General features: G+C 35.3%; 1 non-coding gene across 1 annotated transcript; it reads right to left on the reverse strand.

Moving 5' to 3' along the window:
• Positions 1-18075: 18075 nt before the first annotated feature.
• On the reverse strand, positions 18076-18207 carry LOC112861897 (U6atac minor spliceosomal RNA). The gene has a single exon (XR_003223771.1). It is a non-coding gene; the product is annotated as a U6atac minor spliceosomal RNA (small nuclear RNA).
• Between the last annotated feature and the right edge of the window lie 53882 nt (positions 18208-72089).

Raw genomic sequence — 72089 nt, forward strand, 5'->3', positions numbered from 1 at the left:
GTGCGATACTTGAATTTGTCCTCATTATTGTTCAGGTAAGTCTGGTCTCCCTTTATCCAGTCTTCCTTCATTTCAGTGTTCCCCATGACTGAAAGAGACTTTTTCTTTTCCTTTTTTGTTTTTTTTAAAAAACACCTATCTGATCACATCACTCCTCTAATTAAAAATACTCACTGGCTCCCCATGATCTTAAACTTCTTATTCCCTCTCCTAAGATCCTGTTACACTCCCATATCCCAATTTTTGACATGCTTATCTCACACTCTTATGTTGTAGCATACAGAATGATTTTCAGTTTACTGATTTCATAAGACTCCAATTTGTTGGTCCTTTGTATATGCTATAGTTTCAGCTGGATATAGCTTTTTCTTTTGCCTTTCCTTCCTGTCCTATGCAAACTAATTTCTCTATACCATCCAAGTATTTAAATAACCTTTCCTCTGGGAACTCTATCAATTAAGATGTGTTTAGTTGCAACCCCATGGCCTTCTTACCCTAATCATACTTTTATTTTATATTGTATTTGATTCTGTACTTCTCAGTCTTCACAACCAAATTTTAAAACTCCTGAAAGCACAGAAAGTGGCTGATCCCCACTGGGGATCCCCAGTGGCTGGGTCCCCAATATTCAACATAGTGCCTAACACAGATCAATCACTCAGTGATTCTTTGAAAGAATTAAAACAAATCAATAAATACCTTAAAAATCTTTTTCTGGTTTTATTTATTTAAAAATGTAATTGCAGTATCCTTTTTAAACTCTTTTTTTCTTTTTCTTTGACTTTTGTCAATGTTAGCTCCTGGGGTAATCTAGTATCACTGAGCAATCTTAAATTTAATTCTGCCACATCAGCCTCTGCCTAGAGTAAAATAAATTATAGAAAATATCATTAGAGTTCTTAATAGATTTGAACACTTTTCTAGATAGTTCACAGCTTGACAGGCATTTGTCATAATCAACAGTAGACACTTCCGTGCTTAAAATTACTTTAAAAACACCTCAAATAATCTAATGTCCAAAGAACAAGGAAATGCAAGTGGCAACAACAAAGTACTCACGTTAAGTTTTCAGTGTTTATAAAGCTGAAAAAACTGTTGATGGGTGAGCTTTTTTTTTTTCATTCATTATACACAATTCTCTCAAAGTCAAGCAAATATAAATATGTATATATATAGGGTTATGAAAGAGGGAGCTCTATTCTGCTCTTTCAGGAAAGCAATGGATTGTTAATTTCAGCTATCCTGAAATCGTTCTTACAGACCTTTCCACTTCCCCAAGCACACCCCCCCCCCCCACACCATCATAACATCATGCTGCCCTGGAAGACAGAAAAACTCTGCAGCTAAAGAAAGGTAGTACTGGGTAGACTCACTTCCTTAGCAATTTCAACATGAAATACTGAAGAAAGTTTACTTTTGTACAAGCTCCATTTTCATGGAGACATCAGAGACTTGTCACGTAAGGCTTGTATCACTAGAGTGGGAAACATTGTGCCTGATCATTCCATATTGCTTAGCTTCCTGAAACAAATTTGGGGCCTTAATCTCAATTATAATAGTTTATCAAAGATTCTACTTACTAATCCTTCTGAAAAACAGAACAGCCTCACATGTACATTCACATTTTCATGCCAGACCTTCAAATCTAGTGCCAGGAGAGGCCCTAATTTCAGTTCAAGGAATTGATTTACCTTGGAATTTCAAATAATAGCATAATCATTCAAGATCTATTTTTCCCTCACAGAGAGATTCCCTATGAGAAATTTCATAGATCATAGGGAATTTAGAACAGTTCATACATTAACTATTCCCTCTTCCGAGGCACAAGTGCCCAGAGCCCACCGTTGGTTCAAACATAGTTACACCTAGGATGTATGACTTTCCTCCTGATTATATCCTTCTCTCCTTTAAAGACATCTCCTTTGCACATTTACGCTTTCCCCTCTTTTTCCCTTACTGCCATGATTAGCTCCAGATAAATAAGACAATCATAATACTATGCTTTGCCAGTATACTTATTGCTACCCAGAGATCCAAGGTAAGTCCAGTGGCACTCCTCAATACTCTTTGCTTTCGTTGACCTCCAAGAAGAATGGTATCTTCTCCTTTCCTTAGGGGAAGGTAGAGGGTGCAGATTAAAAAAGTATAGAGAAGTTTCTAAATATAGACTTCTATTACCAAAAATAAAGATTAAATTTTGGAGAAATAAAAACATCATCCTGGGGCGCCTGGGTGGCTCGGTTGGTTAAGCGTCCGACTTCGGCTCAGGTCATGATCTCGCGGTCCGTGAGTTCGAGCCCCGCATCGGGCTCTGTGCTGACCGCTCAGAGCCTGGAGCCTGTTTCAGATTCTGTGTCTCCCTCTCTCTCTGACCCTCCCCCGTTCATGCTCTGTCTCTCTCTGTCTCAAAAATAGATAAACGTTAAAAAAAAAAAAAAAATCAGATAAAAAATAAATAAATAAATACATAAAAACATCATCCTGTTCCAGAATGGATTAGTTATTTGACAAGTAGCATAAAACATTGTTTACTTATCCTTGAAAATACAACACTAATAGTTCAGATGCATCTAATTTGATTAAAATGTGAATATAATATTCAAGTTTATTCTCATCTTTTCATGCTAAACTTAATTCTGTTATGGGGCTTCCTTATTCTTTTCTATTATTCATAGCAAAGAACCTTATTTATAAATGCCCTCATACTGTTTTCCTGATGAAGATGAAAGTTTACTTAGTGAACCCAAACTCAAGCACTGATCTTCCTGATATTCTAACTTACTCAGGAATTTGGCTTGTGTCAAAATTCAAAGTGCCAGAATGCATAAAATACACAGCTAGAAATCAGTTTGGGGTATGCTCTAGGAGACAGAACAGAGAGTTCTGAAATCCATATAGAGAAATGAAAGCAAAAACTCTCCCTAGAGTTCATGTTTTATTTAATTGGTAATATTTCAGCAGGAAGAGAAATGATGCTGTAAGTTACGTTCTATCAATGAAAAATAAATATTTTATTTTGACAGTGCTATATGACATATAAATGTAGAAAATCACCTTTATCCTCATTATATTTAGGTCAAAGCTTCTGACTTTTTAAGAAGAGCTTGAAATACATTTATTCAGAAGTATACAATCATTGATACTCGTTAACATTTTACATTTTCTGTGTCCTACTTGGGTAAAATTAATTCTTATGATTATTAAATCACACACTTGAATTTCAAAACAAAACAGAACAGCAGAAAGATACAGCCATCAGCCAATTCTATTGAGGGAAAAGAAAAGTAAATAGCTACACTCCAAACAGTAGGTACCGCCAGCAATCATAGGCACAGGAAAATTGACATTTTATATTTGTATAAATGTTTTTAAACATTTTCTAAATTTACTTCATTTTAATTCCAAAATTAGTTAATGAAAGTTAAGAAGTCTGGGTGATATTTTGCCTTTTGATTATTTTATAGTATAAGAATCGAGGTCTGATATGATTAATTTACTGGCAGTTACACGATTCACAATTAACTAAGTTTAGATTCTAATTCACATCCAATGACATCTGGTTCAATGTATTTTCAATTCTCCAGTATAAATATTTCCTGGCATAAGAATTCTTTAGGACACTTGTTAAAAAACACAGATCCTGCACAGATCCTGAAGCCCCTTCCCTTAAGATACTGATTCAGTATGCTGAAAAAATAACTGAGGTCTCATCCCTTACTACCTTATGAAATTAACCTGAAGTGTAGAATGTTTATCATAGTTTCTATTCATGTTCATATTAAGCTAAGTAGTCTTATTAGGATAATACAGCGAAACATTTGCTGGGCACTAAGATTGTCAGAGCAGAAACTGAGACAATAAAAGCAGAAAGATGAGGAGGTATTGAGGGACACCAAAATCCAGATGCCCTCATGCCTAGATCTAATCCAAATTCAATTTTCAAAAAAGGATAAGACTAATCCAGAAAGGAAACAAATGGAAGTATGCATTTTTATTCTTTCAACACAAAAATTAAACAGAGACTTTTTTTTAATAAAAATTGAAAGTACAACCATATCTATAAAGTAATTTTATAATACAATAAATAAAATATACCAACATTTAATTACAAATACACAAACACTTTATACAAGGTACACTTAAATAATGCAAATTTCTGTCATTAGAATATAAATTTTATGAAATATTTGTAACTGTACATAACATTATGGTACAAATAAAATTATATTGTATTTCTTACCATACAATGATTATCTTTAGGAATAGAATTGTTGTCCTTGGCTATTATATGACTAACTCATGGCCTAGCATGGGTTGCTTCATTTTCATTTGATGCAAGTGGAAGGTTTATCAAGTTTAAAAGGAGAATCTAGGACAGTATTGACCAATGGTTCATCCAAATTACAATTAGAGATTTGCCAATACTGTTAATCACTCGAGATGTTTCTTTCTGATACCTTTAAGATTACACAGAAAAGAAAAAGTAGATATAAGAGTAACAAGTGCTATAAGCCTAAGTAAAAATAAATTATCACTTATATTTTGTCAGGGTTTAAATTGACACTTTCTTAAATATGTTTGATGTGATTTTTTGTTTTCCAGCCAGAAGCATATAAAATTGAAAAAGTATTTTCCTGGAGTCTCTTTCAAGTTACAGATGATCTTGATAATGACAGCAGGTTGGATGATATTAAAATTAGTAATAAAATAAAAATTTGCCCCTTAAATTACACAGGATTAGAATGCAACAAAACTATCACCAACACATACTGCTACACTGTAAGGAATACTACACAGTAAGGCATAACTATGTAATAATCAAGTTTCATCTACTTTATTTATTTCAATATATCATCTACTCTACCAGAATGAGATGCTAATTACATAGGAAGCAGGAGGTCTAGATTCTGGAGCCAAATCTGAGTTTTATTATTAGGTCACCTTCAATAAACCAATTATACTCTCTATATCTCTGTTTCCTCTTATGTAAAATAAGGGATGGACATCGGGAGACTGCAGCATTGCAAAGAACTGTATATATATTATACATTATTTTACTTAAAATTTACAAAACCATAAACAGTAGATTCAATGCAGAAATGGCCCCAATCCTCCACTTCTTTTGCAATGGGGCCCTCTGCTCATTCTTTAAAGGATAACATCTGTGCCCAACTACTTGAATCCAAGTGAACATGGTTTTTCTTCTTTCACCAACAGAAATCACAGATTAATAGAGTATTAGATTCAAGCCTAGGCCGTAAGACACTAAGAGTAGTTTTATTCACTCAAAAAGATTCTAAAGGAAAGAGGAAAAGAAGTCTAATCCAGGTTGAAAGATGATGTAAAGCAGAGATAAACAGTCAAGCTGAGGATGTCCTAGACCAGAGAGTGTCCAAATGACATGCCAACTGATTACAGATATACTAAGTGAATGCAAACACAATGATCCAATTTCAGTCCAGATCAACAGCACCATCCTGACGACCACATAGACTCCTGAGTAATAACAAAAGATTACCGTTTTTAAAGCACTGAGTGGTTAGGTAGTTTGTTAACCAATATTTTTATATCAATAAATAATGGATACATCTATAATGAATATACGATCCCTTTCTCACCTCTCATTTTATTGATTAGAAAACTAGAACTAAGAAATAATTAACTAGCTCAACATTAATAAGTAGAAAGTTGTCATCCTAATCCATATACTTTCCACTACAGAACAGGGTATATCCATTTTTTATGGGCTCTTATTAATGCTTACCAATAAAATTATGACAAGGCGCAAATGCCCTTCAAAAACTATGGAAAAAACATATAAATAATCATTATTTTTATTATCTGATTCCATACTTCATCAAAGATGCATATATATATATATGTATAGAGCTTTTTTTTTTAATGTAAATTCAGGTTAGTTAACATACACTTTAGTCTTGGTTTCAGATATGACATATGACACCCAGAGATGATCCCAGAAAGTGCCCTCCTTAATGCCCATCATCCATTTAGCCCATCTACCCACCCACCTACCCTATAGCAACCCTCATTTTGTTCTCTATATTTAAGAGTATCTTATGGTTTGCCTCCCTCTGTTTCTATCTTATTTTTCCTTCCCTTCCCCTATGTTCATCTGTTGTGCCTCTCAAATTCCACATATGAGTGAATTTTGAGAAATCTGTGTTTCTCAAATCCCACATATGTTACCTTTCTCTGACTTATGTTGCTTAGCATAATACACTCTAGTTCCATCCACGTTGTTGCAAATGGCAAGATTTCATTCTTTTCATTACCAAGTAGTATTTCATTTCCATTGTGTGTGTATATGTCTGTGTGTGTATGTATATATATATTCACATATATACATACACACACACACATATATATATATATATATATATGTATACACACACACACACACAGGAAAAAATATATATATATACATACACACACACACACATATCACATCTTCTTTATCCATACATCAGTCAATGGACATTTGGGTTCTTTCCATCATTTGGCTATTGTTGACAGTGCTGCTATAAACATCAGGGTACATTTGCTCTTTTGAATCAGCATTTTTATATCCTTTGTATAAATACTTAGTAGTACAGCTACTAGGTTGCAGGATAGTTTTATTTTTAACTTGATGAGGAACCTCCATGCTGTTCCAGAGTGGCTGCACCAGTTTGCATTCCTACCAACAGTGGAAAAGGGTTCCCTTTTCTCCACATCCTCACCAGCATCTGTTGTTTCCTGAGTTATTAATATTAGCCATTCTGACAGGTGTCAGGTGGTATCTCATTGTGGTTTTGATTTGTATTTCCCTGATGATGAGTGATACTGAGCATCTTTTCATCTGTCTGTTAACCATCTGGATTTCTTCTTTGAAAAAGTGTCTGTTCATGTTTTTTGCCCATTTCTTCACTGTGTTTTTTTTTTGGGGGGGGGGGTGGGTTTGGTAAGTTCTTTATAGATTTTGAATACTAACCCATTATCTGATATGTCATTTGCAAACATCTCCTCCCATTCCGTCCATTGCCTATTAGTTTTGTTGACTGTTTCCTTTGCTGTGCAGATACTAGCAAATCAAATTCAACAGTACATTAAAAGAATTATTCACCATGCTCAAGTGGGATTTATTCTTGGGTTGCAGGGCTGGTTCAATATTCTCAAATAAATCAATATGATACTCCACATTAATAAAAAAAGGGATAAGAGCCATATGATTCTTTCAATAGAAGCAAAAGAGGCATTTGACAAAATACAGCATCCTTTCTTGATAAAAACACTCAAGAAAGTAGGGACAGAAGGAACATATCTTAACATCATAAAAGCCATATATAAGAGGCCCACAACTCATATCATCCTCAATGGGGAAAAACTGAGAGCTTTCCCCCTGGGATCAGGAGAACAACAGGATGTCCACTCTCACCACTGTTGTTCAACATATTACTGGAAGTCCTAGCCTCAGCAGCAATGAAAGGCATCCAAATTGGCAATAAAGAAGTCAAACTTTCACTCTTCACAGATGACATGATACTTTACATGGACAACCCCAAAGATTTCACCAAAAAACTGCTAGAGCTGATACAGGAAATCAGCAAAGTTGCAGGATATAAAATCAATGTACAGAAATGGGTTGCATTTCTATATACCAATAATGAAGCAGCAGAAAGAGATATCAAGGAATCAATCCCATTTACGGTTGCACCAAAACCATAGGATACCTAGGAATACAATTAACCAAAGAGGTAAAAGATCTGTATGCTGAAAACTATAGAAATCTTATGAAAAAAAAATGAGAAAGACATAAAGAAATGGAAGAACATTCCATGCTCATGAATTGGAAGAACAAATATTGTTAAAATGTCAATACTACTCAAAGCATTCTACACATTAAATGCAATTCCTATCACAGTAACACCAGCATTCTTCACAGAGCTAGAACAAACAATCCTAAAATTTGAATGGAACCAGAAAAGACCCCAAATAGCCAAAATTATGTTGAAAGATGAAAACAAAAGCTGGAGGCATCACAAGTCCGTACTTTAAGCTGTATTACAAAGCTGTAATCATCAAGAAAGTATGGATTGGCACAAAAACAGACACACAGTTCAAAGGAATAGAGAATTCAGAAACGGACAGAGAAATATATGGCCAACTAATCTTCAACAAAGCAGGAAAGAGTATCCAATGGAAAAGAGACAGTCTCTTCAGCACATGGTGCTGGGAGAACAGGACAGTGACACATAGAAAAATGAAACTGGATCGCTTTCTTACACCATACACAAAAATAAACTCAAAATGGATGAAATACCTAAATGTGAGACAGGAAACTACCAAAATCCTACAGGAGAAAACAGGCAGCAACCTGTGAAGTCGGCCGCAGCAACTAGTTACTTGACATGTCTCCAGGAGCAAGGGAAATAAAAGCAAAAATGAACTATTGGACTACTGGGACTTCATCAACATACAGATCTTTTAAAAGTTGAGGGGCATTGCTCCAGATGTGCTTTCAGTTCCAAATGATGTATATACATGATCTTTTAGTTTCTTTCTCCTGAAAGTGTGTATCTCTTTGTAGATGGGCCTGAGGAAAGACATTACTAGCAAGAATGGGGAAAATATAGATATGTAACACATGGTTGGGTGGGTTACATAGTAAAATGAGTAGGAATTAATTTCTCGGTGCTCTAACAAGTGAAAAGGATTTATAATGCCTTCAATATCTTCCTTTCCTCAAGAACTCATCACACTAATTGGTTGTATTATGTATGTGCATGCATAAATGTGTTGGTATTAAATTTAGAATAATTAAAATCTTGGGGCAAAAAATACATTGTTAAATGACTTCTTCAAGATTTGTGTTATATATTCTTATGGCACTGAATGTACATTTCAGGATTTTATTACATTTAAGACACTCCTATACTTGTTAGAAACTTAGCCATTAAAATTTCATGTATCATACTTCACTATATTTTAATATAAGACACCAGACTTTGTTCTACCCACCCCTAGGAATTTGCTTTGGTTACTTTGTGAGAGATTAAGGCTTTTCTCTGGAAGTTAGCCAGATGAAAGATGTTTGATAGCCTAGATTAAATAGATGCATATTTATACACTCTGAAACTAGAAAGTTTAGAGGGATCCTTATTTCCCGATAGGGTAAAACAAGCTGATAAGATAGTAGTAAAACAATTAAACTAAAACAAATTCTGTGAATACTTGTGCATTTATTTAACAGGTATTTATTGAGTATATATTTTGTGACTTATAAGGTGATCTCTATAGCTATTAAAGATTGCCACTTAAAGAACTTAAAATACAGGAAAGAGATGATACTAATAACTAGATAATTTATCCCTGAACAATTTTTTCTTAATGTTTATTTTTAAAGAGACATAGCACCTGTGAGTGGGGGAGGGGCAGAGAGATAAGCAGACAGGATCTGAAGCAGGCTCTGCATTAACAGCAGAGAGCCCAGTACAGGGCTCCGACTCAAAAACTGAACCATGAGATCATGACTTGAGCCAAAGTCGGACACTTAACCTAATGGACCACCCAGGCACCGCCTCCCTGAACCATTTTAAAACAATGCTTACCTTTTATTTCCATTATTTAAGTATTTCAGAAGAAAGTTTTTGTCTTACCTATCATGATAATAAAACCAGATTACAAGTTAGAAAAATTGGGACTTACTTCTCATTATCCTGTGATTTGTTTTATTATCATAACCAGGTTAATAATACTACATATGCATATACTATATAGCAAGATTGTTGCAGGAACAAAATGGGATGATATGAATGAGGAATTGTTAAATAATATACATTATTCAATATATTCTTATCTCTTCCAAATATATTATGTAAAATACTTGACTTGCCCAGAATTGTCAAATAAACTCAAATTTAAAAATGTGTCTTCCTTATTAAAATAGTTATTTAATCCTAAAACGACACCTTCTATTAAGAAATTCCCAGGACTCCTGGGTGGTTCAGTCAGTTAAGCTTCCAACTCTTGCTCAGGTCATGATCTCAGATCAGGGTCCTGAGATTGAACCCTGCAATGGGTCTCCACACTGAGTGTGGAGCCTACTTAAGATTCTCCCTCCCTCTCCACGCCCCATCCCTCTACCCTGCTCACTCTCTCTGTCTATCTAAAGTAATAAAAAAAAAAAAATAGGGGCACCTCGGTGGTTCAGTTGGTTGAGATGAGACTTTGGCTAAGGTCATGTTCTCATGGTTCGTTATTAGTTCTAGTCCACATCAGGCTCTTCGTTGTCTGCATGGAGCCCAGTTTGGATTGTCTGTCTCCCTCTCTCTCCACACCTCCTCTGCTCACTCTATCTCTGTCAAAAATAAATATTAAAAAATGACAATAAATAAATAAATAAATAAATGGCACATGGGTGGCACAGTCAGTTAAGTGTCTGCCTCTTGATTTTGCCTCAGGTCATTATCTAGGGTTCGTGGGTTCCTGGGTTCAAGTCCTGCATAGGGCTCTGAGCTGGTAGTACAAAGCCTGCTTTGGATTCTCTCTCTCTGTCTCCCTGTCTCTGACCCTCTCCCTCTCTTTCTCTCTTAAAACATTAAATAAGTAAGTAAGTAAATAAATAACTAAATAACTAAATAAATATTTTTAAGAAAAGAAAAAAGAAAAGAAAAGAAAAGAAAAGAAAAGAAAAGAAAAGAAAAGAAAAGAAAAGATATTCTCCAGTGAGTTACATGTTATAGAGCTTTACTTGCTTCCAGTGTCTCACCAGGGATAAATTCTTCCTCCTATTCTAAACTAAAATTTCTTCCTTTCTAGAGTAAATCAACAGATGGAAGGCATCCATGGCTTTCTAGAAAGTTGATCCCTATAAACTATAGAAGTGGGCAGAGTGTTTGTCCAATGCTAATGCATAGTAATTTTTTTTTTCTTAACATTTGGTGGGGTAAAAAATAACTTCTCTAGTTATCATTTCTCTTCTCACATTTGTGACAGCCCCATCATCAGTGACATGACATTAGAGTTCAGGGTGTCCATCATGAGAAAATGCATTATTCATTTACATTATGAATGAACTTTTAAAACAAAAATGTCATAGATGGTCTGCAGAAACTGAAGAAAATATATCTAATTATACAAAGAAGCACTGACTGATATATAATGCCATCTTTCACATTTTTCATACATGATTTATTAGTTACAGTAGTATTGCATGTGCATTTTTGTTTTAAGACAAGATACCTTTCAATACAAGGGACAAGGCAGGCACACACACATACACATCAATGAACATTTATATACAAGAGCTATTTATTATTAATACATTGTCTTCTGTAGGGAGACTTTGGTAATTAAAATAGAGAGCATCTAAAGAGCATAAATCCTAATTTTTGACAACTTATTTAAATACTGTGCTTCCAGTTTGATCGTAACAATTAAGTTTCAGTGGCTAAGTTTCCAATTGTGATAGGAATATTCCTGAGATGTAACAGAAACTTGCTGATGGGTACACTCTATGCTGTAAGGATACAGAACTCAAGTCTTCCTGAATAAGTCATTTAATTGTCAATCTCTTTTTCTTCCCCAAACTTTTCATTTTCATTTTAGTAAGAAATGTATTATGAGTTTTATCAGACATTCTGACAGAATGCATACATAAATTTATCAAATATGAATAAAGCATATATAATACACATATATATTTCATAATAAGAATAAAATTAACTATGTATCAACTTTAATTTGAAGAATTAGAACCAAAACAGAAAGAGGGAAAAATGATTAAAGTCTGAATGAAAGTGCTTCAAATAGGCTTTAAGTTAGGGCAAAGAAAACAGGAGCTGGGTTTCCCAAGTATCAGTTAGTCTGAGTAAACTTCATTGAGTTTTGATAATTATCATTATTTTTTCTAACATCATTAGGTTCCAAAATGTGGGTTATTTCTAATATTTTCTTAAATTTTTAAGGATTTATTTGGAGATTTTTAAAAAAATCTCACTCAACTAAATAATGATAGAAGTAATGGTCTTTTGCTCTTTTTATCTTCCACCCCAAGCATATTTTAGGCTAGGCAGGGAGCAGTTACCACCAAGCACCAGGGATAATGGAAAATGTAAACACACCAGATTAGTTCTGGAATCAAAAGGGCACAAAATAAGGGTCAGATGTGGAGGTTATTCTTTCTGCCTGGCAGTTAGTGCCCTTTACCATATTTCTTTATCATCCTTATCCTAGAATTTCATTCTAAATGTCATCTTCTCCATAAAGCTAGCTTTATCCTCTTAGCCAGAAACTATCAGTTCCTGGACATGAGGAATGAAGTCTAATTCATCACTCTGTTCCTTCCTGCCTTATCCATTGTAATTGTTCATTTGATGCAGGGTTTTTATAGGAGTTCCTAGCAGTCTAGGTTTCTAGCTTTCAGAGCATATATAGAGTATTAGTGTTTGTTTTGATGTGGAATTCATGCATATCTTTTTGTTCTTTTATCTTATAGATGATAATGACATGAATATTTGCTGTCTATCCTTCCCAGTACTGTGATTTTCATGATAACAGCAATCATGTTGTTTTAATCACCATTGTATACCCTTCACTTAACACAGAATCTAGCTTATAAAAGGACCTCAGCAAACACAGTATTTGTTAAATGGGTGAACTTAGGGTCAGGATGATGATATCTTGCAAGACAAAGGGAGACAAACAACTCCTTAAAGATCAAATGCTTAACCTCAAAAAAAAAAAAAAAACTGTTAAGATATGTGTACATATCTACTTTCTATCATACCCAACTGCTTTTCAATAGCTAGGTTATGTCCAAATCTTTCACTAATGTGTATGTTTGTCTGGAAGTTGAAAAATCAAACTAGCATGATATCAAGGAACCATGGAGTTTTCAAAGTTTTATAAAAGCTAACTCTAGAGAATAAATAATAGGAAGGAAAAAGAGAAAGAGAAAACTTTTTGGACTAAAAAAGATAGGAATGTCATTCTGCCTGATCAGAAATAGGACTCGGGAGTACCTGGAAAACTCTCTGGTAGGTGCCAACACATCAGAGCTATGTAACTTTATGAACTCCCACCGAAACTAGATCTTAGAAACTGGCCTTGTCAGTTTCTCCAGAGTTGCCCATGACTTTGGGTAAATGCTGGCATAGTAGCCTTCAGATTCAAGGGCCTTGAGACTCAAACCAAGAGGATATCAGCAGTCAGCCCTGATTTTCCACTTCCGATTTTTTTTAGTGCATCTGGCACATACTGACAAACAAGAATCATGGTAGCTTTCCAGGTCAGGTAAGGAAAGGCATATTGCTCAACATAAATGGTACTATCAAAAATAGCTGAGACATATAAGTGTTATATACTTACAGCTATTGTCTAATCACAATGAGTTACCATTTTAGTTAACTTTACAGCTCTTTTTATCTTACAAGCCACATTGCTTCCCATGAAAAGTTTTGTTTCAAAACATTTATTTTGAAAATTATTTCTATTAACATTTACTATGACAAATATATTCTTAAAGTGTGGATTTAAAACCGTGATCTTTCTTTGAGCTTTAGTTTCTGTTCTAGCTATTTTATTGAACCTCTAATTAGAGTTACAGAGATACTGTTTGTTTTGGATATATAAGTCTCTCTTCATACATGTGTATAGGAGAGACCTTATATGAACTATGCAAACTGAAAAATCACTGTTAAAATAGAAACCCCACTACAGAAATCACCCCCATCCAGTTCAGTTTTCTTGTCTTTAGATGATTTATTTGATTCTATGAAATCCTCATGTTTATTCTACTCAACACAATAATATTTTTCTTTTAGTTAAAACTTCTCTGTTAAGTCACGAACAACTTTTGTTGGATAGTCTTATTTTGCCCTTCAGAACCCCCTCTTCTAAGTCTGTGACCCTGAGGTTCTTACTCTACATGATTTTTCATGAATCATCTGGGAAAATTTCCAAGAGTGTTGAAGCACAGCCAGGAAGCTGAGGAAATGTTGAAGAGAGCTGGAGAAAAACTGCTGGGAGGGTCAGAAGAATGTCAGAGAAGGTCGGGAAACATCAAACCCAGAAAGGCTCCAAACACGTGCCCTGCGGTCAATATCACGTCACAGACAAAGCTTCAAAAATACCAAGGTTAGAAAGCTACTTTGCATTACTTTTTCTCTCTCTCTTCATTAGCTTTCTTAACATTTACTATTAAGGAGACGAATAGTACAGTAATAGAAATATATTAGCAAGAATGTTATGGCCAGATAATAACTACTTAATAATAAACATAACAACTACCAAATATTGAGAATTCTCTGTTCAGCATTATATTGATCACTTCACATACATAATCCCATTCCACCATTCTATAGTATTATCATCCCACTTTTCTGATACAGAATCTGAAAATAAAAGAACTTGTGTTAATTTAATAAGGTTACTCAACCAATGAGAGAAATTCAGAAACAGGTATACTAGACCACAAAGTTCCTTTAGCCATGTTATGGCAGAGACTTTTGCAATTGTCTAATACTGCAAATATACGTGATTACTAAATTAACTGTAAGTATAATTTTACTTTTCTTTCCTCCTATAAGCCAACTTTAGCACAATAAGAAAATATTCAACTTATGCTGGTTTAAGGAAAGGTTAAATTTGTTTCAATTGTTAAAAAAAGATCAAATCCGTAATACTGATATGGGTAGAATTATTATCCTAATATCTAAAAAAACTCAAATTATAATAGGGAAAAACACTAAGCATATATAAGCATAGTAAATGACAAATGATTTGAAACACTCTTGAATTCTACAGAATTACTGAAGATCTTACTTGCATGATATGCCTAAAAATATTCTAAATATCTCAGGGAGCTGAAAACAAAACAACAGTACACTCTCTGTACCCATCTGAGCAAGTGTTTTTACACTACCCAGAGCCAAATATATAATTTAAAAAGAGCATGAGCCATTCCCGGAGGTAGAAGAAAATGAAGAACCCAAATTTTCTTCCCTGTTTTATTCCTAACATCTCAACCAGTAGAATATAACAGATTGTTGGTAATGGCTTTAAGTTGAATTACAAGGCTCATTTTGCTACAGGCACACTGGTTTTTGCTTCGTTCCTCCAATTCTCTTGTTTTCTCTTACTTCTAAACCCTTATATGTGGTTCTATGAGAAATCTCTTCCTTAATTCTTTCACTAATTGAACTATACACTCTTCCTCTAAATGTCAAGACAAATGTAGCCAACTAAGGAAAAATTCCATGATCTATATCACCTCTCCATGATTTAAACACTCATAATACCATAAAACATTAATAGCATATATCACAGTTCCTGAAGTATATATTTATTTGCTTAATCAGGTAGTGAGTACCTCTCTTCCATAAGCTTAAAGTAATGTGTGAACAGAGATGATGCAGGAAGCAGAGTAATGGTCCACAAAGATGTCCATGTTCTAATCCCTGGATCCTACTAGTATGTTACATGGCCAAGGGGAGTTAGAATTGCAAACAGAAATATGCTTGCAATCAGCTGACCCTAAAATAGGGAAACTTCTGGATTATCAGGAGTGGAAGTCATGTGATCACAAATATCCTCAGAAGTGAAAGAAGGAGTTGGGAGAATCAGTGTCAAAATGATTCAGTGTGAGAAAGGCTAGACCAAGCATTACTGGTTTGAAGATGGAAGGTGGTCATGAGCCAAGGAATACGGGTAGCCTTTAGAAGCTGGAAAAAGCAAGGAAATGGTTTCTCCTCTGGTGCCTCAGAAAGGAATGCAGCTCAGCTAGCAATTTGGCTTTCGCCCGATGATAACATGTTAGACTTCTAACCTACAGAGCTATATGATAATATATTTTGCTGTGTTTAACCACTAAGCATGTTGTAATTTGTTTCAGCAGTCATAGAAAGAAAATAGTAGATATTATTCCCAGAATCTGGTGCATGCCTGGTACATGGTGTTTGATACTATTTGTTTAATAAACAAATAGATAATAAGCTTGAAGGATGTGCTATATCAACTGGATGGTACTGAGGTCCCAATATTTTCTTCTCCTATTTATAAATTAATTTGAGTCAAGAAACATTAAAAAAACACACAAACAGTATTCTGTGGTTTGAAAATTATAGGTCACATTCTAAAGCCTGCATGCATGGCAGATTTAGAACGAGAGTTTACACCACCCACCTTCACCAGAGCTTTGTATGATCAGGCTCTCTGAGTGTGAGCAGTGAGTTAATGTGAAGGGGACATAGCTGGCCAAGTACTAAAACCTCTTTTAGAAGCCAAATGTCATATAATTTTTGCCTCAAATTAAAGGACTCCTATTATCTTGGAGTGACTCTACCTTCTGTTTACAAATTATTTCACTTCTGTTTTGTCATTTACAGCAATCCTGTGGACTACCTGTTTCTAATCTTATTTTCATGTCATTAATCAAGGCTCAAAACATGTTATTAATTAAGGGTCTGTCCTGGTAAAAGTGTATGAAAGGAAGGTAGAGCATCCCACTTCAGAAGGCAGTAGGGAGGATTATTTCATCCCTGGCATTTTTTTTTTACATGGCCTATGCATGGTGCGCTGGGGTGGCTCAGTCAGTTGGGCGTCTGACTTCAGCTCAGGTCATGATCTCACAGTTCAAGAGTTCAAGTTTTCCATCCGGCTCTGTGTTGACAGCTTCGGATTCTGTGTCTCCCTCTCTCTCTGCCCCTCCCCTGCTAACACACTCTCTCTCTCAAAACTGAATAAATATTAAAAAAATTAAAAACATAATAAAATGGCCTGTGCATGACAAAAATAAAAAGCAGACCAACTTTCTTTGGCTTGACTCTGTTTAACTTATCTACAAGACGATGCTATGCTCTCCCTCCCTATCTCCCTCTATGGCACTATAATGTGGGATTTAAATCCAGGCTCACTGAACTCAATATCCACTTTTCTTCAGTCACATCATGTCTTCTTTCTGGAATTAGGCTTCCTCTGTTCAAATTCTTTTCACATGTGAACATTACTTGTCCTTTCTCTGCCTCATTTTCATTATCTATAAAAGGACAGCAACTGTATCTCAAAGGTAGTTCCTGGATTTAATATATGAAAAAAAATGCATACGATAGCATCTGTCTTAGAAAAGCATTCTGTACATGTTAGCTCTTACAAGAGCTTTGAAATTGTCCCTGGAGAAACTTCTCAGGAAGATTATGGTGTGAGGTTGGAAGAAATATTTTCCTAAACTATATGAGTGACTGTTGAAATAATCCTATGAAGTATGCGTAAAAATAGTTTATCTAACATGACTCCTAAAAAAAATGAGTTGGACACAGTTCATGAGGTCAAGCCTTACGTCAGGCTCTGCAATGACAGCACAGCACAGAGCCTGCTTGGGATTCTCTCCTCTCTCTGCCTTTCCCCAACATGTGCATGCACACTCTTCCTCTCTGTCTCAAAACAAATTAATAAACTTAAATAAAATAAAATAAAATAAAATAAAATAAAATAAAAGTAAAGTGAAATGAAATGAAATGAAATGAAATGAAATAAAATAAAATAAAATAAAATAAAATAAAATAAAATAAAATAAGTTGGATTAACTAGAAGGTTTTAATTTGTTAACTAGTGTGTTCATATTTTAGGACAAAGCCAACTCATTTGAGCCAATATAACTACATCAAGCTCCATTTGTTAAGCCATGTGACCAGGGTTCAAATCCTAACTCTACCACTTACTATGTGTGTTAACTTTAGGCAAGTTAACTAACCTTTTGATGCCTCTATTATGTCACCTATAAGATAGGGATAATGATACTGACCTCACAGGGTTGCTGAGTATTAGTAAGTTCATACTTGAAATGCACTTAAAAAATAGTGACTGTCATATATGTGTTCAATAATTACTTATTTTTATGGTAATATGACAAGGTGATCTTTCAAGAAATCTTAATTATGTGTTTATTTTTAAGTATTTAATTAAATTCCAGTTAACATACAGTGTAATATTAGTTTCAGGTGTACACTATAGTGATTCAATATTTCTATACACAACCCTATGCTCATCATAAGCACACTCTTAAATCCTCATTGCCTATAAAAATGATGGTTAGATGCCACAAAGTAGGTAGCAATGCCTTACCCATATATATGTTGTCAGGACCAAGGGCCTCTTTCATCCTTGTCAATCAACAGGAGTGCTATAACCTTCTCTCCTTTTACACATCACAAAATCTTAATTATTTGAACACTAGAGACATCAGCGGATTTCTAATGGTTTAAATACCTAAAACGACAACAACAAAGTAAATAGCATATACTCTTCTAGGCCATGGTCACCTACCACAAAGCAGACTTAAGATATACTTACTTCACATATTCCCCAGCTAGTTAAGCTACAAAGGGAATTCTAAAGGTTTTGTTGTGGAAGTTATAAAATTAAAACTATGGCAGTGGAATATTCATGAAGCCTTTTGTTTCATTTTCTGGTATATGAAAATAACTTTCAAAAAGTTAAGTGGAATGCTTTTATTTGTTTCCTGTCATACATTCTAAATGGCCTTTAAAAGTCAGTAACTGTTACTCAAGAATAATGAGGTATATTATTCTCTCAATGCACATGTAAATCTCCAATTAACACTAATGGTATTTATGGCAATGAAAACAAAAAGAAACCTACTTCAGTGTCTCAAAATAATCTTTATTTTTGATACCTACCTTTTTACCATCTAAGTGCAGTCAAGCACATATAAACAAATTAGTATTAAGCATCACTTTGACACTTCCATTCATGTTGACATTCTGAAATACTGTCTTTAAACAGTAATGTGTTTTAAAGCAGAGATGTGACTTTAGATTTAAGAATTTATATGTCTTTCCTATCTCTGCCATTAATATTAAAATATAAAAAAATAAGCATACACAGTCCTAGTATTACTTGAGAAATACAAAAAAGGTGAATTTTTAAAATATGTGTGGCAAAATATTTTTAAGAACAGTATTTCAAAAGATTATCTTTTTATGCACATATATAACTAGAATCCTAATATCCCCTTAAGACACAATCCTATATCCCTCTTTAGTAAATACTTTTTCTTAGATTTCTATAATTTTAGTCTTAATCATATAGTGAATTCTTCCTAAGAAGAAAGCGTTTAAATGGAAAAGTGAAATACCATTAAGATACTATTGAACTGAAATAGCATCTTAAAGAATATATGTTTAAGGTATTGTGAAACTGCCTGAAAGAGATAGGAGAGCACAACTGAAATAATTATTTTTATTATTCTAAGTGTAGAATGATCTACAGCCACTCATAGATCTTTGGTAGAATTTGAAACTTTAACATAATTCTTCTTTTTTCTTAAGTTCGTTTGTTTATATTTATTTAGAAAGAGGCAGAGCATGAGCAGAGGAGGAGCAGACATAGAGGGGGAGAGAGAGAAGCCCAAGCAGGCTCTGCCCTTCAGTGCAGAGCCCAAGGTGGGGCTCAAATTGATGAACCATGAGATCAAGACCTGAGCCTAAATCAATAAGTGGACGCTTAACCAGCTGAGACAACCAGGCACCCCTGAATCTTTAAGATAATTCTACAAAGACACTGGACTACACATAAAAGTATAAATCCCTATGTAGAAAAAATAAGCCCAGTATAACAGATTTCAATCAAACAAGAATAAAGGGTATTATAATATACAGAAGGAATATGTTGATATAGCCCAAACCTATTAATTTGTTATGGCATTATTTACGTTTGAATGCTGAATAAACATATCTTCCAGAAAAATTATTTAAAGCAACTATAGCAAGTAAATAACTTATCAAAACATAGGAAAAATATAGTTCCTGACTAATAAAACAGAACATTTCCCTCTAAAAATCTTGACTAATGAAGTAAAAGTGTCTTCAAACTGAGATATTTATCTAACATCCACTCATCTAGAATACAACCATATCTAAACAAAGGTTATCATTCCTTTCTAGGTAAAGAGAAGTTGACATTTTAAGAAGCTAACTTATTAAAACAACAGGTAGGTTTTATTTTACATGCCCATTCATCTAAGAAAATTTTATTGACTTCTTAGAGATTAGGCCTAGAACAGTGCCCAAACCACAGCAGGCACTTGATAAATATTTTTTAATGAATAAATTAATTAACTAAATTTTGGAAATCCTATTGGCAACATCAGAAATGTATTTAAGTCTCTCCTATACCATGTCTCTCAGTGTCAGGCAGTAGGTAAATATATATTAGTTGGTTTTATAAAGCTCAAAGTATAACTGGATATAGAGGAAAAAGCAGATTATTATGATTTAATATAGTATGATACATAATATGGTAAATGACATTTGAATGGATTAATGCCATTCCATGACATTGCATGCATACAAAAAGTCTATTTTTGACTAAAGTATTAAGATTTACTTTAAAACATTTTTCCCAAGATTACTTAGTTAACTCATCCCTATATACATAACTTATCAGATTATGTCAATGAATATATTTTTAGGAAGTACAATAATACAAAGAATACTTGAAAATGTATTCTTTGTATAATTATATTTTTGTTAATTATATTTTTGCATTCTTTTTTATTAATGAAAAGTAAAAAATGCTATCTACAGGGTTTTAACCAACCTAATGATTACCTTATCATGAAATTAGCAATTTGCACTCATTTTGTTGATGATATTATTAATTCTATAAGATGGAACATTGGTTAGACATAGTTTAGGGGTGTGTAAGAGTATGTTTGCTTTTTTGTGTGTGATTATATTAATTACAACTGGGATTTGACTTACACATGACTGGTAGATGAAATTGTTTCACACTGATTTAAAACCATATGTATTTTTAGCTTTCTGTCTTCTAATATGACCATGCAACTGATCCTGATTGATAAACCTGTTATCTGTACAGTAGTAGGATCACTCTACATGGTAGGACGTCAGGGTTCATTAGACCCAATTTTCATTTTGAGTTTCTTTTTTGAAAAGTTCTAACTCTTTTTAAGACTTGTTATTTTATGACATTTATTCTATCTTAGCTGTCCTTCAAAGAACAAGAAGAAAATTTATTTAGTATTTTTAAATTGAATAAAACTCATTCTATCCCACAATTAAAATGTACATTCACTGTCTCTTTTTTATGAATCTAACACACATATTGGCTCTTATACAGTTGATCCCTGGGCTTGAACTGTGCCAGTCCACTTACACACAGATTTTCTTTCAATACGGTACAGTACTATAAATGTATTTTTTCTTCCTCCTGATGTTCTTGATGTTTTCTTTAGTTTGCATTATTGTAAGAATACGGTATATAACAAATATAAAATATATGTTAATTGACTATTTGTGTAAGCTTCTGGTCATCAGTAGACTATTAGCAGCCAAGTTTTAGACGAGTCAAAAGTTATATACACAGTTTTTTAAAAAAATGTTTTTAATGTTTATTTATTTTTGAGAGAGGGAGAGAGATGGAGCGTGAGTGGGGGAGGGACAGAGAGAGAGGGAGATACAGAATCGGAAGCAGGCTCCAGGTTCCGAGCTGTCAGCGCAGAGCCCAATGCGGGGCTCGAACTCACAGACTGTGAGATTGTGACTTGAGCCGACATCGGACACTTAACCGACAGAGCCACAGGCGCCCCTATATACACAGTTTTTGACTGCACAGGGGATCAGCACTACTAACCCTCTGCTGTTCAAGGGCTAACTGTATTTCCCATACATTGAAATATTTTGTTTTTTAATTACCCTAAGATTTCATTACTGGTCATTTCTTATTCCCAACCATGCTAAAATAAGTCTAAAACAAAAATAAAATGGAAAAGAATGATGGAATCACCTACAAAGATGATATAATAAGAAACTGATTATCTCTCAGCTTTCTTAGTGTATTGCCAAAATTACTGCATCATCTTCCAAGAATGTATTATATTCTGCCTTTGGATTTCACTGGGTAGTTGAAAATTCAAATGTCTTAATTTATCCGTTTAATAGAAAAGTGAAGAAAATTGAAATGAAGAAAATTGAAATGAAGACATTTTACAATTATTATATGAATCAAAATGAATGCAAAATTATTCATGAAGCATTGTTGACATTAATCCTAATAGTTAAATTGATCATATAATTCTATAAATCACATAATGAATAATGAAAAAAGAAAATCTATAAATCATATAATGAATAACTAAGGACAAACAGAAAATGTGGTATTTATTTCCAGTTAGCATTTTGGTGGGAAGAACCTCATCATGCCAAGGACCATTCCATTTCCCTAAAAAGAATATATGGCAATATTCATTCATTTCTATTTCTCCTGGTATGCTGAGGGTTCAATAACCACTATATGATCCCCAAAAGTCATAAATGAAATACATAATACTGGATATTTCAGAGATACTGTCTAAAAAAAATTTAGGAATGTCTTATATGTTTTATAATCATTCATACTCATAAGCATCCACACAATCATGAGGTCCCAAATACTCTCAGGAAAGTTTCTCAGAAGCCTCTCAACAGGCTTAATATAGAAATTATTATGCATCTAGGGGCGCCTGGGTGGCTCAGTCCGTTAGGCGGCCGACTTCAGCTCAGGTCATGATCTCGCAGTCCGTGAGTTCAAGCCCCGCGTCAGGCTCTGTGCTGACAGCTCAGAGCCCCGAGCCTGTTTCAGATTCTGTGTCTCCCTCTCTCTGACCCTCCCCCGTTCATGCTCTGTCTCTCTCTGTCTCAAAAATAAATAACCGTTAAAAAAAATTAAAAAAAAGAAATTATTATGCATCTAAAAATACATTCTTCTTTTTAAATGGCAAATCTTTAAAAAAATGAAAGTGAATTTTATTACATGGTTTGTTATTAAATAATTTAATAAAATTTTAAGTCTTCTGATTAAATCAGATTCCCCCCCCCCCACTAATTTACAAGGCAGTCTTAAAAAAGTGGCTCTTAATTGACAGTGGATTTCAATTGTGACAAAAATTAAGCAAAAAAGAGGGATGGGATGAAGAAAAAGACACATTAGGATGCTAACCTGGGAGGAAATCTGTCCTAGTGGGGTTTTGGCAGTGATTACCCACTACATGCTTTTCCAAAAATATGAATGTATTGATTTTTATGAATCTTCAGGGGGAAAAAAAGTAATTCATCTTCACTGGATTAAAAAAAAAAGATCTATTAAGACTATTGATTAATAATGACAGATATTGTGAAATTACATAGTAACCACCATATTTTTTCCAGTCAAGATGCATGTAATTTCTGTGCAGTGAAAATAACTCCAAAGGTTAGACTAAATACTCTGTTGGATTTCAACCCGTTTTGTATTTCATCCAGAAATTTATCCTAAAACTCCTTTATTATATTACAGGTAAATACCTAGTGTGTCTTGGTCTTTGAACAACTTTGAAAATCTTAATGGATCTCCTATTAATGACTTGAATAAAATTTTAATACATACTCATTACTTATTTTTAGGAATTATGTTCTTAACTTTTGGGAAATTACACTTCAATAGTTTTAGAGTTTGTCCTGTTAATACACCCTAGGGAGTAACCTGACAATCATTTTAAAAGTATACCTTGGGGCGCCTGGGTGGTGCAGTCGGTTGGTTAAGCGTCCGACTTCAGCCAGGTCACGATCTAGCGGTCCGTGGGTTCGAGCCCCGCATCAGGCTCTGGGCTGATGGCTCGGAGCCTGGAGCCTGTTTCCGATTCTGTGTCTCCCTCTCTCTCTGCCCCTCCCCCGTTCATGCTCTGTCTCTCTCTGTCCCAAAAATAAATAAAACGTTGAAAAAAAAAATTAAAAAAAATAAATAAATAAATAAATAAATAAATAAATAAATAAATAAATAAATAAAAATAAATAAATAAAAGTATACCTTATGGGAGGCTTAAGCCCTGACACATATTTTCTTATTCCAGAGTAAATCCCAAGTGGCAGAACTTTAACTTTCTTAGCTCATTTATCTTTTATTTATTTTTTTCTTCTCTAATAATTTTCTATCTTTGTTTTTGTTTCTGTTTCAATCAGGTTCAAGAATTGGTTTTCCAAGTAAAGCCAATGCCTGCTAAGTCCTCGGGATGTCTGGCTTGCTGGGACCTAATCTTTCACCTCCTCAAAGACCAGAAACTTTAGCAAATTTGGGGCATCTCAAAATGAGAGTAATTCACACATAAACAATACTATATTAAATTTTCAGGACAGTGGTTAATACTCTGGCTTAGTGGTTGCCCAACTGATTTATATCACTCTAGGTTTATAGTACAAACTCAAGGAGGTCTATACTCTGCTGCATCTATGTAAACAATCAGGCTAAAAAAATAAAGCCAGCATTTTTTTGCAGTCAGGAATAACTTTTAGAGACTTTTATAATCACAATGGAGAAATATTTACACAATTCATTTAAGTATCCAGATTTGGTGAAGTACCTTATTATGTTCAGATTTTTGTGTGATTGATATAAATATAATCATTCAGTGGGAAAAAAATCTAATGATTTAGTTTTATTATACGGTAGTGTAATAAATTATTAACTAGTTTTGTATCTAACCTAGTAATATTATACTAACATTTTTTATTAATTGCCTATAAATAGCACTTCAAATGCTCTCTGAACCAATTTTAATATCCAACTGGTTTCCTCACCAATTAGTTGAATAAACTCTTTGACACATATTCATTATATATTAATATGAGAATCATGTTTCTCAATTTTTGAATATTATATTTTAAGATAAAAAAGCATATGAATATTTGTCCCTATTCTCCCTACAGTAAGACTATTCCAAAGACAATTCCAATACTATTTTAACCATATTTTCATATCATATTACTTCTAGTAATTCACTGAGAAAAGAAATCAACTTATTCTAAATCAGGTAAATGCAATTTGACTGTTTGGAGGCAGCCATAAAAGAAGGTAAAATTGAAAAATAGCATGTATTGAGCTTTTCTATATACAAGACACCTTAAATTGTATTACTTCTTCTAGTCTCACAACTATGTGAGATTAGTTTGCATACATCCATATATTCTGCTAGGTAACTGCCTTATAGTGCCTATCCTAATATTCATCACATACTATTGCAGTTAATTTTAAGACTATCTTTCCTGCTAAATTAAATACATCCTGTGGGAAACTTTATGTTATTGTTCATATATGTATCCAACTACACAGAATTGATGTGGAATGTATTTTATTCAATAAATTTTAATTGAATGAATAAATGGGTAGATAAATCAATAAACATTAAAATTTATAGCCAGATTTAAACTAAAAGTGTGTGTTTTGATCAATCCTAAGAGTGGTCTAAATAATATTATTATAGTATAAATAGATGTAGTTCCTGGTAGAGTTATAAAACATGAAATTATATTCTCCTTCATCCCATTGTTTTCTATGATGCTTTCTATCTTTATTTCATTTTGTTTTCAGCATGACCACCCATCCTCAAGAGCCCATGAAAAGCTTATGCATGATTAGAATCAAAGCTTCAATGCCCAAAAGCCCTGGTTCAAGCCCTGATTCAACAACCTCCTCCAATAGGTCATTTTCAACTCTCTAGATCTTAACTTTCTCTTCTTCAATCTGAGTATAAAACTGTCTGTTTTAAAGTATTGTAGAGAAGAAAAAGTAAAATACCTTAGATATGTACTTAACATAGAGACTAATAGAGATGTTATCACCAAATAATGCTCTTCTTCATTTATAATTCCCTCTTGATAACCCACAACCAAGGACCATAGGCTCTGCCAGAAAACGCAACCTGGCTTACCATCATTTACTGCCAATTTTAGACAAGTATTTAATCACTTTAAATCTCAATTTTCTGAAATTCAAAATGAGGGAAGAAGAGTAGCAATTCAGAAACTGGCCAATGTACCAGAATCATCAGCATTACATGGAAATTTGTTAGAAAGGTAATATTTCATTCTCACCCGTGAACTACTGAGTCAAAAGTTTTGTATTTACAAGATTTCAGGTGATTCACAAGCATATTAAATTTTAAACATCTCAAACTAAATTAAGCCATCTTTCTGCTCCCAGTTCTGAAGATATGAAAATATTTAAAAAATAATATCCATGTTATTATATTAGCAACACTTAACATTTTAAACTTTTTAATTATATATCATTCCAGTTATCAACTGCTAAGTTACAATCTGCTACAAAGCTTGGTGGAATGAAACCACAACTATTTTATTCTGTTGGTAAGGAATTCAGACAGAACCCAGAAAGAATGCCTTGCATCTGCTTCACAGTGTTTGGCGACTTCACTGGAAAGGCTTAAATTAGTTGGGGTTAGTTGAATGACAGGTGTTGGAGTCATCTGTAGGGTTCTTCACTCACAAGACTGACACTTAGTCTGGGCTAACTAGGAGATTAGGCATATCTGAATTGTTTATTGAAATGTCTATGTGAGGCCTCCCAAGGAACTTGAGCTTCTCTCAGTAGTCTAACCTCAGAATGGTGAGCCTTCTGATATGACATCTCAGGGCTTGAAAAGAAAATGTTCTATAGAACCCAAGGGAGAAGCTAAATGATCACTTCTGCTTTAGCTTTATTTCCAGTGTATTCAATTACTCCAAACACTAATAGATTTTCCCAATTTCATGGAAAGAGAATATGAATCCTCCATTTCCATAGAAAGGGTCAAAAATTAGCAGCCACGTTTTTAAGCCTAAATATTAATGATTTTGTTTTTATGGAAATGCCTCTCAAATACGTTCACCAAAATGACTTCTGAAGAAGAATGAAATAGACAACAGTGGCAGTTCTCGGGGTAATGACATCACCAGGATAGTAGAAAAGGAAGTTTCAGCCCTTATTCTCACACGGAAATACAATTGAACAATGATATGAAGACTAAAATACCTTTATGAGAGGTCCAGAATCCAGTTAAGTTGCAGTAACTCTGATGGGCACAAAACCAAGAAAAAAATGCACTGAAACAGACAAGAAGAACAATTTCACCTTAGCCACAAGAGTCCCTTCTCCTAGGTGGCAAAACTCAGCATGGAGAGAAAGCACCCTGAGCTATAACTTCCTCCTTAGAGTGGAGAGAGGGAGAGATGGGGTATGTAAATGGCTACAGTCCCCTGCCTTTCAGTGGGCTCCCTAAGGGGATGGCTTCTATCTCATCTAAGACAGAGCCCTTAAAGAATTAGCATTGTCTGGATTCTGGACAGCTAGAAAAAAAGGAAAAGGGGTGGGAGGCTTTTAATTTTTTTTTAACGTTTATTTGTTTTTGAGACAGAAAGAGACAGAGCATGAATGGGGGAGGGTCAGAGAAAGAGGGAGACACAGACTCTGAAACAGGCTCCAGGCTCTGAGCTGTCAGCACAGAACCCGATACGGCGCTCGAACTCACAGACCGCGAGATCATGACTTGAGCCAAAGTCGGATGCTTAATGGACTGAGCCAACCAGGCACCCCATGGGGTGGGAGGCTTTTGTAGCAATCTTGAGAAAGAACAAAACTTGAGGTATCACACTTCCTAATTTTACACTATATTACAAAGCTATAGTAATTAATATAGCGTGGCACTGGCATAAGAAACAGACATATAGATCAATGGAACAAGATGAAGCCCAGGAATAAACTAGCCAATATAATGATTACCTGATCCTTCACAAGAGTGCCAAGAATAGGATGGAGAAAGGATAATATCTACAATAAATGGCATTGGGAAAACTGGATAGCAACATGCCAAAGAATGAAATTGAACCTCTATCTTATACCATACACAAATGTGAATTCAAAGTGGATTAAATACTTAAACTAAGATCCACAACTATAAAACACCTAGAAGAAAACATGGTGGAAAAGCTTCATGACATTCTTTTCTTACTCTATGATCCAGTATGGGATATATACCAGAATACACACGCCTCAATGTTAGGTGTACAGTTGGTCACAAGATAAAGTGATAAAACAATTAGTTCAAATAAGTGGCAAGCTAGTAGGGACTACATTTTGAGACAAGCAGTCTTTTTTTTTTTTTTTTAAATTTTTTTTTTTTTAACGTTTATTTATTTTTGAGACAGAGAGAGACAAAGCATGAACGGGGGAGGGTCAGAGAGAGGGAGACACAGAATCTGAAACAGGCTCCAGGCTCTGAGCTGTCAGCACAGAGCCCGACGCGGGGCTCGAACTCACGGACCGCGAGATCATGACCTGGGCCGAAGTCGGCTGCTTAACCGACTGAGCCACCCAGGCGCCCCAAGACAAGCAGTCTTTTTACATTTCCCCAAATTCTAAGTGTTTATCTGTAACCCTCTATTAAGATATTCTAATACTTACAAAGTTTTAGAACCTAATCTTCAAAGATATTACTAATAACCAACCAGATGCATAGTCAGAATTTATATAGTGAATTTCACTCTATTAATAAGCCCTGTGAAGTTTTTTTTTTTATTTATATATGAAATTTATTGTCAAATTGGTTTCCATACAACACCCAGTGCTCATCCCAAAAGGTGCCCTCCTCAATACCCATCACACACCCTCTCCTCCCTCCCACCCCCCCATCAACCCTTAGTTTGTTCTCAGTTCTCAACAGTCTCTTATGCTTTGGCTCTCTCCCACTCTAACCTCTTTTTTTTTTTTTTTTTTCCTTCCCCTCCCCCATGGGTTCCTGTTAAGTTTCTCAGGATCCACATAAGAGTGAAACCATATGGTATTTGTCTTTCTCTGTATGGCTTATTTCACTTAGCATCACACTCTCCAGTTCCATCCACGTTGCTACAAAAGGCCATATTTCATTTTTTCTCATTGCCACATAGTATTCCATTGTGTATATAAACCACAATTTCTTTATCCATTCATCAGTTGATGGACATTTAGGCTCTTTCCATAATTTGGCTATTGTTGAGAGTGCTGCTATGAACATTGGGGTACAAGTGCCCCTATGCATCAGTTCTCCTGTATCCGTTGGGTAAATTCCTAGCAGTGCTATTGCTGGGTCATAGGGTAGGTCTATTTTTAATTTTCTGAGGAACCTCCACACTGCTTTCCAGAGCGGCTGCACCAATTTGCATTCCCACCAACAGTGCAAGAGGGTTCCCGTTTCTCCACATCCTCTCCAGCATCTATAGTCTCCTGATTTGTTCATTTTGGCAACTCTGACTGGCGTGAGGTGATACCTGAGTGTGGTTTTGATTTGTATTTCCCTGATAAGGAGCGACGCTGAACATCTTTTCATGTGCCTGTTGGCCATCCGGATGTCTTCTTTAGAGAAGTGTCTATTCATGTTTTCTGCCCATTTCTTCACTGGGTTATTTGCTTTTCGGGTGTGGAGTTTGGTGAGCTCTTTATAGATTTTGGATACTAGCCCTTTGTCCGATATGTCATTTGCAAATATCTTTTCCCATTCTTTGGTTGCCTTTTAGTTTTGTTGGTTGTTTCCTTTGCTGTGCAGAAGCTTTTTATCTTCATAAGGTCCCAGGAATTCACTTTTGCTTTTAATTCCCTTGCCTTTGGGGATGTGTCGAGGAAGAGATTGCTACGGCTGAGGTCAGAGAGGTCTTTTCCTGCTTTCTCCTCTAAGGTTTGGATGGTTTCCTGTCTCACATTCAGGTCCTTTATCCATTTTGAGTTTATTTTTGTGAATGGTGTGAGAAAGTGGTCTAGTTTCAACCTTCTGCATGTTGCTGTCCAGTTCTCCCAGCACCATTTGTTAAAGAGACTGTCTTTTTTCCATTGGATGTTCTTTCCTGCTTTGTCAAAGATGAGTTGGCCATACGTTTGTGGGTCTAGTTCTGGGGTTTCTATTCTATTCCATTGGTCTATGTGTCTGTTTTTGTGCCAATACCATGCTGTCTTGATGATGACAGCTTTGTAGTAGAGGCTAAAGTCTGGGATTGTGATGCCTCCTGCTTTGGTCTTCTTCTTCAAAATTACTTTGGCTATTCGGGGCCTTTTGTGGTTCCATATGAATTTTAGGATTGCTTGTTCTAGTTTCGAGAAGAATGCTGGTGCAATTTTGATTGGGATTGCATTGAATGTGTAGATAGCTTTGGGTAGTATTGACATTTTGACAATATTTATTCTTCCGATCCATGAGCAGGGAATGTCTTTCCATTTCTTTAAATCTTCTTCAATTACCTTCATAAGCTTTCTATAGTTTTCAGCATACAGATCCTTTACATCTTTGGTTAGATTGATTCCTAGGTATTTTATGCTTCTTGGTGCAATTGTGAATGGGATCAGTTTCTTTATTTGTCTTTCTGTTGCTTCATTGTTAGTGTATAAGAATGCAACTGATTTCTGTACACTGATTTTGTATCCTGCAACTTTGCTGAATTCATGTATCAGTTCTAGCAGACTTTTGGTGGAGTCTATCGGATTTTCCATGTATAATATCATGTCATCTGCAAAAAGCGAAAGCTTGACTTCATCTTTGCCAATTTTGATGCCTTTGATTTCCTTTTGTTGTCTGATTGCTGATGCTAGAACTTCCAGAACTATGTTAAACAACAGGGGTGAGAGTGGACATCCCTGTCGTGTTCCTGATCTCAGGGAAAAAGCTCTCAGTTTTTCCCCGTTGAGGATGATGTTAGCTGTGGGCTTTTCATAAATGGCTTTTATGATCTTTAAGTATGTTCCTTCTATCCCGACTCTCTCAAGGGTTTTTATTAAGAAAGGGTGCTGGATTTTGTCAAAGGCCTTTTCTGCATCGATTGACAGGATCATATGGTTTTTCTCTTTTTTTTTTTGTTAATGTGATGTATCACGTTGATTGATTTGCGAATGTTGAACCAGCCCTGCATCCCAGGAATGAATCCCACTTGATTATGGTGAATAATTCTTTTTATATGCTGTTGAATTGGATTTGCTAGTATCTTATTGAGAATTTTTGCATCCATATTCATCAGGGATATTGGCCTGTAGTTCTGTTTTTTTACTGGGTCTCTGTCTGGTTTAGGAATCAAAGTAATACTGGCTTCATAGAATGAGTCTGGAAGTTTTCCTTCCCTTTCTATTTCTTGGAATAGCTTGAGAAGGATAGGTATTATCTCTGCTTTAAACGTCTGGTAGAACTCCCCTGGGAAGCCATCTGGTCTTGGACTCTTATTTGTTGGGAGATTTTTGATAACCGATTCAAATTCTTCGCTGGTGATGGGTCTGTTCAAGCTTTCTATTTCCTCCTGATTGAGTTTTGGAAGAGTGTGGGTGTTCAGGAATTTGTCCATTTCTTCCAGGTTGTCCAATTTGTTGGCATATAATTTTTCATAGTATTCCCTGATAATTGTTTGTATCTCTGAGGGATTGGTTGTAATAATTCCACTTTCATTCCTGATTTTATCTATTTGGGTCATCTCCCGTTTCTTTTTGAGAAGCCTGGCTAGAGGTTTGTCAATTTTGTTTATTTTTTCAAAAAACCAACTCTTGGTTTCGTTGATCTGCTCTACAATTTTTTTAGATTCTATATTGTTTATTTCTGCTCTGATCTTTATTAGTTCTCTTCTTCTGCTGGGTTTAGGCTGCCTTTGCTGTTCTGCTTCTATTTCCTTTAGGTGTGCGGTTAGATTTTGTATTTGGGATTTTTCTTGTTTCTTGAGATACGCCTGGATTGCAATGTATTTTCCTCTCAGGACTGCCTTCGCTGCGTCCCAAAGCGTTTGGATTGTTGTATTTTCATTTTCGTTTGTTTCCATATATTTTTTAATTTCTTCTCTAATTGCCTGGTTGACCCACTCATTCGTTAGTAGGGTGTTCTTTAACCTCCATGCTTTTGGAGGTTTTCCAGACTTTTTTCTGTGGTTGATTTCAAGCTTCATAGCATTGTGGTCTGAAAGTATGCATGGTATGATTTCAATTCTTGTAAACTTATGAAGGGCTGTTTTGTGACCCAGTATATGATCTATCTTGGAGAATGTTCCATGTGCACTCGAGAAGAAAGTATATTCTGTTGCATTGGGATGCAGAGTTCTAAATATATCTGTCACGTCCATCTGATCCAATGTCTCATTCAGGGCCCTTGTTTCTTTATTGACCGTGTGTCTAGATGATCTATCCATTTCTGTAAGTGGGGTGTTAAAGTCCCCTGCAATTACCACATTCTTCTCAATAAGGTTGCTTATGTTTATGAGTAATTGTTTTATATATTTGGGTGCTCCGGTATTCGGCGCATAGACACTTATAATTGTTAGCTCTTCCTGATGGATAGACCCTGTCACTATTATATAATGTCCTTCTTCATCTCTTGTTACAACCTTTAATTTAAAATCTAGTTTGTCTGATAGAAGTATGGCTACTCCAGCTTTCTTTTGGCTTCCAGTAGCATGATAAATAGTTCTCCATCCCCTCACTCTCAATCTAAAGGTGTCCTCAGGTCTAAAATGAGTCTCTTGTAGACAGCAAATAGATGGGTCTTGTTTTTTTTTATCCATTCTGATACCCTATGTCTTTTGGTTGGCGCATTTAATCCATTTACATTCAGTGTTATTATAGAAAGATGTGGGTTTAGAGTCATTGTGATGTCTGTATGTTTTATGCTTGTAGTGATGTCTCTGGTACTTTGTCTCACAGGGTCCCCCTTAGGATCTCTTGTAGGGCTGGTTTAGTGGTGACAAATTCCTTCAGTTTTTGTTTGTTTGGGAAGACCTTTATCTCACCTTCTATTCTAACTGACAGACTTGCTGGATAAAGGATTCTCGGCTGCATATTTTTTCCGTCTAGCACACTGAAAATCTCGTGCCAATTCTTTCTGGCCTGCCAAGTTTCAAAAGAGAGATCAGTCACGAGTCTTATAGGTCTCCCTTTATATGTGAGGGCACGTTTACCCCTTGCTGCTTTCAGAATTTTCTCTTTATCCTTGTATTTTGCCAGTTTCACTATGATATGTCGTGCAGAAGATCGATTCAAGTTCCGTCTGAAGGGAGTTCTCTGTGCCTCTTGGATTTCAATGTCTTTTTCCTTCCCCACTTCAGGGAAGTTCTCAGCTATTATTTCTTCAAGTACCCCTTTAGCACCTTTCCCTCTCTCTTCCTCCTCTGGGATACCAATTATGCGTATATTATTTCTTTTTAGTGTATCACTTAGTTCTCTAATTTTCCCCTCATATTCCTGGATTTTTTTATCTCTCTTTTTATCAGCTTCCTCTTTTTCCATAACTTTATCTTCTAGTTCACCTATTCTCTCCTCTGCCTCTTCAATCCGAGCCGTGGTGGTTTCCATTTTGTTATGCATTTCGTTTAAAGCGTTTTTCAGCTCCTCGTGACTGTTCCTTAGTCCCTTGATCTCTGTAGCAAGAGATTCTCTGCTGTCAGCTATACTGTTTTCAAGCCCAGCGATTAATTTTATGACTATTATTCTAAATTCACTTTCTGTTATATTATTTAAATCCTTTTTGATCAGCTCATTAGCTGTTGTTATTTCCTGGAGTTTCTTCTGAGGGGAATTCTTCCGCTTGGTCATTTTGGATAGTCCCTGGCGTGGTGAGGACCTGCAGGGCACTTCCCCTGTGCTGTGGTGTATAACTGGAGTTGGTGGGCGGAGCCGCAGTCAGACCTGATGTCTGCCCCCAGCCCACCGCTGTGTCCACAGTCAGACTGGTGTGTGCCTTTTCTTCCCCTCTCCTAGGGGCGGGATTCAATGTGGGGTGGGGGTGGCCTGTCTGGGCTACTTGCACACTGCCAGGCTTGTGATGCTGGGGATCTGGCGTCTTAGCTGGGGTGGGTAGGCAAGGTGCACGGGGGCAGGAGGGGCAGGCTTAGCTTGCTTCTCCTTAGGTGATCCACTTCAGGAGGGGCCCTGTGGCAGCAGGAGGGAGTCTAATCCGCTGCCGGAGGTTTGGCTCCGCAGAAGCGCAGAGTTGGGTGTTTGCAAGGAGCGAGCAAGTTCCCTAGCAGGAACTGGTTCTCTTTGGGATTTTGGCTGGGGGATGGGCGGGGGAGATGGCGCTGGCGAGCGCCTTTGTTCCCCACCAAACTGAGCTCTGTCGTCAAGGGGCTCAGCAGCTCTCCTTCCCTTTGTCCTCCAGCCTTCCCGCTTTCTGAGCAGAGCTGTTAACTTATGACCTCCCAGACGCTAAGTCGCGCTTGCTGTCGGAACACAGTCCGTCAGGCCCCTCCGCTTTTTGCAAGCCAGACTCGGGGGCTCTGCTTGGCCGGCGAGCCGCCCCTCCGCCCCGGCTCCCTCCCGCCAGTCCGTGGAGCGTGCACGGCCTCGCCGCCCTTCCTACCCTCTTCCGTGGGCCTCTCGTCTGCGCTTGGCTCCGGCGACTCCGTTCTGCTAATCCTCTGGCGGTTTTCTGGGTTATTTAGGCAGGTGTAGGTGGAATCTAAGTGATCAGCAGGACGCGCGGTGAGCCCAGCGTCCTCCTACGCCGCCATCTTCCCTCTCTCTCCTTTTTTTTTTTTTTTTAATTTTTTTTTCAACGTTTATTTTAATTTTTTTTTTTTTCAATGTTTATTTATTTTTGGGACAGAGAGAGACAGACCACGAATGGGGGAGGGGCAGAGAGAGAGGGAGACACAGAATCGGAAACAGGCTCCAGGCTCCAAGTCATCAGCCCAGAGCCTGACGTGGGGCTCGAACTCACGGACCGCGAGATCGTGACCTGGCTGAAGTCGGACGCTTAACCGACTGCGCCACCCAGGCGCCCCGACGTTTATTTTATTTTTGGGACAGAGAGAGACAGAGCATGAATGGGGGAGGGGCACAGACAGAGGGAGACAAAGAATCGGAAACAGGCTCCAGGCTCTGAGCCATCAGCCCAGAGCCTGACGCGGGGCTCGAACTCCCGGATCGCGAGATCATGACCTGGCTGAAGTCGGACGCTTAACCGACTGCGCCACCCAGGCGCCCCAGCCCTGTGAAGTTTTAACCATAGGATTCTCATGTCAGAATAGCATGATTATATTCTTCAACCTGTGAATCTTATAACCTTAACTAAATCCTATGAAGATAAGTAGGAATTTAATAAACAACAAACTCTGGTTAAAAATTTTGAAATTATTTACAATCAAAACAAAAGGCAATTTCCAACATAACATTATGTAACAGCCAGAGAAATAATTTTAATATTTTTCCAGTTCATGTTTGTCTTCTTTAAACCATATTTCCAATAAATTTTATTTGGTATAATTTCACTTTTGAACCTATAAATATTGTAAATATATGGTGTTAAACTGTGGAAGCAAATATAGCTGAAAATCAAGTGTATACATCTATCCACAGCAATTACAAATATGCTTCAGTGTATCCTTTCAGGAGAATCTAAGACATCTTAAACCCTTCCCCTCACTAAATATAAGTGCCTAATACCTTCCATGTCTGATTTTGTGCATTAAAAGCAGGTTATTCAACTGAAGCAAATCCACAGCTATGTTAATTTCTCGGAGGATAAAAAAAAAAGTCTGTTGAAGAAGATAAACCCTTTCCTACTTTTCCTTTTTCAGATCAAAGGAAAATATACCTTTTTATTTTTGAAAGCTTATATGAGAGAATTATAACCACATATTGTAAACTGCATATTAAATCACAGAGTTTTAAGAAGAAAACAAACCTTCTTCACTGCTTGCATTAACATTTCTACTGTTTGTATTTGAATATTTTTGCTGATGGGTTAGAAAATAGTGTGAGTTATATATAGCTGAATATCAAAGGAACAAAAATGATGGAACAAAACAAGAATTTCCCGAAGAGCTGTCAGAAAATATTGTCACTCATTATCATAGGAGCAAACATTTTACTATAGACATATTATTAGCCTTCTTTTCTCTTTAACATAGCTCTATATATTTTCAAGGTGACTTAGAATCATGATATAATTAACTCTCACAAAATTCTCATGGTGCCAATACATGTACATGTTATTTGTTATCAATTACATGTTGGTGGAAACTACCCTTGAATACCTTTTTCTATTTACCTGAAGTAGAATTTCTTTGGACTTTCAAATTCAAAAGCATGTTTTCTCAATCAGGTACTAATAACAAGTGCTGCTAGGAAAGTAAGCAAACGAACCAAGATGACTATTATTAGGTTTTTGGAACACACCTTCTTTTTTTAGAATTACTTATTTGATAGAAATGCATTGAATATTGTGCTAGGTAAGAAACAAAATATTAAAGAAGTTATTTTAAGTGTTTTTGTTAATAATGCTTACATAGGATTAAAAAAAAACAATTATAAGGAGAGAAAATAATGTATGTGTACAGTTAAATAGATGGATTTTTTCATTCAATAGATCATTTATTGTATGATTTACATCATACAATACATCATATTGTATGATGATCATTACATCACGTAATATAATTTATGCTTTTTAAAATTTCTTTGCACAGATAAATACAGTACTTTCTAATGGAAACTGGAAATATGTGATGACATGGAAAAGATAAAATCACTTGATGTATAATGAAGTGCATTTCTAACAATAAATAAAAGGGGACAAATGACTTTAATGCCTAATGCATTTGGGGCACACTGTGGATGGTCAATATATGTTTGTGGAAGAAAGTAAAGCATGGGGAGAGGAAAAAAAAGGTTATGGTCCTTGCATGAGAGTTGTGAGAGCTTGTGTCCAATATGCCACCATTCATTTCTACCCTCTCAGTAGACACATGCCATTCCTCCATTAAACACTGTCTATCTCTCCACCCTCTGGATCTGGCCTAACATGTGACAGCTCTGAAAAATCAAATATGATGTACGCGACCCAGGCCATGTAGGCCTAGTCACTGAGAGGACTGGTATCTTCCTCCAAGCTGTCCTGTAATAGTTTCCTTTAGAAACCAGCCACCATGTAAGAAATGAGACGATACTGAGACCATCAAGCTGTCAGCAGCCCAAATGGAGATTAAAACACCATGTGTTAAGAGATAAAGGAGTACCAAGGCACCCATCATGTGAGTGAAAAATTTTATATTGGATATCCAATGCAGTCCAGGCTTCAGATCCAGGTATTGACTGCAATTTCATGTGAGATACTAAGCTAAAACTACTCCCTGAGCCCAGTTAATCTAAATGTCAAAGAGAAATAATAAATAATTCTTATTATTTTAAGCCACTAAGTTTTCATGGGATTTGTCACTCAGTAACAGATATTTAAAACAAGAGCCTTGGGGCTCCTGGGTGGCTCAGTCGGTTGAGTGTCCTACCTACTTCAGCTCAGGTCATGATCCCACAGTCTGTGAGTTTGAGCCCTACATTGGGCTCTGTGCTGACAGCTCAGAGCCTGGAGCCTGCTTCAGATTCTGTGTCTCCCTCTCTCTCTGCCCCTCCCCTGATCATGCTCTGTCTCTCTCTGTCTCAAAAATAAATAAAAACATTAAAAGAAAATTTAAAAAAATAAATAAATAAAACAAGAGCCTTGTTCATGTTCAGATATACCATGAAACTCTGATAAACTCCATTCAAACTGACTCATGTATACATGTCTTTGCTTTAAGGGATGTATAAAGATTAAAAAGTGGCTAAAAAAAAATCATAGGGACTAGCAAATAAGGCTAATGAATTTCCCCTAACCTCATTATCCAAAAGGGGATGCCTCTTTTGGAAAGATATTGGCTATTATTTCAATATAGAACTTCATAGAAATAAAAGTAGAAAAGACTGGGCAACCCAGCAGTACAGACTTAATCCTGCAAAAAGAGTTGTGGGGTGGGGGTAATGGTTGAAGACAGTAAGACAGTTAGCCTACCCTTAGAAAAAATATATAAAACATTACATACAGGTTGGTCTTGTCACTCAGAAGCACTACCTAAGAACTATCTAAATTATACTCATAAATAATGCTTATGATGGACTCTAAATCTTAGACTTTCTAAATATATTTTAGTCAGGTAACATTCTTAGGTACCTAGTAAGAATCTTTAAACAGTCTTCAAGACAGACAGCAGCTCTTGAGGTACATGGGTGGCTCAGTTGGTTAAGTGTCTGACTCTTAATTTCAGCTCAAGTCATGATCTCTTGGTTTGTGGGGTAGAGCCCTGTGTTGGACTATGTGCTGACAAAGCAGAGACTGCTTGGGATTCTCTCTCTCCCTCACTCTCTGCCCCTCAACTACTCTCTTTCTCAAAATAAATAAACTTAAAAAAGAGCAGCTCTAGTTATTCTTTGAGAATTTTTCAAATCTGTACCATTCCTTAAAAAAAAAAAAAAAAATTCTCCACCATTCATCTCTTCCACTATCAGCCCTTGTAATTATTCCCTGTACAGTAGAAGGAACTAATTCCTTATGGCTCATGGGTAACACAAAAAGATTAGAAAATAATGCACACCATGATAATAGCTAACCTTTATTCAATAAATATTACATTAAAACTATGTTAAAAAATTCCCAGATTATTTCAATTAATTCTCATAACTCTATAACTAGTATTATTTGTACTTACCTCTATAAGTGTTTTAATTGGAGTACTTAATTTACAGATAAACAACTAGAAAAAAATTAACAAGTCACTTGTCCAGAGATGAAGATATTGACTGTGTTAGGATGTGAATCTAAACAATCTGACTCTACAGTGTACCTCCTATTTTGTAGAATATATCAGTTATAGCAATTAATAGAAGGTCAGATCATTGCTAAAGGCACAAAACCCTGAGGGAACCTAGTGGCTACTCCTATAGGATTTTGAAACTTCCCATCAATAAGCTCTTTGCCACTTAAGTATACTTAAAGGTATGCAATTCTGCAAACTTATGTGTGAACTTTATCAAGTTTACAAAACAAAAAAATGTAAGAAGTAGCAGCAAGCAGAGTGGGAAGAGGAAAATTACTACTTTATATAGATAAGTTTAATGTGTGCATTTCAGAGGTCAAATTATGTTAAACACCACATTCAATTAATTTTAAGATGCACTTTGCACATTCAACTTAATATTCATATAAATATGGTTCTTTTATTTAAATTTTATAATTACCATTGAGGGTTTTTTTAAACCTGTAATAAGCTTCTTTAAATTAGTTTTGATGTCACAGCTTAAATTTAATGGAATATTTAAATGTCAGGGCTGGCTTTATGGATGTAGAATATATGCAGTTTACATAAGATCCCATGGGTAAAGGGGACCCACTCTTGCTTTAACATTCTGGTGTCACTGTCTTAAAATTCTTAGGAAGTTTCAACAAAGCCACATATCTTCATTTTACACTAGGCATCAAACTTAAGTAGACAATTTTGACCACAGTAATATTTGGCATAATTACTGATGTGTGATTTAGTAACTCAGACTTTGAACTCAAATTTTGTGATTTCTGGTATATTCTACTTGTGTCATATCGCTACTTTGCATTAACTACTTTCTGGATTCAGTAGCCTGGAAATTATCATATACTAGAAGAAAGGTGTTTATCACATTCCAGAATCCTCAATCACCATGCATCTCTGGATAAAATTGACACTACTTAAACAGATGGAACTACTAATTTGAAAGCAAGGAACATACGGTATTTCTCACTGTCCCTCATTATAAGAGACATACCTCATTTTAGACCTAAGTGTAACTCCATCCCACACAGACCCGATGTTATCTGACATTTATTATGATAAACTATTTACATCAGAAATGCTACATTATGAAAATAAGGCTACAGAATATCTCATTTATACTTAGACATTAATCATACATCTTTAAGCCTCCTACATTAAACTTTCCATGTGTTCTTCATTCTGTTTCTTTACCCCATATTTTTCCTGACCTTTACTCTTGGACATCTGAGAAATTTAAAGTAATATGTTAAGTCTATGTTTGTGATAACATTTTGCCAAATATACATGATAACCTATAACAGAAGGAATATCACACGTTGTGAAAAGAAGCTATATTTTTAAAGTAGTGACTATAAAACCAGCAGTCATAACCTCTGGTGAAACTCATTTAATGAGCTCTTAAAACATTGTATTTCCTAATTTTTTTTAATGGTTTATTCTGGAACAGGTATTTGCATTCTTGAAAAACAGTAAAGATATTTTTGTTTTTGTTTCTTGAAGAAAAAACTGAGAACAGCTTTGAAGTGGGTTGTGAGAAAGGGACTTGTGTCTTCTGCATCTTTGCAGAGACATCCCACTAGTATTAAGCTATTTAATGACTGAAGTAAGAATCACATTAACAGCTGTACAGAAAACATGGAGGAAGATGGAAGTTAATTCGACATGCATCCCCAAAACAAAATCTTCACTCCTTATATTTACCCATATGTCCATCCTTACACAATTACCACATAATGTCTTGATGATGCAATGTAACAAATCTTAAAATAAGACCATTCAAGTTATTCAACTTGAATGTCATTCAAACTCCTTTTTGGGTCTCCCATGTCTTTAGGTATGTTACATATTTTATAATTTGCTTCCCAATTTGAAAAGTAAACCTGATGGAGTTGCAAATGTGACTGCCCAAGAAATATATAGTTCTATTTGGGGGGAATTAACTTCTTAAGAATACTGAGTCTGCAAGGGGCACCTGGGTGTCTCAGTTAGTTAAGCAGCCGACTCAGGTCATGATCTCACGGTTTGTGGGTTCAAGCTCCATGTGGGGCTCTGTGCTGACAGCTCAGAGCCTGGAGCCTGTTTCAGGGATTCTGTGTCTCCCTCTCTGCCACTCCCCTATTCGTGCTCTCTCTCTCGCTCTCAAAAATAAAAAATAAACATTAAAAAATTTTTAAAAATACTAAGTCTTCCAAAACATGAATATGATGTATCTTTTCATTTACTTAGGTCTTCTAGTTTTGTATTTTTCAGTTTATACACCTTTTACATAGTGCATTACATTTATGCCTAACCATTTTATGTAGTTTTTTTTTTTTGCCATTGTAAACTTTTGTTTGAATATTTTCCTTTTCAAATTGTTCATTGCTTCTATTTAATAAAATTAATTTTTGCTATATCAATTTTGTATTTTGCAACCTTGTCCTCTGTTTTTCTGTAGATACTATAGAATTATTTAATACATGGTCACATAATCTATGAATAAAAACAACTCTTGATTTCTTAAGTCAATGATTTCTATATATGTTGATTGGCTTATTACACTACTCAGAACTAATGTCAAAAGAAGTGTTAAGAGCATGGGGTGCCTAGGTGGCTCAGTTGGTTAAGCATCCAACTTGGACTCAGGTGATGATCTCGCAGTTTGTGAGTTCAAGCCCTGCATCAGGCTCTGTGCTGACAGCTCAGAGCCTGGAACCTGTATTGGATTCTGTGTCTCCCTCTTTGCCCCTCCCCCCCTTGTGCTGCCTCTCACTCTCAAAAATAAATAAACATTAAAAAAAAATTAAAAAAGAAGTGGTAAGAGCAGCTATTTTTACCTTTTTCTTGAAATCATATTTAGACTTTTGCCATGAAGTTTAATGTTTACTGTATGATCTTTTTGTAAATGCTATGTTACAAGGTTAAGATGTTATTTGTAGTTAATATGGATGAGGATAAGGATGTGTGTCTAGCTTTATCAAATGATTTTACTCTATTTTGAGATTATGATTTTTTCTCCTTTACTGTATTAGTGAGATGAAGTATATTTATTGATTTTCCACTATTAAACTAACCTTGCACTCAGGAGGTATATCAAATTTTCTGGAAAAGTAGTATTTATGTATTATTAAGTCTAATTTGTTAATTTTAATAGGAATAATTTTAAAGGGTTTTTGGATATTCATCAAAGTTATATCTATGGTTTTATTTTCTTGTGATATCTTTGTCTAGACTTATTAGCAGGGTAATTCTGTCCTCAAAAAGTGAGTCAGGAGTGTTCACTTCTCCACTATTTTCTGAAAAAAATATGTAAGATTTGTGTTATTTCTTCCTAAATATCTGGGAGAAATCGCTAGGGATGACAATTAAGCCTGGAGTTTTGTGGTGGAGTGGGGCAGAGAAAGGTTTAATTATGAATAATTTTTTCTTATAGATATAGGGATATTCACATTTTTATTTATTTTTTGTCTGTTTTTGTGACTCCTGTTTTTCAAAGATGTGTTTATTTTTTCCAAAATTATTGAAGTGGCATAAAATTATTTATAACCCCTAATCATTCTTTAATGTAAAATCTATAGCATGTTCCTTCTATTGCTTCTAATATTAATAACTTGTACCTTTTCTCTTTATTTCAAAATCATTCCTAGAAGTTTATGACTTTGATAAGAAATCAGCTGTTCATTATATTTAACAGTACTCAGTATTGAGTACTGCCTGTATGTGACTAGTCATTTCTACCTTCCTGCATTCAAGATCCAGGTCTTTGTCTTCAAAGTTTGATCATGTTGTACCTTGCTTTGTAATGTCCTTGTATTTATTTATTTGGAGTTCTTTGACCTTCTTGGATGTTTATGACATTACATCTTTCATTCAATTTGGGAGGCTTTCAGTCATTATTTCTTCAAATATTCTTTCTGCTCCTTCTCTCTTTTCCTTCTGGAACTCCCTAAATGTACATGTGGTCCACTTTTGATATCCTATAGGTCACTTAGACCCTATTCACTTTTCTTAATTTTTTTTTCTTTCTGGAGTTTACTCCTAGTCCTCCACAAAGGACTAGAGTCACTCCAGGAGAAGGAATGTATACTTAAAGAAGTAAAGGAATATGTGAAAGTGGCTCATCAATACAAAACATCAGTAAAGAAATACAAATTTTAGAGAGCTAAAGCTGAACATACTACAAGGAACAGGGATGTCAGTGGCCATGAATGATAAGGAATATAGTTTCTGCCCCTTCCCTCTCCCCATAAAAGTTGGAAAAAGTCACTGGACAACCTCAGAATGATGGCATTCTGAGAGAGGGACATCAGGAGGTAACTATACCATGAGGGTATAATGGTATTAGTGTTCTCACAGAAGAGACCCAGAGAGCTTTCTCATTCTTTCCACCATGTGAGAACACATCAAGAAGGCAGCTTTCTATGAGCCAGGCACTGGGTACTCACTAGACACCAAATTGGCCAGTATCTGGATCATGGACTTTGCAGCCTCCACAACTATAAGATATAAATTCTTGCTGTTTATAAGCAAGACATCCCTGTCTTCTTCCTGACTATAGAGGAAAAGCTGTTTTTCCCACTGAGGATAATAGCTGTGTGTCTTTTATATATGGCCTTTACATATTGTATAAGTTCCCTCTATCCTATCCCTACTTCATTGAGGGTTTTTATCAAGAATGGATGCTGTATTTGGTCAAATGTTTTTTTCTGTATTTATTAAGAGGATCATAAAATTCTTATCCTTTCTTTTATTAAAAGTGGTGTATCGGGGCGCCTGGGTGGCGCAGTCGGTTAAGCGTTCGACTTCAGCCAGGTCACGATCTCACGGTCCGTGAGTTCGAGCCCCGCGTCGGGCTCTGGGCTGATGGCTCAGAGCCTGGAGCCTGCTTCCCATTCTGTGTCTCCCTCTCTCTCTGCCCCTCCCCCGTTCATGCTCTGTCTCTCTCTGTCCCAAAAATAAATAAACGTTGAAAAGAAAAAAAAAAAAATTAAAAAAAAAAAAATTAAAAAAAAAAAAAAGTGGTGTATCACATTGATCGATTTGTGAATACTGAACTACCTATGCAGCCCAGTAATAAATCCCACTTGCTTGTGGTGAATAATTCTTTTAATGTACTCTTGGATTCTATTTCCTAATATCTTGTTGAGAACTGTTCCATCTGTGTTCATCAGGGATACTGGCCTATAATTCCTTCAGTAAGGTCTTTGTCTGGTTTTGGAATCAAGGAAATGATGGCCTCATAGAATGAGTTTGGAAATTTTCCTTCAATTTCTATTTTTTGGAACAGTTTGAAAAGAATAGGTATTAACTCTTCCTTAAATGTTTGGTAGAATTCCCCTGGGAAGCCATCTGGCCCTGGATTTTTGTTTGTTGTGAGATTTTTGATTACAGATACAATTTCTTTTTTTTTTTTTTTTTAATTTTTTTTTTTCAACGTTTATTTATTTTTGGGACAGAGAGAGACAGAGCATGAACGGGGGAGGGGCAGAGAGAGAGGGAGACACAGAATCGGAAACAGGCTCCAGGCTCTGAGCCATCATCCCAGAGCCTGACGCGGGGCTCGAACTCACAGACCGCGAGATCGTGACCTGGCTGAAGTCGGACGCTTAACCGACTGCGCCACCCAGGCGCCCCCAGATACAATTTCTTTGCTAGTTATGGGTCTGTTCAAATTTTCTATTTCTTCCTATCTCAGTTTTGGTAGTTTGTATGTTTCTAGGAGTTTGTCCATTTTCCCAGATTTTCCAGTTTGTTGGACTATAATTTTTCATAATGTTTTCCAATAAATGTTTACATTTCTGTGGTGTTAGTTGTGATCTCTTCTCTTTCATTCTTGATTTTATTTATTTGGGTCTTTTTTCTTTTTGATAAGTTTTGCTGGAAGTTTATCATATTTATTAAAACTTTCAAAGAAACAGCTTTTAGTTTTATTTATGTGTACAACTGTGGTTTTTGTTTCTGTATCATTTATTTCTTTTCCAATCTTTATTATTTCTCTTCTTCTGCTAGCTTTAGGCTTTATTTGTTGTTCCTTTTTTTTTAATTTCTTCTTAATTTCTAAGGGGTTAACCCACTTATTCTTTAGTTGGATGTTCTTTAACCTCCATGTATTTCTGGTTTTTCCAATTTTTTTCTTGTGGTTGACCTCAAGTTTTTTATAGCACTGTGGTAATAAAATATGCATGATTTAATCTTTCTGTACATATTGAGGGTTGTTTTGCAACATAGTATGTGATCTATTCTAGACAACGATCCATATTTACTTGAAAAGAATGTATTCTGTTGTAGGATGAAATGTCCTGAATATATATTAAATTCATCTGGTCCAGTGTAGTATTCAAAGCCATTGTTTCCTTGTTTATTTTCTGCTTGGAAGATCTGTCCATTGGTATAAATGGAGTGTTAACTTCCCCTACTATTACTGTATTGCTTTCAACGAGTTTATGTTTTCTATTTATTAATTTATTTATTTGGGTTCTTTCAAATTGGGGGCATAAATATTTACAATTGTCAGATCTTCTTGCTGGAAAAACCCCTGAATCATGATGTAATGCCCTTCTTTAACTCTTGTTATAGTTTGTGGTTTAAAAATCTAGTTTGTCTGATATAACTATGGCTACTTTGGGTTTCTTTTCATATCCATTAGTATGAGAGATGGTACTCTGTCCCTTTACTTTCAATGTGCAGGTGTCTTTAGGTCTAAAATGAGTCTCTTGTAGGCAGCATATAAATGGATCTTTTTTTTTTTTTTTTTATCATTCTGATATCCTATGTCTTTTGGTTGGAGTATTTAGTCCATTTACATTCAGAGATATTATTGATAGATATCAATTTAGTGCCATTGTATTACCTATAAAGTCAGTGTTTCTGGAGAGTTTCTCTGTTCTTTTCTAGTCTTTGTTGCTTTTAATCTTTTTTTCCCACTCTGAGCGTCCTTTAATATTACTTTTTTTTTCCTTTTTTTAAATATTTTTTATTTATTTTTGAGAGACAGAGTGCAAGTGAGAGGGAAAGGCAGGGAGAGAGGGAGACACAGAAACCGAAGCAGGCTCCAGACTCCAAGCTGTCATCACAGAGCCTGACAAGGGGCTTGAACTCACAAACCACGAGATCACAGCCTGAGCCAAAGTCGAACACTTAACTGAGTCACCCCAGCGCTCCTGAGTCTCCTTTAATATTTCTTGCAGGGCTGGCTTAGTGGCCACAAATTCCTTTAATTTTTGTTTGTTTTGGCAACTCTTTATCTCTCCTTCTATTCTGAATGGCAGCCTTGCTGGACAGAATATTCTTGTCTGCATATTTTTCCCATTCAGCACATGGTATATATCATGTCACTCCCTTCTGGCCTGCCATGTTTCTGTAAAAAGATCTGTGGTGAACCTTATTTGTCTTTCTTTGCACATTAAAGACTTTTTTTTTTTCCCTTTGCTGTTTTGGGATTCTTTTCCTTTTCTGTGTATTTTGCAAATTTTACTATAATACGTCTTGGTATTGGCCAGCTTTTGTTGATTTTGATGGAAGTTCTCTTCAGTATCTGTTTTCTTTGCCAGATTAGGGAAGTTTTCAGCTATAAGTTACTCAAATAGAACTTCTGCCCTTTTTTACCCTCTTTTCTTCTGGGATTCCTAGGATAGGAATGTTATTATACTTTATGGAGTCACTGAGTACCTAAGTGAATTCACAATCCAATATTTCCCTTTCCCTCTTCTTTTCAGCTTCATTATTTTCCATAATTTTATCTTCTGTATCACTTATTCATTTCTCTGCTTCTTCCATCCTTGTCAAAATGTGCAGCTGGTTTTGCATCTCAGTCATACCACTTTTTATATCAGCCTGACTAGTTTTTAGTCTTTATGCATTAAGGGACTCCCTAGTGTCTTCTATGCTTTTCTAAAGCACAGCTAGTATCCTTATGAATGTTGTTTTAAATTCAGGAATATTACACACATCTGTTTTGATTAGATCCTTGGCCACGACCTCTTTTTGTTCTTTCTTTTAGGATGAATTCCTCCATCTTGGCATTTTGCCTAGACCTGTCTTCCGTGTGTTAGGAAAACCTGTTATGTTTCCTCCTCCTGAGAGTAATGGCTATATAAAGAAGAGGTCATATACTATCTAGGGCCTGGAGCTTCAGGAAATTTATTTTAGTGTGTTCTATGTGCACTCTGCTGTCGTGTTTTGGCTGCTCTTTCCCCTATGATTAGTCCTCTGCAGAGTTTCACCTTGCCTGCAGTAGGGAGTCTTTGGACCTGGTCCAGTGTGTGGCAAGTTTTAGCTAGGTGTGTTTTGGTCTGCTTGTATGAAAAGGCTAGATCCTATATGCCCTAGAACTGAAGCTTTGCAGCACTCTATTATCAGTAGAGTTGGTACATGCAGGTGGCTTGTGCTGGTCTTCTAGGGGGTTACCTGCACTGGTTCTCAGACCAATTTCTCCTAATAAAGATATACCTGCAGGGTGCATTTGGGTGGGGCTTAGTGTAAGTGGATCTAGCCTCCACTAGGGTGCTATGTTGCTCACTGAAGTCTGTCCATGCTGATAGGGACATAAAATGACATTGCCTGACTTTCTTGTCCCCAAAGGGGGCATACAAGCCACCACTGTTCAGGAAGCCATAACAGAAGAGGAAACAATCACCCCTCTTATGTTTGAGAGTTCTGTCAAAATCCTGCCTCCATCCTGTATATGTCCAAGCCATCTGTTTGTCTGGCAGCACAGTCCTCCTGTGTTTTCTCTCAGGCGCATGGCTGGATTTCAAACTTCCAAATTTTAGGAACCCAGCACAGCATGGACCCACACTGATCTTCTGGGGCAGGGTCTCGCTGCACTGTGGCTGGTGCTAGTTTGTCCCAGAAAACTAGTCACACAACTACACAGAAGCTTCGAATTTATGATAAAGCTCAGCCAAAAGCTGGCTTCCAGGTTAGCTGCATTCAGCAAGGGCCTCTGCTGCTATGCTAATTAACAGGGCATCCACTGTCTCTCCCAATGTGATCCCAGGAATCACCAGACAACACTGTCTACTCCTGGGCTTCTGCCCTCCTTCCCCACAGGAGCACAACTAAGCCCACCAGGCAAAACCCCAGTGATGGTGTGGACTTCTAAAACCTCAGACTCTCAGGGGCACCTGGGTGGCTCAGTCGGTTAAGCGTCCGACTTTGGCTCAGGTCATGATCTCATGGTCCGTGAGTTCGAGCCCCACGTCGGGCTCTGTGCTGACAGCTTATAGCCTGGAGGCTGCTTCAGAATCTGTGTCTCCCTCTCTCTCTCTGCTCCTCCCCCGTGCATGCTCTGTCTCTCTATGCCTCAAAAATAAACAAACAAAAAAAAAAAAAAACCCTCAGACTCTCAGATCTGCTGCTTGTAAAAACTTGCAATAATCATCCTCTCTCCTTTCTCCAGTCAATGGTTTTTCTTGTGCAATCCCCTGCATGCTGCTTTCACTCTTTCTCTACCTCTCCTCACTTCCTCCCCACCACCGCACCTGCAATTCTTTTCTTCCCCAAGTCAACTGTCTGCAGCTCCTACCTTCCACAATGTGGCTATTTTCCTCCCTCTAGTTGTAAGGTTTGTTCTCTCAGTTTTCACATCGATTTATTGGGTGTTCAGAATGATTTGATATTTGTCTAGCTGTATTCCAGGGATGAGGCAAGCATAGGATCCCCCTAGTACTCTACCACTGTAACGTTACCTTTTTGGGGGTGCAATTGTGAATGGAACAGTCTTCTTAATTTCTCTTTCTGATCCTTCATTTTTAGTGTATAAAAATGCAACAGACTTCTGTATATGTTAGTTTTCTATCCTATGACTTTACTGGATTCATTTATCAATTCTAGCAGGTTTTTTCTTTTCTTTTCTTTTCTTTTTTTTTTTTTTTTTTGGTAGATTCTTTAGGTTTTCTATACATAGCATCATGTCATCAGCAAGCAGTGAAAGTTTTACTTCTTCTTTACCAATGTGCATGCCTCTTATTTCTTTTTCTTGTCTGATATCTGTCGCTAGGACTTTCAGTACTACATTTAATAAAAGTGGTGACAGGATGTCCTTGTCTTGTTCCTGATGTTAGTGTAAAAGTTTTCAGTTTTTCACCATTGAGTATGATGTCAGCTGTGGGTTTTTTATATATAACCTTTATTATGCTTAGGTATGTTCCCCCTAAACCTACTTTTTGGAGACTTTTTGTAATGAATGGGTTTTGTACTGTGTCAAATGCTTTTTCTGCATCTATTGAAGTGATCATATTACTTTTATTTTTTATCTTGTTGATGTGATGTGTCTTGTTGATTAATTTGTGAATATTAAACCACCCTTGCATCTCTGGATAAATCCCACCTGATTATGGTAAATAATCTTTTTAATGTATTGTTGGATTCAGTTTGCTAATATTTTTTTGAGAATTTTTGCATATATGTTCATCAGAGATATTGGCCTGTAGTCTCTTTTTTTGTAGTATCTGTCTCTGGTTTTGGTATCAGGGTAATGCTGGCCTCCTAGAATAAATATAGAAGCTTTCTTTCCTCTTCTGTTTTTTTTTTTTTTTTTTTTTTTTTTTAAATAGTTTGAGAAGAATAGGTATTCACTCTTCTTTAAATGTTTGATAGAATCCACCTGTGAAAGTTTCTGGTCTTGGACTTTTGTTAGTTGGGAGTTTTTTGACTATTGAATCAATTTTATTGTTGGTAATTGGTTTGTTCAAATTTTCTTCCTTATTCAATTTTGGGAGATTAAATGTTTCTCAAAATTTATCCATTTCTTCTAGGTCGTCCAATTTGTTGGCACACAATTCTTCATATTCTCTTCCAAACTTTTGTATTTGTGAGGTATCCATTGTTATTTCTTCTCTTTCATTTCTGATTTTGTGTTCTCTCCTTTTTTTTTTTTTGTCTGACTAAAGATTTATCAATTTTGTTGATCTTTTCCAAAAATTAACTAACTCCTGGTTTCAATGACCTGTTCTAGTATGTGTGTGTGTGTGTGTGTGTGTGTGTGTGTGTGTGTGTGTGTGCGCGCGCGTTGTTTTTTGTTTCTCTTTATGTCTACTTTAGTATTTATTATTTCTTCTACTTGTTTGGAGTTTTCTTTGTTCTTTTTCTAGATCCTTTAGGTATAAGGTTAGATTGCTTATTTGAGATTTTTCTTCCTTCTTGATGTAGGTCTGTATTACTATAAACCTTCCTGTTATAACAGCTTTTGCTGCATTCCAAAGGTTTGGGGCCATTGCTTTGTTGTTGTTGTTTATTGTTGTTGTTTATTTGTTTGCATTTGCCTCCAAGAATTTTGTCAATTTTCTCTTTGATTTCTTGGTGGACTCATTCATTGTTTAGTAGCATCTTATTTAACTTCCATGTATCTGAGTTCTTTCCAGATTTTTTCTTATTGTTGATTTCTAGTTTCATAGCCTTCTGGTCAAAAAAGATACATGGTATGACTTAAATCTTTTTGAATTTGTTGAGGCCTGGTTTGTGAATTATTTTGTGATGTATTCTGGAGAATGCCCCATGTGCACTTGAAAAGAATGTGTATTCAGTTGTTTCAGGATGAAATGTCCATCTTGTCTAATGTGTCATTCAAAGCCCCTGTTTCCTTGCTGATTTTCAGTTTAGATGATTTACCCACTAATGTAATTAGGGTGCTAAACACCCTTACAATTATTATATTATTTGATTACTTCCTTTATGTTTGCTATTAGCTGCTTTATGTATTTGAGTGCTTCCATATTGGGTGCATAAATATTTGTTGTATCTTCTTGTTGGATTGTTCTTGTTAAAATTATGTACTATCCTTCTTGTTTCTTGTTACAGTTTTTGTTTTAAAGTCTATTTTGTCCAATAAATGCATTACTATCCCAGTTTTTTGTGTCGTTTTCATTTGCTTTCATGATAAATGCTTTCCATCCCCTCACTTTCAATCTGCGTATGTCTTTTGGTCTGAAATCAGTCTCTTGCAGGCAATATATAGATGGGTCTCACTTTTTTATCCATTAAGTCACCCTATGTCTTTGATTGGAGTGTTTAGTCCATTTACATTAAAAATAATGTGATGTAATTATTCATAGGTATGTTCTCATTGACATTTTTTTACTTGTTTTATGATTTATTAGTTAGTAAGTTCTTCTCTGTTCCTATGTCTGTTGCTCGCTTCTCTCATGGTTTTCTGGCTTTCTTTAATGATATATTTGGATTCTTTTTTTTTTTTCTTAAATCTTTCCATATCTATTACAAGTTTTTTTTCTAGTCACTATTTGGTCTATATATAATATCTTGTGCATATGACAGTCTATATTTAGTTGATGGTTGCTTAAGTTTGAACCCCTTCTAAAAACACTAAATTTTATTGCTTTCCCCTCCTATATCTTAGGTAGATAGTGTCATGCACTACATCCCTTCATTTTGTGAATCCTTTGAGTGATTTTTATATACTTAATTTTACCGCTTTTGTGCTTCCTTCTTTCCTTCCTCCTAATTATCATCTTTCCATTTCACTCAAAAAGCCTACTTTAAGATTTATTGTAGGGCTGGATTAGTGGTCATGAATTCCTTTAACTTTGTTTGCCTGGGAAACTCTTTATCTCTCCTTCTATTCTGAATGATAGCCTTACTTGATAGATTATTCTCAGTTGCAGGATTTCCCCCACCTCCAACTCCAGCATTTTGAATATATCATACTATTCCCTTTTGGCCTGAAAATTTCCTGCTACAAAATCAGCTGATAATTTCATGGGGTTTCCCTTATATGAAACTGTTTTATTTTCTCTTGCTGTTTTTAAAGTTTTCTCTTTATCACTATATTCTGCCATTTTAGTTACTATGTGCCTTGGTGTGGACCTCCTTGGTTTGATTTTGTTGGGGGCTCTCTGTGCCTCTTGGATTTGGATCTGTTTACTTCCCCAGATGTGGAAGTTTTCAGCTATTATTTCTTCAAATAAATTTTATGTCCCCTTTTGTCTCTTCTTTCTGGGATCTCTATAATGTAAATGTTGTTGTTGGTGATGCTGTGACTAAGTTCACTCAATCAATTCTTATTCTTTATTATTTTTTTTTTCTTTTCTCCTATTCAGCTTGTTTGTTTTCCACTATTCTGTCCTCCAAGGTACTGATTCATTATTCTGCTTCTCTAGTCTACTATTTATTTCCTCTACTGTATTTTTAATTCCAATTATTGAATTCTGAATCTCTAATTGACTCTTTCTTATGTTCCCTGTCTCTTTGTTGAGGGTAGCACTGAGATCTTCCACTCTCTTCCCAAGTGCGGTATCTTTATAGCCATTATATAAGGCATACTTATCTCCCCTGTTCTTTCATTTGGGGCATATTCCTCTGTCTCTTCATTTTATCTAACTCTCTCTGTCTGTTTCTATTTGTCAGGAAGGTCAGCTATGTCTTCTGCTCTTGTAAGTAGTAGCCTTCTGAAGAGGTCCTATGGTGCTCTGCAGTCCAATATCCTCTGTTCACCAGAACTTGGTACTTCAGGGGTTCCTCTATGTTTGTTCCATGCACCCTGTTGTCATGGCTGATCTGTATTTGCCTTCAGTCTGGTTGTCTGTAATGGCTCTTTTTGCCTGTTGTGGGCAGGCTTTGGTCCCTGTGATGTTAACAGGCTAGTCTGGGGCCACCTTGGTCTGAACCACCAAAACTGTGCCACAGCTGCACAGTTGTGGTCTCAAAGAACTACAGGGCACTCTCGCTGTATTGTCCCCTGGGGGGATTTCATTGGTAGGCAGGGCCTGTATTCAGATCAGATGTCTGTCCTAGCCTACTACTGGGGCTCCAGTCTAACTGGTGTGTGTGTTGTTATCTTTCCCTCTTCTTGGAGAAGGAGTCATTTTGGCATGGTGCAGGCCCCTATCAGGGCTGCTACCACATTGCCACTCTCATGGTACTGCTTAGGATGTTTTCCTGCCAAGAGCTGGGTTGGAAGGGACGACTTCACAGAAGACAGCAGATGACAGGTGTGGGGTATGTGGTGTTAGCAATTAGCTCAGGTCTGCTGTGGGATGAGACTATGCACTGATTTGGAGAGCTGCTGAGGCTGGGATGGAGGGGGCTAATCTGCAGAAGAGCATGGAAGCAAGGCTTACTGTTAGCAAGTTAGCTGGAGAGTATTCGTGCTATGTTTGTCCATGAAAGTGTTCATGAATCTAAGCTGGGAGGGAAAGGAAATGGCACCTGCCAGTTCTGTTGTTCTTGGAGAGGTATGCTGAAAATCTCTGCCCCTTCAGCATAGTCTCTGAGATTAATAAACAAATCTCCCTCCCACATACCTTACACATTTTTCAAACTGCTCTTCTATGCTGTATCTCTATGGGTCTGTTTGTTGTGCTCTTTAAGGGCAGGGACTCAGTTTCCTTTTGTCCTCAGGCTCTCCTAGAGCTAATCCACTGATTTTTATAGTTTCAATCAGTGTCAAGCCTGACTGATTGCAAGAACTCAAGAAGGTAAGTCCCTCTGGTTTCCAAAGCCAAATGTTATAAGGATTCATTTTCTCACTGCAGGTCCCCATGCCTTTGGTGCCCAGTGGATCCGCCCTTTTTCCTTCTCCATGCTTATGGTGGTCCTTGCTCCCTGGACAGTTTCATGAGTCAGCTTGGTTCCTGACTGTTTGTCTGCCCTCGCTACCATTTTCAATGTGGCCTCTTCCCTACATTTAGCTGTGGAGAATCTGTTCTGCCAGTCTTCAGGTTGTTTTCTGGGTTACACTGGGCTTAAACTGTTATAGGTGCTATCTAATTGTGTCTCTGGGAGGAGGTGAGATTAGGATCTTCTTACTCTGCTACCTTCCCAGAAGCAAGAAATGATAATTAATGACTTGATAGAGGTATTAGCTAACTCTACCATAGCTGTTAATCATATTACAATATATGAATATATCAAATCAAACACTGTATATCTTAAACTTACACAATGTCATATGTCAATTATATCTCAGTAGGAAGAAGGAAAGGAAGAAAAGAAAGAAAGAAAGAAAGAAAGAAAGAAAGAAAGAAAGAAAGGAAGGAAGAGAGAAAGAAAGGAAGAGAGAAAGAAAGAAAAGAATAGAAACGGAAAAAAGGCAGAAAGCAGGTAGGCAGGCAAGCAGGAAAGAGGAAGGAAGGAAGGAAGGAAGGAAGGAAGGAAGGAAGGAAGGGAGGAAAGAAGGAAGAGCATGGACAGAAATTATCATTATGTGCTCTTAAAATAGTAATCTCCTTAATTAAAAAGGTTAACTTCACAAAACATAAAACCACTGACCCATAAAAGGCACAATCACAATGAATTATTATCTATCCATTATTATTATCCAAAACACTGAGAGGATCCCCTAACTAAAATAAACCATAAAAAAAAACCTGAGCAAAATGCTTAATAATCAAATCCTAAAGGAAAAAATTATGGCCATCTAGGCCAATATATAGTGAATGATAACTAGAGATGTACAAAAAAACCCAAAAATGAGTTATATCTTCCCTATCAGATTACCAATGTCATAGGATAGATTACATAATGTTGTGACAGAATTTCTGGGAAATAGGTCTTCTCAGACATCTCTTGCTGAACTGAAAATAATGAAGCATATTCAAAAAGATTTAAGTGAACATTCTTATAGAAATCTAGCAAAAACAAACCAACACAACAACAACAAATATATGCCTATGCCTAAACTCTTATAGTAATGAGCCAAAAAGCATTTTTTTATTAATAGAAAAAAAAGCAGGACATACAACACAATAATCATAAGTCAGTTAAATATTATGAATTCAAATATGGATCTCTACTCAGTCATTAATAAAAAAAGGCACATGCCTATTGTCTGTTATTAATTACCATGTATTTATCATGCTTTATATTATGTTGAAAATATATGCTGAGTATATGTATGTATTTATGTATGAAACTAGTAAGTGAATGGAAACAATGCACACAACTTGTTAAATATGGCTTTTACAAATGAGGACAAAATAGAGGGTGAATAAGAACTTTTATGTCTTAGTCTATAAACATTAATTATTTGAAGCTTTAGATAAAGAATGTATTTATGTATGGCATGTTAAAAAATGTTATTTTATTTATTTATTTTTATTTACTTATTTTTTCAATATATGAAGTTTATTGTAAAATTGGTTTCCATACAACACCCAGTGCTCATCCCAAAAGGTGCCCTCCTCAATACCCATCACCTACCCTACCCTCCCTCCCACCCCCCATCAACCCTCAGTTTGTTCTCAGTTTTTAAGAGTCTCTTATGCTTTGGCTCTCTTCCACTTTAACCTAATTTTTTTTTTCCTTCCCCTCCCCCATGGGTTTCTGTTAAGTTTCTCAGGATCCACCTAAAGGTGAACACATATGGTATCTGTCTTTCTCTGTATGGTTTATTTCACTTAGCATCACACTCTCCAGTTCCATCCATGTTGCTACAAAGGGCCATATTTCATTCTTCCATCAACTGATGAATGGATAAAAAAATTGTGATTTATATACACAATGGAGTACTACATGGCAATGAAAAATGTGATTTTAAACATCATATTGAAGTATAAAAGAAATGTGCTACCACTACCAAACTTCTTTCTATGTTCCAAGAATACAGCTTCTCCAGACATTATTCTCGCAGAGAATATGTGCTCCCACTCTTCCAAAGTAGGAGAAAGTGACTTACTGGTTATCTATCAATTAATCATTCACTCCCATTCAATAAAATATTTGTTGAGTTCCACTCTTTGTAACATTGTAGTAGATGCTGTGGATAAAACAGCAGAATAAACTAAGTCCCCATCATTTGATTATAATCTATTTGGCAAGATAAAACTTTTATAAAAATAGTGATTATAGACTACAAATAATCCAATAAAGAGAAATTTAAAAATGTGATTAACAAAGATACAGGTAAAACCACTTTAAAGACAATGGTCACTTGTGACATTTGAGAGAAATCCTATAGAATATGACTAAATCAGCCACTGGAACCCAGTGAGAAAAATATTCTACATGGAAGGGAAAATAGTGTAAGGACCTATAAATAATGACAGGTTTGGCTTGTTTGAGGAATGGAAAAAAGGCATAGTGAGGAAAGAAAAGAGTACTATAAAATAAGGTTGCAGAAATCAGCGGAAGTCAGATGATGCAAAATTTTAAAGGTTATAATTAGGAGTTTGAAGTTTATTCTCAGGCTTATCTTCCAAGTAGTGAGTATATCTGGACCAGCTAAATTAGCTAATGGCACTTCTTATTTGTTTGGTTTAAAATAGGCACATGAAAGTATGCTGCTTTGGGTTCTGATGGTGTGACTTTTAAGTTTTTGTAAGGGAAACAAAAAGGTAAATTATAGGCCTAGAGATGCCAGAATGGTAATAAAGTCAGGATAAATATTTCTATCTTCTGCTTCCTATCCTCTGTTTGGTTTTGAAAATTCAGCTAAAAAAATAAATAATCAAAAGACTTTTTATTTTCTTTTTTTGAAGAAAGCAGAAGTAGTTTTTAATATAAGTTGAACTATGATCAGCAAAAGAACTCCTCAACATTTTGATTAGCTTACTTATGTTTTTTTCTGATGTTATCTATTTTATCTTAAAAACACTACTGCCATCTATTTGAAATAAATTGTTGTCATTTTGTGTAAAAATAACTTTAAAAAATAGCCCCTGGAATGTAAACACAATATAAGAAAGAAAGAGACAGAAAGAGAAGAGATTTTTAAATTGGGGGGGAAAAAAGCTAAAATGGAAATACTTTAAAATATAACAGGAAAAAATTTTTATAATAAGATCTTCTAAATCCAAAGTAGAAAAATTTTATGTTCCAAGTCCTTCCTTGTCTATTCTCCTACTAACTCCTTTTTATTTTATATTTCCTTCATCCTTTTAATCTTTTTTGGGGGGAGGGTCTATTTTTTTATGTTTTTGGGTTTTTTTTATTTCATCAGTCTATGTAGCCTTGTCTATTTTGTTTAAAATGTTTTTTTCTCTTTTCTTCATTCATAGTTTTTGAGTTTATATTTAAGCATTTAAATATGTTCACTCTTTTATATATGTAAATATACACACACACGCATTTACACACACACACACACACACACACACACTTAAGAAGTTGCTTTTTCTTTCTTTTCCAGTATAATTTGAATAGAAAAAAAAATGGTGACACTTGTTTCCTTCTTACTTTACTCGCCTCTCTTTCACTATGTGCATATTTCTCTTGGACCTATCATTTTGCTTCCTTGAATCCTCTTACACTTCTCCAGCTTATATAAGCCAGACCTCTGATTTCCTTCAGGTAGCTGTCCTTTGCCTTACTCTCCTTTCTCGTTTACTTTTATCCTGGTTATCCTTCTCTGTTTCTAAGAGTAGCCTGCTATGTGTTCTTCTCCATTTCACTTTTCTAACATTTGTATACTTCTTCAGTTTGAAAATGACCTCATGTTTGCTGATTTTTTTCTTTCACTTTTGTGTTTTTCAAATTCTCAAATTTTTCTTCATTTTTTTTGAAAACATATTTTTAATAGCATAAATTTGAAGTAGGTAGAATAATACCAAACATCTTACAGTATTTTCTATGCACCAGGCCCTTCAAGGTATTTTATATACCATCTTAGTTCAATGACAGTATCAGGTCATTTCAAATATTAAATCCATTTTAAGGAGGTAAACATTAAAGCACAGAAACTTTGGGTTATTTCCCTGATGTCACAATGCTAGGAACTGATTTTGCCAGATTCAAACTGTGTAATTTAACTCCACAGTCTGTGCCCCCAATCATCGTTATACGGCTTTTTTTTTTTTTTTTTTTACAAAAACCTAAACTAGGAGTGGAATATTCTTTTTTCCCTATTTATCAATGTTAATTGAAACTAAATAAAATAACTACACCACAAAACATTTCACTGAAAGAAACTGGACTCTTGAATGAGTCTCCTAAAAATAAGGCGCCCATTACTTGTCACATATAAGACAGATTTTATACTCGATTTGTAGGATGTTGTTTTTTGAAAGTTTCAGTAAAACTATATAATACTGCAGTTTAATAAATAATAATATATTTCTCCTAATTACACTATATTATTACTTTTTACTTTTTTTGGAAAAGTTATATTTAAAACTAATTATTAAACCAGATAGATGTTCTTTGCTAAATGAGGGAAAAAGAGATTCAAAATGGAGTGAAATGACCAACTAGGCAAGATTCAAGGGCAAAGTTAATGAAAACCACCTATCAAGAATTTAGATAGACAGAATATACAAAACAAAGTATTTGTTAATTTATTGCAAGAAAATTATTCAACATTCTAATGAAATGTAAAAATGAACTATTGAGCTGATGACATCAAAAATAATAACATACACTACTAGATATAGAGCTATCATGTTTACAAACATGATATACCTCCCTGTGCAAATTGATTCTCCTTTATGAGCATGTTTCCTTCCAGCCAGATTTATGCATTGTGTTAGCTTCTTAAATTAGTGGACTATGCATGGTCTTAAATATTACCATTTAAGGGGACCTCAGATAGTCACCTATATATTTCTATTTCAGTCAATTCTTTTGGCTTCTCAGTTACCATCTATGGTAATGTGCACTTAATTACTTTTATTCTGGGAAGCATTAAATACTAAGGTACTATGTATTTTATGTTAGACCTGATGATAGATGATGGATATTAGAGACGAATTAGATGTGAGACATAAAAGAATCCTCAAAGGCCCTTATTTATGACTATCTAAAATTCCACAAGAATATTGAATTTAAAATAAAGAAAAATCATTTTATCTGTGTTCTTAAAGTCCTCTACATGTATGGGAAAGAATGGTGAAAGCCTATGTGAATATTTTAGGATAATTATAAGGAAGAAACATGCATGAGATTTAAAGTAGTGAAAGGAGTATTATTTAAGTTTGACACTAGACAGAAAAATAGATTCACTAAATGCTACATGATACTGGACACGAGGGATATTTTTGAATAGAATTTAAAAGGAAGAAATATTGGGAAAGTGGTACTTGAAAGGAAGGGGTATTAAGAAAGATTAGGACCACATTCTTAGTAGTACAGCTTTTAAGTGTCTTTTTGCATAATTGCCTTTTCGTGTCTCAGCAAGTACAAGGGTAGCACTTTATTATTTTTACCTGACTTAATCACAAGGTTTTCAGAAGCTTTCTCCTAGTAATCCAATTGTCTCCTCATTAGATTTACTTCATTTGTGTTGCATTGTTTGGAACATAGTAAAGACATTTGTGGCCTTAATAGCCTCTGCCCACATTTGTAACCTCTGTCAGTACCCCCTTGTTTCACTGGCAATTGATGAACATATTTATTTGGACCTACTTGGAAAACAGTTTGTGTTTTTCAAAAATTATTTACCCAGGTTATATCAATCTAAATATACATTATTTTTTACTATTCACGGAGAATGTAAATATTTTTTAAAAAGAGCTGAAGTATTGACAACATTATTGGCCATGAATTTTCATTCGGAAAAATAGTTGGTTTATCTTGCCTTCAAAATCTCATCCCTTGACTAAACTATTATGAATCATGTCAAAATATGTCCTTGTCTCTTAATATCTTTAATAAATTTTAATTCATATAATAAATTTAATATAAATAACAATTCATTCTATTTAAGCTATGTATTTGTCAGTGTCACTTCAGTTATCTCTTTGACAATATTGACTGATTTAATTAATTGACTAATTAATTAAATCTCCAATCTTGCTGCACAAAGTATGTGAAGCAGCATATAGCCTATATTATGGTCATAAAATCCCATTACTGAAAAAAGCGTATAGATCATCTTGTCTCATTTATAAAAATAAGAAAGCATTGGCCCAGAGATATTAAATTATTTTTTTCGACATAATTAGTAGTAGAATGTGAACTGGAAACTAGTTTGTCTAACTTACACTTTGGTGTTGTTTCAAAATCCTGAATATAAAAAATAGTTTAATTTTATACATTTTACATTTGATACATCTATATGAAAGGAAGATTTTAATAAGTATTTCCTGATAATGAAAATGAATAAGATGATGACAATTAGCAATTTTTTATGTAATCTGAGATGACAGAGTCATAAAATATTTTTAACTCACTGTATAGTTTTGCTACACTTGTGTCCTTGAAAGGTGTCCCATGTTTATTTTAATATATGGAAGGTATGAATCTCTGGCCTTAAAATTAGGTGTGTAAGATATTTAACTTTTTATTTTCATACTTCTGAACGTATTTTTCACCTCAGTGTTTATTTCATTATAGGAAACTAAAATTATTCAATTTAGAATTAATGTCCATCATTGAACTTTATTCAGGATTTGCCCTAGTTTTTTAAGAGTTGCTGTTAAGTTCTGGGGAGGATTACTCACAGCCAAGTCCTGGGGAGAAATCCAGAGTTCTTTATAATCCACTGTTCACGCTGGCATATTTGATAGCATTTGCTGTTAACAACTCATTTCTGCTGGTTCCTTTTAAGGCATCTAGCTATCCTGGCATCCATGGCCTTATTGGCAATTGCTTATGTGCAGCACATGTAGTCTTAAAGTTTGTGAGGACTTTCAAAATCTGCTTCAGGCCTCTCTTGTAAATGATACCGCATATCCATTTTTACATGCCTGCTTTATCACCAGGTTGTTCCAAGGAAACATAGGGGATTTACTTGTTTGCTTTATTAAGTTTTCTGAGCCAGGAAAAAAACAAGTTTTTTTTTTTTCTCCCATTCTTTTCACTCCACCCCACCACCTATTCACAACCTGCTAGCTCTCCTTGAAATTAGTAGGATAAGTCTCATCTCAAGAATTTCCCAACAGGTCTAGCTCCCTTGCATCTGTGACTCTCCTTCTCTATCTTGGCCTATGAATACCTCAAAACATCAAAAGACAAGTTTGTGATGCCCAGGATAGTTTTATGCCAAATTATTGTCCCTGAAAATTAATTGCAAAACACAATGTTTTGAGTATCCTTTCCCACATGCTTTAAGTATTATTTACATACCATAAAATTCCCTATTGTTAAGTATGTAATTAATTCAATGACTTTTAGTAAATTTTTGGATTTGTACAACAAATACCACAATCCAAAAGTAGAACATTTCCATCACTCCAAGGGACCTGTGTATGGATTGCAGTGCACAATCATATTCCGGCCATTTTCAAGTCCTTCCTAGTTTTTAATTTCTACATGATTCTTTTACAACTCCACTACATATTGATTCAGCTTCTCAGAAAGCCAGGGATAAATGAAGAGCTTCTCATAGCCCTGTATAGATTTCTAATTTCTGAGACCTCACTGTTAAATTTCCCTATAAAAATTACAACCTAAAGCTAGTTGAGTCCCTTGTCATTCATGTTCATCAGCTACTGAGATTCCTATTCTTACTGATCAGGCAGGTGTACTTTCTTCTCCAATCCAAAACAAGCAAACTCTATGTAGCAACAATCCTGCTAGTTTTTCTGGCCTGTACCATCAAACTCTGGAGGGAGGGTATTTAGGCAAGAATACCACAGGCTCTCACTGTTCAATTATTTTTGTAGACTTTCAAGACTAACATGTCTCAATTGTTGTAAATTTTTGATCAACTTCCAGAGCTCTGGAATTATTGTTATTGGCTATTCTGTCCAATTTTAAAGTGGGTTACTAGGGAGAGGTTTTGCTGAGCTCCTCACTTTGCCAGACTGGAAGTTTGTCCCAACTATGAAAATCTTTTTTGAAATCCAAAATTTGAAAACAGACCCTTTTTTCTTCTAATCATTCTTTACCCTAGCCATAGTCTAGGACATCCCAAGTATTGACTGGAACAGGCAGAAACACTGAGATTGGGGGCAAATTCTGGAATTTAAAGAAATGGAGATTTAAAAAATCTATTATGAAGGTAACACAGAAATTTTTGATGTTCTCTCTCATGCTATAGAGACCCTTTTTTTTCTTAGATTCTGATCAATAAGAAATTTCACATTCAGCATCAATGTACCTTGATAACCAGGTCCTGACCTGAAATGGTTGCCTTTCCCACTAGGTAATGATCTGGACCTTTCCATAAAACATCACCACACACTGTCCCTGTCAGTGCACTCAACACACAGAAACTCTCAGTAAATAGAAACCAAGGAAAAAAAACGTTACTTTTGATTTGATAGAAAATAGTAGATGGGGAAGATAGAGGCAAAGTTGACTCTGATTTAATTTATTGTAAGTGAGAATTGGTTAAAAATCTTTAAAAAATAATTTAGCTTACTGTGTCATTTCTGCACATAATGCTTTTATAAAATTTACCTGAGAAGTATAAAAATACATTTTAACAAAAAATGAAAATTAAAGGAAAGTAGTAATACATGCAATACAAGTGAATTCATGAATTAAACATCATTCAAATTTATTCTTCAGTTTCATAGTTCAATGAATCTGAACTTTCATAAAGAATTTCAGAGAAATATTTTTGATGGAAATATTCATAATAAAATGAGCTTTTCCTAACAGTACATCAGGATATAAATGAAAATGGTGACAGTTTTATAACTGTTTCATAAAGACATTTAATTTTTGTATCGTAACTAAATATTTTTTTAGGACTAAAAAGAGTGCTTTATTGTCCTATTTTAGACTCTAAGTTATCTAATCTCCTAAAATTGTCTGATCCCACAGTACACTGAAACAATATCTTTCAAAGCCTAAATAGGAAATGATGCAGGTTTAGAAAATCCTGCTGCTAGGCAAGAAAGCTGTAGCTCTTTACAAAATCTCTCAAAGACTACTGGGACAAAGTCACACAGCATCAATGGGTTGACGGAAATCTTTATCTCATTCTTTTTGGGTAGTTTTAGATTAAGAAGTTCTATCAAAAGGCCCATGCTGTTTTAAATTATAGCTCATAGTAAGAAAAAAAAAACTCCCTGATTTCTCTTTTGGTTTACCATTTATATAAGAAAATTCAATTGTCTCTTATACACTTGGTTGCAGAGAACACAGTAAATTTCTGAATATCTTGCTAGCTTGCTTCATTAAATTGTTCTTCTTACATTTTGACTTTTTAAGTATTAAACAGGTAGCACTGTATATGAGAAATAAAGAAAACTTCTCAAATTTTATATATGAGAAAAACTGTTTCATGCACGTATTTAATTTGAAGAACAATTTAGGTCCATTCAAAACCATTAGATGCTTTGCTCTGACATTTAGTTATACAATAAATGAGTCTCTTTCCAAGAGAGAAGTACCTTTCTTTGCTTTTTAAAATTATCTAAGAAAAATTCACAACAGAAACTGAATTTTCTAAAATACACAGAAATGGCTTCATTGTTTTGTGTCTAGTAAGTATAAAAGTGCCTTGACATTTGTGTTACAACAGTAATAACCTTCTTTAAAGTCACCAATGTGCTTTGGTCTTAAAAGACCATAAATGTTTATATGCCACTGTACAGAACTGCTCAATGTGTATATTATCCACACATACACACACAGAGTTCAAAATAAAAGGTCGTTTACTTTGCACGGTTTCCACTACTGGTGGAGTTGCACATGCACAGGATTGTTAGATTTTACTTCTGTTAGATAGGAGTAAAGAGATATTTAAATCTGGTACATATTGCATAGTGCAGTGGTTTTAGTCATGGGGAAACTACTAAAAATCACAGATGAACAAGAAATTAGTTTCACCTGGCATGTGGTGGGGTCAGACATTAATATTTTTTTTTTAATTTTTTTTTTCAACGTTTATTTATTTTTGGGACAGAGAGAGACAGAGCATGAACGGGGGAGGGGCAGAGAGAGAGGGAGACACAGAATCGGAAACAGGCTCCAGGCTCTGAGCCATCAGCCCAGAGCCCGACGCGGGGCTCGAACTCACAGACCGTGAGATCGTGACCTGGCTGAAGTCGGACGCTTAACCGACTGCGCCACCCAGGCGCCCCAGACATTAATATTTTTAATAAAGTCTCTCAGATTTTAATGTGGAGCCAGATCGGAAACCACTGGTCTTGATTTTAGGATTGTTACAACATAATCCTAATACCATAAATACTCAATATAGGATATTATTTAAGGAAAATTTGCCCTCTTCCTTCCTATCAGCTACGAACTTTTCATCCTACACACTTTTTCCTAAAGGTAGGAAAACCTGTGACCTTTTTTCTCACTTAAATTTTACTTAAAGGCCAGAATGTCCTGAAGAGTCTAGTCCTCCTCTTTCCCTTTCTTACATCTAACCATGCTGCCATGTGTTCCTCTTTAATTGAGGATTTCCCAAGAAAAAACTACCTCATATCATTCATTCCAAAGGATGAAAGGCTAGTAAAAAAAATTCACTCTTTTCATTTCAAGCTCCAGATTTTAGATAAAATGTGTAGGCATCCATGGAGACAATTACATATTATTTTACATATCCTATCAAGGAAAAAACTGCATGAGTAATTAATTAATCATTCCTGCAGTGAAAATGGGTTAGCAGCATCCAATGGGTTTGAGTTAAAACTAACGTGAAAATATAACAATGATCAGAATTAGTGAAATGGAAATAATTGCCAGTTATTAAAATACAAATAACCTAAGCTTTCATAAAATTATATACTATAATGATCAGTAACTAATATCCAAAATTTGTTTATGCTTAAAGTAGGCATTTAATAAATATTCATGAAATGAATGCATATGAACTTAAATGTCAGTGAACAGACTATCAGTTCAGCAGTCAACAGAAGTAGCAAACTGAAGCATCTACTTATTTAGAATATGGGAGCTACATTCTCACTCTATCACTTTTTAGTGGGGAAACCACAGGAAAATACTGCACTCACCAGTTCCTCCAAACTAGCTCAGCCAGACTCTGAGGAGTATTGTGAGGCTTAAGCAAAATCCGGCAATATGAATGAAAGCATTTTTGTAAAGTAATAAGTACTATGGAACTTTAAGATATTTTTAATTTGCAAAAATATTAGTGGCGCAGTACTAGTGAGTTTCAAAAATATTTGTACTATCTTACACTATCAACAGAAGCTCTACCAATGAGGCAAGCTTACTTCTTGGAACTTCCTTTAATAACATTAAATTTTAGTGTTTGTATTTCTTACAGATAATTCACATATCGCATTAATTTTAACTTTAAAATGTATTTTTAAATTGTAAGACAATAAAGTATTATACTGAATTGATCCTACTATACAAATAATAATCACATTTAAATCATGAATGAAATTCCAACATTTATGAGAAACAACTAGTAACAACTGAGCATATAATTTGCCATTTTCAACAAATTTACGACAATGATAATCTAAAACCTATTAAATGATAGACATTACTTTTATGTTACACGATGCTTAGTCATTTTTCATAAATACTGCTTTGGTATTATTTTAAATAGCTATACTTTGTTTTTTATAAGTATTCCTCTTCTTTTAATCTTTATTTTATTTTTGAGAGAGACAGCAAGCACGAGCAACAGAGAGGCACAGAAAGGGGGACAGAGACAGTCTGAATGCAGACTGATGCAGGGCTCTAACCCACAAACTACAAGATCATGACCTGAGCATAAATCAAGAGTTGGACAAACTCAACCAATTGAGCCACCAGGTGCCCCTAAATAGTGATATTTTTCTAATATTTTTCTTCTTTATTTTCAGTTCTCACTTTTTAATTTTTCTGTATCTGTAACAATCAGAAATGCTATTGGTACTTCCTGCCAATATCTTCTGATAATAAATCATCATCACTTTTTGTCCACAAGTGAATAAAGCAAACACACACACACACACACACACACAATATAAATTTGTGGCTTGTGTGCTGATATATGAACATACAAATAATCAATAACGATATACAGCTTAAGCAAATTTTGTAAGACCTTAAATTATTTTCTACACACAGAGTATAATTAAACTAGTAAAAATGACAAGTACCTAAAAAATGTTCAACCACTGGGGAATTCACTCAAAGTTAAAAACTATTAGAAAATATTTTGAACATTAATAACAATACAAAATATCAAAACTTGAACAAATGTAGCTAAAAGGGAAATGTAAAACCTTAAATGCACACATTGAGAGGAGAGACTGAAAAGTAATGATTTACTTTGTCTCTCAAGAAGCTAGCAATGGAGGACAGCATTATGCTCAGAAAAACAAAAGAAGAAAATCATCAAAGAGCAGAAACCACCCCATGAGTGGGGTGGGGAGGAATAAAGTCTTCTGACTATCTAAGAAAGAGTAACATCAATCTTACACAAACTCATCCAGAAACTGGTAACAGAAGAAATATTCTACACTTTTCTGAATCCATCATGGCCTTAGAAAAAAAAAAAAAAATTGACAAGAATGTCACAGGAAAAAAAAATTACAGACTCTATCACCAAATTCACATAAATATCCTAAACAAAATATAAGCTCATTAATTCAAAATGAAATATTTTGACCAAGGAGAATTTGTTATAGAAATACAAGAGTAAGTGTAGTTTAATATTCTATGTTAATAAACAATATAAGTCTTCATATTTACAGAAAAAAATGGAATGAATTTAAACAGATGAAAAAGACTAACAAAATTTAACACCTATTTATGATATACAACAAGTCCTTAACAACTGAGAAATATAAGGTAACTCACAAAATCATATGAAAAATAACTGCAAAAACCTCACAACAAACATCATACTTAATGGTAAAAGAGTGAACACTTTTTCCCAAAATGATAAATGACAAAAGGATGTACCTTCTATTAAATACTGTACTAGAGGTTCAAAGCAGTAAAATAAGGGAAGAAAAATCTTTTAAAATCACAGAACTGGAATAGAATAAATAAAACAGTGTGTACAAGGAAAACCCAAAAGCAAATCTATAGATACACCTGCTGGGATACAACATGAATATTTCCATTTCTCTGAATGGTCAGAGCTTTCACAGCAAAAATTTCACTGGCTTTAAAGGATGACTGAATGGCAAACAAGTCCTGGAAATTAGAAATAATGAATGAACCCAGAGAGATTTGTAGGTTTAGTCTCCCTGGAGCCACTTATTTACTCTCAGACTATGATTGGATAAGGGACATTCCCCATCTCATCCTGGAGAGATTCTGTTAACTCTATAAAGATAGTGCCCATGGTCCCTTGAAGGCTCAATCTCTCTCAAATTCAGTCTCCCTCTCCTTCTGTCCTTCCCTCTCCTATGTCCCCTTGTACTTTGCTCTTGAGGAGAGGAGGTGTAGTTGTACAAATATAGGCTCCAAGATTCATAATTCTGGGGTTCCCTTCCATATAGCAGATCCACTCTCTATATGCAGAGCTTATCTAATTCCTGCCAGTCACCCTCTGGGGGAAAATGTGGTATGAAAAATTGGTGCTAAAATATTTTGTAGGTAAATAATTATTTGCTTCTGATCCAGAAATCTCATATTTACTGTATGGAAAAAGGAAAGAAAGAAAGAAAGAAAGAAAGAAAGAAAGAAAGAAAGAAAGAAAGAAAGAAGAAAGAAAAATTTTATTTGAATAAGTGAATTTAACATGATTGCTGAATATATAATCAATATCTAAAAAGCAACTGCATTTCTATGTATCAATAATAAGTGCAAAGTGAAGGCTAAAAAAATATAGCATCAAAATTACTGAGTGCTTAGAAATACATTTAACAAAAGGTATGCAAGATTTCCATACTGAAGACTATAAAACATTTGTAAGAGAAATACTTAAGATACAAATGAATCAAACAGGTATATAGCATGCTCATGCTTTAAAAAACTCAATATGGTAGTTGTCTCAACTCTCTTCAACGTTTATTTATTTTTGGGACAGAGAGAGACAGAGCATGAACGGGGGAGGGGCAGAGAGAGAGGGAGACACAGAATCGGAAACAGGCTCCAGGCTCCGAGCCATCAGCCCAGAGCCTGACGCGGGGCTCGAACTCACGGACCGCGAGATCGTGACCTGGCTGAAGTCGGACGCTCAACCGACTGCGCCACTCAGGCGCCCCTCAACTCTCTTCAAATTAATGCATGGATTCACTGTAATTGTGGTTGAAATTCAAGAAGTTTTGGTCAAATCTGAAAAACGGATTCTTAAATTTACATGGAAATTCAGAGGGCCAAATAGTCTAGGCAACCTTGAAGAAGAACAAAACCAGAGTACCTTTACTACAATATATTAAGAAAACACATGACTAAAAATTTCAAGAAAGCAATGTCGAACTGCAAGCCTCTGAAAAATAAATATAAAATTATATAGTATATGGTACAAGTGAAGAATGCAGGCTCTGGAAAACAATGTTCAGGTTTTGAATTTACAGTGTCTCATTTACAATTTTGTGACCTTGGATAAATTATTAACTCCTCCAGGACTTAAATTCGTATCACGTAAAATAATGCTGAAAATGCTAGTTCTTTCTTAGAATATTGTAAGGATTCAATGAATTCAATTGCATAAAGTATTATGAACAGTGTCTGGAACATATAAACACCCAATAAGCATTAGAATCAATACTCAAGAGAAGAGGAAATAAGCTATATGAGAGATAAAGGGAGTGGAGGAAGGTTGATGTGATTGGAACACTGCGATCACAGGAGAGAGTGTTAGAAGATTATACAGTGAAGGAGGCAAATGGTAATGGCTGCTCCTGTTGATCATGATGAATATTTAGTAATTCAATATAATTGTGATTAGAAATGGAAACAATAGTATGCACATATCAGAAAGTTTTCAGGCTTCTGTGTGGAAAATGTGATTGTGAAAAACTGGTGAGAAGAGTATTAGTTTTAAAGTTGTTGTGTAAGTCAATACGAAAGAGACTAGTTTAGTGGTTTTCAGTTGAATTGGTAAGAACTGGCTTGATACAGGCTATATATTGGAACCAGAGCTAATAGGATTTGCTGGTAGACTGGATCTGCATAATGAGAAAAAGAGAAGGACCAAGAATCAATCTGTTTTTGGTGTTAGCAACATGCAGAATGGTGGTATCGTTCAGCAAGATGCGAAGAAGGATCCCCTCCTCAGAAGAAGATTAGGCAGGAGTGAGAATTTAATGTTTCAGATATACTTAATATGGATTCTGTATTTTGTACCCAACTGGGACTTTTGAACAGATAGTTGGACACTGAAGTCTATATATAGCTCAAAGGAAAGATTAGGGATAAAGATTTGCATGTGCAATGAATAGCATTTAAAATAACAACGGCAATGATGATTATAAATGTTTAGGTATACACTCTTCTTCTGGTCAGCCTCTGTGTCAGAAGCTTTTTATGCATTATCTCATTTATCTCTCAGAAATGATTATAAGGGATTGGTTCTATTTAGTATCCCCTTTAAAATAAGAAAATTAAACCTAGAGCTGGAATAATTTGCACATGATCACAAATAAGTAACAGAGCTATGATCTGAACAAATGATACTCTGACTAAAAGCTTTCTTTTCCAATTACGTTACATTTTTTAACATCAAGTTACTTCCTCAAGTCAGAGAATAAAAATACGGCTTTCTAACAGCATATTGGTATTTTTGCCACTATTTTGTCTCTCATACACTTATGTCACATCTTACAAAAAATAAATATTAGAATTATTTTGCATTAAGAAAACAATAGTTTCTCCCCATATAAATTTATATTTTAATATTAACCTGATATTTTATAATCTTATAATGCAGTAACTCTCTGTCCTTGAAGAAGAAACCTGAAATGGAACTATATTTTTTACTAAAGAGTGTAACCTAAGCAGTGGCGAAGCACCATCACTAGGAGTAAAAATCATTTATTACACTGACTAAAAGTTGTTTCTTTTCTTACATTATGAAACACTTAAGATTTTAGTTAACTGTGCATTGAATATGAATTCTCTCTTGTGAATCCATCACCCTCCCATTTTAAACAGTTTATTCCCTTTGCAGATTCTCTTTTATGGTCTTTTTGACACACATTTTCACTTTAGCTGAGTCTCTCCTGAATCTGATTTTTTTTTCATCTGCATAACCGAACTTCATCTCAACTCTCTTTAGTTAAATCAATAGCTGAATTTATACTTTCCACCAAAAATATTGACCAACTCTGATAAGGTAAGTGCTTGGAGAGAAATAAACTTCACACAGCACATCTATGAAGCCCAGGATATTTTTTCTGTCTTACTTGTTTACCCCATCCTCTTTATCTCCCTTCCTTTTTCCTAATTGTTCAGTAAAAAAGAGTTAATTCATGTCTTGGAGGTGACAGAATGCAGCCAGGGCAAGGTATGGTGAATAATCAGCATCTGTGTAGGGCTTCCTTTTACTGAAAGATCCCACTGGGAGCAGTGGGATACAAGCAGACAAGGTGCTGCTAACCTGGAGGAATAATTGTAACCTGGCTACAAGGCTGCAGTTCTAGATCTTAAATCCTTTAGATAAATGCTGCAGTAAGGAGAAGTAGCCAGGATACAAAGCCCTGTAAACATGATGCTTTTCTTTTGAAATCTGAAGGACTCCTGAGACTCCCAGGTTTGGAAGCCCTTATCTAAGTGGGAGTATTGCTTTTTTTAGGATATTTTCTTGTATATTTTGATGGGTCTGTGTAGCCACTTCTTGGCAGTCCTTATACAACATACCAAGCTGAATAAATGAAACATTTTCTACAGTTCAAAGCGCTTAAATACAAAATACTATGCAATTATATTTCTATTCTGAGGTGTGTGTGTGTGTGTGTGTGTATATATATATATATATATATATATATATATATATATTTAATGAAAGATTTCATTGGAATGAGTGAATATTTGAGAATAAGGAGCACATTTTCAAATAGCAAGATAAACAATTTGATGTCAAAAATGGTTTCCATTTATCATATTGCAAAGCAGTTGTCTTTATTTCAGTTTACCTAGGAAAATAAAGTATTTCAGCTCTATTTTTAGAATTTCATCATGCAATTCACTTGTATAAGGCTTTTATAAGCAATGCATAGGTTATTAGGTTATTTTCCAGAGAGATATTGTGCTACAGTTCGTTACATGTAGGAAAAGAAAATTTAAAAATAAACATCCATTTGTGCCCTGGTTAGAGTATGAAAATGCAGCATAGTATTAGGAAAATATTGTAGGCTTACAGTTAGACATACCTGAGTTGAAATTTTATTGCTATCAATTACTAACTGGTTCTAGGTATATCCCTTTAACAGCTCACTTTGCTTAACTCTATAAGAACACATATTATTTAAAAATTTTTGGATAATAATGTTAATTGTTATAGACTAAATGTGTCCCCCTCAAAATTCATATGTTGAAACCTTCCCTACTTCGATGGTATTTGAAGATGGGGCCTTTGGAAATGATTAGGTAATAAGAGCAGAATCTTCAGAAATGAGACTAGAGTCCTTTAAATGGAAACTACAGAGAGCTCACTTATCCCTTCCACCATAGAAAGAACCAGGAAACAAGCCTTCACCAAACACCAAATCTGCCAGCACCTTGATCTTAAACTTCCCAGCCTCCAGAACAGTGAAAAATGAATGTTTGCTATTTATAAGCCACCCAGTCTATGGAGGTTTGCTTTAACAGCTTAAACAGACTAAGGCAGAAATTGTTATCAAAAGTGGGGTACTACTCTGACAAATCCCTAAAAACGTGGAAGCAGCTTTGGAACTGGGTAATGGGTAGAGCCTGGAAAAAACTGGAGGTACATGATGGAAAAAGCCTACATTGCCAAGAATACCATTAAGAGTGATTCTAGTGAGGAGCGTCTGTCTGGCTCAGTACGTGGAGTATGGGACTCTTGGACTCTGGGTTGTGGGTTTGAGCCCTACTTTGGGTGTAGAGACTAGTTAAAAGTAAAATCCTGGGGCATCTGGGTGGCTCAGTTGGTTAAGCGTCTGACTTCAGCTCAGGTCATGATCTCATGGTTTGTGAGTTCCAGCCCCGCAGTGGCATCTGTGCTGACAGCTCAGAGCCTGGAGCCTGCTTTAGATTCTGTGTCTCACTCTCTCTCTGCCCCTCTCCCACTCACATTCTGTCTCTCTCTCTCAGAAATAAATAAACATTATTTTTTTAAATAAATAAATAAAATCCTAAAAAAAAAAAATTCTAAGAATGATTCTGGTGAGAGCTTAGAAGAAAAAGAAAGAGAAAGTTTCAATTGTTTTAGGGAATACCTAAGTAATCCTGAATACAATATTGCTAGGAATATGTATGGTAAAGGTTATTCTGATGAAGTTGCAGGTAAATATGAGGAATATGTTATTGGACAATGGAGGAAAGGTCACTATGAGGAATATGTTATTGGAAAACGAAGGAAAGGTCATCCTTGTTAAAAAGTGATGAAGAACTTGGCTAAATTGTCATGTTCTAGTGTTCTGTGGAAGGTAGAACTTGAGAGCAAAGAAACTGGATATTTAGCTGAAGCAATTTGTAAGCAAAGTATTGCAAGAGAGGCCTTCTTCTTCCTGATTGCTTACTGAAAAATTTGAGGAAATAAAAGACTTAAGGTGGAACTGTTAACCAAAAAGGAATGAGAATGTAAAGATTTGGACAATTGTCAGCCTATCCATATTGTAAAACATGAGGGTATAGCCAAATAATCACTTGATCAGATTAGTCAACCATCTCCATTAAAGCCAGAAATTATTGTTCAAAACAATTTCTATTGTTCATAAGCTAACCAGTCTATGGCAGTTTGTTACAACTCAAAGAGACTAAAATAGTAATATATCTATTGTAGAACAGATAGTACTCATTCAACATACACTTCCCCACTTGTCACCACTATTGCTTTATAACTGT

Source organism: Puma concolor, chromosome A1 (assembly GCF_028749965.1).
Source record: "Puma concolor isolate L17-30 chromosome A1, mPumCon1.1.hap2, whole genome shotgun sequence".
In the NCBI taxonomy this organism is placed as follows: domain Eukaryota; kingdom Metazoa; phylum Chordata; class Mammalia; order Carnivora; family Felidae; genus Puma; species Puma concolor.